Below are 70,904 nucleotides of genomic sequence, written 5' to 3' on the forward strand. Positions count from 1 at the left end.
ATAGTATTTTACAGATTTATGGTTCCAGCAATTCACTCATGCATTAGAGAATTGATGGATGATTTAGAATAATAGAATGGTGAAGAATTATGTTGTTAATGTAACAAAATTTTGTCCAAATTGTGTGTAGTTGTGTGGTTTTTTGTCTATTCAACTAATGCCCAAATGTCAAGCATTTATAGTGCATTATATGACTCTTCACATGAGAGAAAGCATTTATAGTGCATTTATAATGCCCAAGTGAATATATATGCTTGAATTTCTCTAATTGGATTAATGATTGTAATTTGATTTATGTTGAAATTAAAGGTACTAAGTTCACTTGGGGAGGTTCTCTAGGAGGGAGAGCCTTCAGCTGGGCATAATCACCCTTTCAAGTTTGAAGCTGTCTGGATTAATCATGAGGACTTTCCTAGATTACTTAGAGAGAAGTGGGGAAGAAGGTCATACTTTGCTCAATGATATTTTTAACCTTACACCTCAGTTGAAAGTTTGAAATCAGGAGATTTTTGGGAACATTTTCAGCAGAAAGATATATATTTTGGTTAGGCTTAATGAGATCCAAAACAGTCATAATTATGGGTATAGTGATTATCTTGAGAACCTTGAAATGGAACTTCTGGAGAAGCTTACCATAACCCTTTACTAAGAAGAGTATCTTTGGTTTCAAAAGTAGTGTAGCAAGTGGATTGTAGATGGTGATAGAAACATGAAGTACTATTACTCAAAAACCATCATCGAAATGATGTTGGAGTCTGGGTTGATGATCTAGAAACCTTGAAGAATAATGTGAAGAATTTCTACACTAACTTATTTAAAGACGATGCACCTATTTGTGATTTTATTGTCACTTGGTCCACATATCCGAATATCGTGGAGGAGCATCACGTCAATTTTAGTGCTAGAGTTACGCTTGATGAGTGCAAAAGATCCTTATTCAATATGGGTACACATAAGGCCCCTAAAGAAGATGAGTACCCTACTATCTTTTCGAAAAGTGTGGGAAAGGTTTGTTGAATCCCTATTTAATTTTATCAACTAAGTTTAGGTAAATCTTTCTCTTGTTTATTTTAATGATAACACACTTCTTGTGATGATTCCTAAAATTAATAAACATGAATTTGTTTCTCACTTTAGGCCTATTTCCTCATGTAATGTTGGAAAAACCTTATAATCGTCTTAACTAGAAGTTTGTGGAGAATTGTTGGAGGAGTGTAAGTTTGCTCCGCAAATCATTAAGATAATTCATCATTGCATTTCATCCTCGTCTTACAAAATCATGAGGAACGGTGACAAATTTGGTATTTTCTATCCCTAAAAAAAAGAGGTATTAGTCAAGGTGATCATCTTTCCCCTTATCTTTTTGTCATTTGCATGGATAGACTCTCCCACTTGATAGATGATCAGGTAGAAGAAGAGTATTGGGTCCCTATGTGTGTTGGAAACTATGGTTTTCAAATTTCTCATTTACTCTTGGTGATGGTCATAGTACAAATTTTTGGTTGAACAAGTGGTCACCTGATAATGGAAATTTAATGTTTATAGCTGATAAAACATTTGTGGACACTACCCTTTCAATTAGGGACATTTTAATTCCGACTAGAGATTGAGACCTTAATTTCCTTAACACAAATTTAGTAGTTGAGACTGTTAATCGGGTTATCACTATTTTGGCACCAACTGATGTGGATGGTCGTGACACTAAAGGGTTGATAGGTACTAATACCCATCATTTCACTATTCAGCGTTTATTCCTTACAACATCATAATTGTCCGACAGTGGAAGGAGACTGGAAGACACTTTGGAAGTGGCATGGGCCGCATTGCATTCAAACTTGTATTTGGTTAACAACCCATAAACGCATTCTTACTAATTTTTGAAGGAGTGGATGGGGAATTGAGATTTCTCCCTTTTTCTAACTTTATGGTAATGCAGATGAAATTGTTCTTCATGCGCTCTGTGGTGAACCCAATTTATGCGCTCTGTGATGAAATTTCTCCCATAGTTTGCCAAATAAATTAACTTTAACCTCAAATATTTATGGTGAACCCACTGGTCCACTATAGATCCTATTATTATTTTTAATATAAACCGTTTGATCTTTTTTAATAAAGAAGGATTGTTAGATCATGCATGTCCACTGTATCTTACTGTGAACCAACAACATCTAGCATTATATCCCATACTTCATCTTCTTCCTTCCCCTCATTCATCACCTTCATAAAAAAAAATCCAGAAAACCACCATCAAAACCTCTTTTTCAAAACCACCATCAACACCGTTGTTTATATATCCATCATCTCAATCCCTCTCTCTCTCTCAATTGAACCCACGCACCCCAAATCCGTATTCGAATTCGACAATAAAAAATTGAAGCTGGGATTGATTTTTTATTGAGAAGTCAAAAATGAAAGAGAAGGAGGAGAATGCAATGAAGATGATAGAAGGGGAAATGGTATCCGATGGAGAAGAGAGAGCATGAGAGGTAAGGAATAGTTTAGGAAAAAAGGGTTTAAGGGGAGAGAGAGAGTAGATCGAGATTGAGGAGATAGATTGGGAAAAAAATCAAATTTTTTTTTTAAGCATTGTCATTGAGAACTATTGTGATTACATCTATGATTCTGGAATTCTTCTGCTTAACAGTCCTTCTTGGTTCAGCAAAAACGATGCAAATCTATAGGAAGATGAATTGGGTTAGAAGTTGGAATAATAAGGAATGAATGAATATGAATCAGAAGAAGCAAAGAGATATTCTTGACGTGGGAGAAAAGATTAATGAGAATTAGAATCTTGTCCAAATATTATGTAACAACATAAGAATCTTAAAAAAATTCCTTTAAATTTATCTATTTATTTTTTAAAATGTTGGATATTCTTGTTGTTGATTGATGATTATGGATTTTGTTTTAATGATATAATTGGGATAATAAAAAAGCAAGTATTAAATATACTCATATAATTTGTTACATTTTTTAAATGATAAAGGAAAAAAACCAGACATACATATCGTGTTTGTTACATTTGTTTTAATATTTAAATTTATAATTATTTATTTGGTACGTGTCTTGTTTGTATTAAAAATTAAGGGTATTTTTGGAAAGAAAAATCCTGCCCAAAAGTGCTGAAAGAGATAGTTTTCTTTATATATAGTATAAATACTATATATAACTAGCGAAAAAACGGGCACGTGACATGTGTAAATTATGAACGGTATTTTATATGAAATTTTGATTTTGATTAAAATTATAAAAGTATAAATTTATATAAAAGAATGATATTTAAAATATAAAAAATCAATTGAATGAATTCATTTTTTTTAAAAGATTTACTATTTCATAAATATACACATATAAATTTTTTTTTTTTTTTTGGTCAAGTAGCCTAGTGGCTAGAGCTCACACAATTTAATTGTGGAGAAGTGGAGTGTCCGGGGTTCGAACCCCGGCTCTTGCATATAATATGTAATATCCCTACCAATTGAGCTAAGCTCACGGGGATCAAAATGATTTTTTTTTACTAAAGCTAGGTTATAACTTAAAAGACCTTGCAAAATAAAAATTATTACCTTTAAACAATTTATCTGATCCAAATGAAAGATAATACCTAAAATAAATTATAATTCGGTTGATCACAAATGAAACATTGTTGCAGGTCATCGAATCTATATAAAAGTATGAATTTATAAAAAAGAATGATATTTAAAATATAAAAAATCAATTGAATGAATTCATTTTTCTTAAGAAAAATTTACTACTTCATAATTATACACATATAAAATGATTTTTTTTTACTAAAGCTAGGTTATAAAGGCACTGCAAATAAAAATAAAATAATTTTATCACTAATAATGTAATTTTGAATTCCAAATTATTTCATAAAAAATGTATTGATCAAGTGGTTCCAGAATACATTTTAAATAAGTGGGAGCACCCAGGTTCGATTCTATGTTATTATTCTAATTGATTTGGGTAAATTGTCCATGAGTCTTCAAAGGTAGGTCTCACCTTTTCCAAATAGTATTAGGTTGTTACTTCCTAAAAATAAAAATAAAAACGGTATGAGGTTGTTATATTTTGGATGATTTATGCTATTTTGGATGATTTATGCGATTCTGTTTGCCACGCTATCTATATATACACATCAACTCTTAGCAAAATATACTCACAAAAGGGTTACTTACTAGTAGGTGGTTCTGTTTTGCACGATTTATGCGATTCTGTTTCCCACGCTATCTACATATACATCAACTCTTGCCAAAATATACATAACATATTTCTTTTCCACGGAGAGGGTTAGGGTTTATTTGAGATCGTAATCGTAATCGTAAAAGAAAGAATGGTTAAAAGAAAAAAAGTGGCAGCAGGAGATTTTCATATTTTACCAAACGATTGCTGGGAACATGTGATATCCAAACTCCGCAACGATGACGGTAACAGTTGCTTAGAGACTCTATCCCTTGTATCCAAACAATTACTCTCCGTCACCAACAGTTCTATATATTCCTTGAGATTAATATACAATACATTACCACTCTCTCGCCTCTTCCAAAGGTTCCCAAATCTCATGCTTCGGTGGTGACCTAAACACACTTCTCTCTCGAATCCCTCATTCTGTTTCCCTCACTTCCCTCAACCTCTCCAACCACCCCACCTTCCCCGAGTTAGGGTTGCGAGTTCTTCTCAAAAATAATAAATCAACCTTGACCTCCCTCATTTGTTCCAAGGTTGGTTATCTCACATGTAACGATATGTCCTTCATCTCTGATTCCTTCCCGTTCCTTGAAGAGTTGGATATTAGTTTCCCCGAAGGATTAAGGGGGGGACGACTGCTACTACAACTATAACAACGCCTTAAAAGTTCTTCTTACTAGGCTTTCAAAACTCCGTAAGGTTAATCTCTCCGGTAATTCCTACGTAAATGACTCATTGTTTTTTCAGCTATGTATGAACTGCAAGTTTCTCCAAGAGGTGCTTATGTTCAACTGTCGTTCCATAACACATGCTGTTATTGCTTCTGCAATCTGCCAGAGACCAAGTTTAAGTTCTTTATCTGTTACCGACTTTAAAGAAGCTAGAGAAAGAGAAAATGTTACTTCGTGCTTCATTGATTCATTGATGAGTTTGAAGCGCTTAACTTGTCTTGATTTGTCCTATTCATGCATTACTGATTCGTTGCTTTACTCTCTAACACTTGCAGCTCTTCCTTTGAGGAAACTTGTCCTCCAAGGTCGCTGCCAATATACTTATACCGGTATCTCTTGTTTCTTGTCAAAGTGTCGATCTCTGCAGCATCTAGATATTCAACGTGCAAAGTTTTTGAATGATCGTCGTTTCAATGTGCTGTGTGCATTTCTTGGTGATTTAGTGTCTATAAATGTGAGTGGTTGTGACAAGCTCACCAATTCAGCCTTCTTTGCACTCCTTAGGAACTGTCCTTTGCTCACTGAGATCAGAATGGAGTCAACAAATATTGGAGTAGGTTCAATACCGTCCGCGTATGTGGTTGTATACCATCAAGTGAAGTCTCTCCATTTGGCTCACAATTCAGGTTTACAAGATAAACACATCAAAAGATTTGCTTTAATGTTTCCTAATATGCAACTTCTTGATTTGTGCAATTGCGGTTACATATCTGAAAAAACTATTAGTAAAGTGTTAAAGAGATGCTGTAAGATTAGGCATTTGAGGTTTCCAAACTGGAGGTGCTGAACTTGTCAGACTCAAGAATTGATGATGGTGCATTGTATGCAATCTCAAAGAGTTGCCCTCGGCTTCTACATCTGGACCTGGAAGGATGTCATCATGTCACGGAGAAGGGAGTGAGGCTAGTGTTAGACAAATGCATACACCTGAGAGAGCTTAATTTGGAATATTGTCGTAAAGTGTCTGCTGATACTGTTGCCAAGATGATACTTTTGAGGCCATCATTGAGAGAAATAATTGCACCGCCTCTTTTGAGTCTGTGACAAATGATAGGAAACTTGTTTGCTAGTATTTTGGAACTGCTATGTTCGAACTATGTTTTTTATGTTTCAAATGTTACTTTTCTTGGATTTTTTTTGGTTGAAAATGTGAACTTCCATTTGTTTTATTTTGTTACTGGTATGTGCATGATAACTGCACGAATATTCATTTAATTGTTATTATTTGAATAATACATTTCATAGTAGAGTTCATAAAAATACTGATTTTATTACATAAAATGTGAACATTCCTTTTGACGTGCTAAATTGTCGAGTGTTCATTGTATTTTTCACGTGGATGATTCTATGAGAGAAATTTCCAAAATAATATATTTGGAAAGTTGCAATGGTTAAAAGAGACCTTTTATAAAAAAAAGGTGTAATGCTTTACAATTGAAGCAATGTAAACAAAATCTTTCAAAGGGTTCTTTCCCTTCACCAAAGGACATAAGTTTCTCTATAAATAGAGACACTTTGGAGGCAGAAAAATGATAGAGAAATTGAAAGAAATTAAAAAGAGATAGAATATCACATTCTGGTGAGTCTAAATTTTGCCGAAAATTATACTAAATCATTCTTTCTTTTCTCTAGTGCACCAGAGAATTTGACAGAACTTTATTCTGTAAACTACCATTGTCGATACGCTTGGTGTGAATGTGCAAGTCACGTCAAGGATTCTATCGTATCCTAAAGGGGATTAGCCGGTATATACCCTTTTGCATCCGGTTGACATAACTGGTGGAGGTGAATCGATCCTAAAGGTTAGTGTGTCCCACACACGCTTTGGAATTTAGTGCACACTTCATCATGTTCTTCATATCATTTTCTTGGTCAAGATATTGCAGCAGACCCCAACACAGGTTCTAACAGATTCCATATTGTCCGAACTTTTGTGGAATCTTGGCATGTTGCGGGTCTGAACACTATTATGCAGTCACAGTTACATCGTTTTGAATCAGCATGGAAGTATTGATGGTGTGTGCGCCTGAGAAACATAAGATTCCACCAAATGCTATGTTTCTCTCTTTAACAGATTCCACGAAATGCACCAAATAGTTTTCATCCAGCTTTATAGTGAATTCCTGGGCAGCTTGAGCTGCAATTCCATTGCTCTTAGCTTGTCATAGTTTTCCATGAAGAGTAATATATTTTCATTCAAATTAAATGTACGACAATTTTGATTTAGATCATTGATGAATAAATTTAGTTTTCTTTTCATTTTCCTCACATCATTCTCTATTGTTATAGTGACAGGAGTCTAATTTTTTTTTTTTGTATGGAAATAGAAATCAATTGTCTTCTTCCGGAAGGAAGCTACAAAACAAGAAGTGATACATGTAGCAGACACATGCTATATGTCCCACGATAAAAGACTCCTCAACCGATATGTAGCAGACTCAGTGCAAGAAATAACTACTAATGATTTGATACAGACCAATACCTACTTACAAACAAGAAGCAACAATGCCAATAAATTATAAAGCTCACCACACCCATTGGATACCCAAAATATATTTGAGTGCTACTGGGCGGCAAACAAAAATTAAATACAACCACTTTCTTTTCAAATTGAGTAACCCCTTGGAGTCTGAGTTGTTACAACGACCTTGTCATGACCCTTTTTTTTACTTGAAAGAGACGGAGAAAACAATTTACGAACCCTTACTTGTCTAGTACGTTTAGGGTCTTTCTCACTATCTCCTAGCAACTTTTCCTTTCTTCCAACCTCTGCACTGTTGATATTAGGCATTTTGGACGTGCAAGGTGTTGATGAATTCTTAAATGGTACTGAAATTGATCAGTCTGGAGTTTGATAAGTCATGCAATGCATTCTTTTAAACAATTTCTATCATATAATTTTGAGTTTGTTTCATTTTCTTGAATTCGTTCTCTCGAAAAGTCATCATTTGATCTATTTAATTTGCTCCTCACCAATCTGTGATTGTTTCAGTGACTTGAAATCGTTCTCCAGAAAAGTCATCCTTTGCTCTAATTCCTACTCACAATTCTGTTTTCTTTTTAAGTCAAAATCAACATTAATAGGGGAAAAGACACCACAACAGGAACTAGAACAATATAAAGTCTGGACAACACACCAAAAGCTTGAAAGGAAACATAATCTAATAATAGTCAAGCATATGTCAAATAGCAGCCAAGCAAATCTTCGAATGCTATAATTCATGCATAATGTCAAATAATAATTCAAAGTTCTGAAAAATCAAACTTTATACCAGGTACATCTGGTACAAATAGCAGCCAAGCACAGTTCAAATAGCAGCCAAGCACAGTTCAAATAGTAGCAGAAAACTCTAAAGTAAATACAATCTGTACCATTTTGAAACTAAAGAAAATTCTAAAGTAAATGCAATTTGTCAAATACTAGTATGTATCAAATATGATTTCCCTTTTCCATTTCATCTTGTTAATTGGTCCATACACAATTTTTTTTATCAAACCATTGCTATGCTGACTATACAACAAACGAATACATATATACAAAAAAACTGCAGTATTAAGCAATCAAAACATGTAACCTTTGTATAAAAAATGATATATTTATTACTTTGTGTATTTTTAAAACATATTATTTTTATGGATTCTTTAAACATTGGACACTTGTTAGCATGATACGATATAATATTACACTTAATCTTATCATTCGTACTACATAAGCATTATAATTAGAGTTTTTCTATTTACACCCTATGTTTTTCTGGTTACACCCAAATTTTCTTAAATTTTTTTATAATACCAAAATTGCCCTTTTATATAAATATTCTTAAAACCCTAATTTTATTCATTGTCAGTGAGTTTCACCCTCTTTCACCCCACAAAGTGATCGATCAAACAATTTGATGTTCAATATCAATCTCCATGAAAATTAAAGAGTGAATCAAAATATTTTTCATCCATACTCAATTGGATATAAGTAAGTGAATTTCTTCTTCTATTTGCTAGTTTCAATTTTTTTCCTTCAACTGCAATGATGCACTGTACGATTACGGTTTTAATTTACATTGGCAAGGTTAACTTAAATTCAGTTTAAGTAGGTTCATGTAAACTTAAGTTTACATGAACCTACTTAAACTGAGTTTACATGAACCTACTTAAATTGATTTTACAAAATCGCAGAACTGTGAATCGCAGAACAAGGAAAACACAAAATCAGAACTGAGAACCCATAACAAGAAAACACAATCGATTGAAGAACAACACTTGCTAACCTGATTTGCTTCGAATTTTCTTTGAAATCATGAATGGACGTGAGAAAGTATGGTTTTGAAAATCTTCGCAGAACACAATCGATCGATTGGAGAATTATGGTTTTGGAAGAAGGGTTTTGGGGTGTAACCAAAAAAGAAGGAATAGGCTTTTTGAAAATCAAATTTTATGAAAGGGTAATCTTGTCATTTTAGGGTGCAACCATGATTAACTAGGGTGCAAGTGAAAAACTCTTATAATTAACTATATTGTCAAGTTTTTGACTAATTCAATTCGTTGGTCAATGATCCTATAATAATTTTAAGGGCTGCAATTATTAAACATTTTCAACTACTTGATGAAGGCTCTAAGAATTTTGGGTCATTTTTAATTAAGCAGCCACTAACGTCCAATTAAATATAACACATGTAATAAATAGATAAGAATAGATTTAAATATTAAAATAAAAGTGTAACAATTACAAATGTCCAATTTTTCCCTTTATCATTTAAAATTTGTAACAAACTAGATGAGTGTATTTATATTTACTTTTTTATTATCTCGATTATACTTTTAAACAACAACTTTTTCTGTAATAAAGATTGTTATTGACGTCATTCAAAAAATAAGATTTTAAATTATATATTTTTTTTGTTATATTGTTTGTTTCATTGAAATAGATAATCATAGTTAAATTGATTTGTTATAATTTAAAAGCAAAAAAATTTTACATTTTTACTTTTAATTAAAATTAAAATTTCATAATTTTTAGTAATTTTTAAACGTCGTCTCTTCGCTAGTTTGTTATAAATTTTGTTACTAGTATTTTGCAAGATATATCTCTCAGAAAAAAAAAATGTTTGCATGATTTATGCGAGTGTGTTTTCCACTCTATCTATATATATACATCAAACTCTTGGCAAAATATACTTACATATTTCGTTTCCACCGAGAGGGTTAGGGTTTCTTGAGATCGAAAAGAAAGAATGGCAGTGAACTTGTTATCCGGTAAAAGAAAAAGAATGGCAACAGGATATTTTCATATTTTACCGGACAATTGCTGGGAATATGTGATATCCAAACTCGGTAATTAACAATGACGGGTTGCGTAGAGACTCTATCCCTTGTATCACAAAACAGTTCTATTTATTCCTTCACATTAATCAACAATACATTACCACTCTCTCGCCTGCCTCTTCCAAATGTTCCCAAATCTCACCTCCCTCGACCTTTCATGCTTCTGCGGTGACCTAAACACACTTCTCTCTCGAATCCCTCATTTTGTTTCCCTCACTTCCCTCAACCTCTCCAACCACCCCACCTTCCCTGAGTTAGGGTTGCGAGCTCTTCTCAAAAATAATAAATCAACCTTGATCCCTCATTTTGTTTCCCTCACTTCCCTCAACCTCTCCCTCGTTTTTTCCAATGTTGGTTATCTCAAACGTAGCGATATGACCTTCATCGCTGATTCCTTCCCGTTACTTGAAGAGTTGGATATTAGTTTCCCCAAAGGAATAAGCGGTGACGACTACTACTACAACTATAACAATGCCCTAAAGGTTTTCCTTACTCGGCTTTCAGAACTCCGTAAGGTTAATCTCTCTGGTAATTCCTATGTAAATGACTCGTTGTTTTTTCAGCTATGTATGAACTGCAAGTTTCTCAAAGAGGTGGTTATGTACAAATGCCGTTCCATAACACATGCTGGTATTGCTTCTGCAATCTACCAGAGACCGACTTTAAGTTCTTTATCTCTTACCAACTTTAAGGAAGCTAGAGAAATAGAAAATGTTACTTTGTACTTCATTGATTCATTGGTGAGTTTAAAGCGCTTAACTTGTCTTGATTTGTCCTATTCATGCATTACTGATTCGTTGCTTTACTCTCTAGCACTTGCTTGCTGCCAGTATATACTTATACCGGCATCTCTTGTTTCTTGTCAAATTGTCGATCTCTGCAGCATCTAGATCTTCAATGTGCAAAGTTTTTGAATGATCAGCATTTCAATGAGCTGTGTGCATTTCTTGGTGATTTAGTGTCTATAAATGTGAGTGGTTGTGACGACCTCACCAATTCAGCCTTCTTTGCACTCCTTAGGAACTGTCCTTTGCTCACTGAGATCAGAATGGAGTCAACAAATATTGGAGTTAGTTCAATACCGTCCATGGATTTGGTTGAATACCATCAGGTGAAGTCTCTCCATTTGGCTCACAATTCAGGTTTGCAAGATGAACACATCAAAAGGTTTGCTTTAATGTTTCCAAGTATGCAATTTCTTGATTTGTACGCTTGCCGTTACATATCTGAAAAAGCTATTAGTAAAGTGTTAAATAGATGCTGTAAGTTTAGGCATTTGAACTTTGCCTTCTACCCACAACCTAAGCTATTTTTGATCAACTTTGAAGTTTCCAAACTGGAGGTGCTGAACTTGTCAAACTCAAGAATTGATGATGGCGCATTGTATGCGATTTCAAAGAGTTGCCCTCGGCTTCTACATCTGGACCTGGAAGATTGTCATCATGTCACGGAGAAGGGAGTGAGGCTAGTGTTAGACAACTGCGTACACCTGAGAGAGATTAATTTGCAATATTGTCCTAAAGTATTTGCCGATACTGTTGCCAAGATGATACTTTTGAGGCCATCATTGAGAAAAATAATGACACCGCCTCGTTTTCGTCTGTGACAACGATAGGAAACTTGTTTGCTAGTATTTGGAATTGCTCTTTCAAGCTAAGTTTTTTATGTTTCAAATGTTACTTTTCTTAGATTTTGTTTTGGTTGAAAATGTGACTTCCATTTGTTTTATTTTGTTACTGGTATGTGCATGATAGCTGCACGAATATTCATTTAACCGTTATTATACATTTCATAGTAAAGTTCATAAAAGTACTTATTTTATTACATAGAATGTGAACATTTGCTTTGACCTGCTAAATTGTTGGGTGTTCATTGTATTTTGCAGGTAGATGATTCCATATTGTGTAATAACTTGCACATCAAGTCATTGATTTTATAATGACAATATTGGTATTATGCTCTTTTCACTATTTGAATAGTTTTACTATTTTATTTTTCAGATTAAATAATTTGTTGGTTATAGAAAGGTTTAACGTGGAAAAGAATATGTTATGTGAACAGCATAAAAGGGATATTTTTATTGAATGATAACCATCATATTTATACATAGAGAAAAGCCTAAAATAATGCATAAAGAAACTACTATTTGAAAACTAAATGCCTAAAAAATTGGTATGAAATAGAGCATATCAGAGAGTTTCTAACAATAACATAAAAAGATAATAGATCCTACAAATTAGGAACTTAAAACAGTAGTTTCATAGTCATCTAGTCAACACTCCTCCTTGACTCTGAAACTGAATACACCAAGCATTTGTGTCAAGAATTCATATCTAGCTTTGTCATATCCTTCTGGTTCCATGAAAGCAACGTTGCACCTTTGGTAGATGTCTGAAAGTGATCTAGTTCCTCTAACAGGTTCATCATCAACATCTTCATTCTCCTCCTGAAATTCAAACTTCTCACAATCTTCCCAATTCCAACTATCTAACTCAGGAAATTTGACATCTCTGCTAACAATTACTTTGTTGCTTTTTGGAAGATAGATTTTATAGACTTTTGAAGATGAGCTATAGCCTACAAAAGTTTTAGGTTCTGCTTTCTTCTTGATTTGTTCAAGGACAACATCCACAACAGAAGATTTAGGCTTGCTTTTAAAACTGCTAATAACGTTATTGGACACTCCTTTATTCATTTGTTCCCATATGGCATCAACTTGTGCTTTTACTTCTGTAACATCCTATTTTGATTCCAGGCTTTCCCCTGGAACAGGTTCTTTGACAGATTTTGCAGAGTTTCCATTGATTGTATCGACGGAACTCATCACTCCCGCAACGTTCACAATAGATGGATGGTGGAGGAACGCAACACCAACTTGAATCCTTCCTTCCTTGTGTACAACAACATGTTGTTCCTCATTCATCAAATCCAAGGCAAAGCTCTTGCCTTTCATTTGAACATTGACCATTTGTATGTTGTTTGCATCTTTAATCACACATTTTTTATCCTCAAACAACACTTTATAACTGTTGAAATATATAATATTTCTTTTTATTGTTATTCTATTTTTAATGGTTGTTTATTTTTCATTATATCACTCCTTAAATTAAGGAGTTGATTAGTTGTATTCTCTCCTATAAAAGGAGAACCATTTTCATTGAAATAAATCACTTTGAAATTTCAACATGGTATCAGAGCCCCCGATTTTTTGGGACATTGCTTCCGCATAAACCCTAGCTGCCACCATTACATTTTTTTTTCTTTTCTGGGTTTTCAGATCCAACAAGTACTGTTCATTGTGTGCACTGTTCACACGGTCACTATTCATCTCATCGGCACTGTTCACGCGTCGTTACTGTTCACGCGTCACTATTCATTGGAGTAAAAAAAAACTCAAACTTAGTAGTTTGAGTCGGATCAGATAGTGAAAATTAAGGGGATGAATAAATCAAAGACCCGAATAGAGAAGGCGCGGCAAAGGGTGATGATGGGTAAGACAATTTTTAACTCGTCAATCGAAGGTCGTGCACTCCAAGATACTTCTGATCAAGGGCAGCAGTCTTTCTCAAACTCACTTCCGTCCACCAATGAACAACTGTACAATATTCTTGACTCTCAAACTACTTCCCGTATGTTTTCTTTCGGTTCCATTGCCCAAAAAGGTAATTTTTTAGAGTCAGCCCTTCTTAGTGTCAAACCAAGTCGTACTTGGATTGTTGATTCAGGTGCTACCGATCATATGACAGGAGAGTCTAGTATGTTTTCTTCATATAGTCCTTGTGCAGGTAATTTAAAAATTAAGATTGCTGATGGTTCTCTTTCAGCCGTGACAGGAAAAGGTTCGGTCATTATTTCTCCATTATTAACTCTTCAAGATGTTTTACATGTCCCAACTTTATCGTATAACCTATTGTCTGTCAATAAATTATTCTAGGATAAAAGGTGTCAAACTCATTTTTTTTATACTCATTGTTTGATTCAGGATTCAATCTTGGGGAAGACGATTGTCAGTGCTAAGCTGAATGGAGGACTCTACTACCTTGAAGATGAACTTGAAACTGGACATCAACTTGGACAAATAAGTTCTTTCTCTGAATCCTTTTTTGTTTCAAATGATAAGGATGATGTTATGTTGTGGCATTTAAGATTGGGCCACCCAAGTTTCAAATATTTAAAAACTGTATTTCCGAAATTGTTTGTTGGCAAGGATTTTTCTTCTTTTCAATGTGAAATTTGTGAACTTGCAAAACATCACAGAAGTTCTTTTCCTGCCCAAACATATAAACCTTCAAAACCTTTTTCTATCATTCATAGTGATGTTTGGGGGCCTAATAGGATTAATTCTTTATCCAACAAAAGATGGTTTATCACCTTTACTGATGATCATACTAGGCTTTGTTGGGTATATTTATTAAAAGAAAAATCAGAGGTAGGACAAATTGTCAAGAATTTTATTAAATTAGTGTAGACCCAGTTTAATTCCACTATACAAGTTTTCAGAACTGACAATGGAACTGAATATTTTAACACAGTTTTAGGAAACTTTTTTTATGGAAAATGGGATAGTTCATCAAAGTACATGTGTTAACTTACCCCAACAAAATGGAATAGCGGAGAGGAAAAATAGGCACCTTCTTGAAGTGGCTAGAGCCTTACTTTTTTCCACTAAAGTTCCAAAATACTTATGGGGTGAGGCTGTTTTAACTGCTGCACATTTAATAAATCGTATGCCATCTCGTGTTTTAAACCGTAAGACTCCTCTCGAAACTTTTTTAAAATTCTTTCCAATTGCCTCTGTTGCAGCCAATTTGCCTCTGAAAATATTCGGATGCACTGCATTTGTCCATGAACACAAACAAATAGGCAAACTTGAACCTCGCGCTATTAAATGTGTCTTTGTTGGATATTCCCCCACTCAAAAAGGATACAAATGTTTTGATCCCAATTCTAAACGGCTATTGGTAACTATGGATGTTACTTTTTTTGAAAATAAACCTTTTTTTTTAGAGCAATCATCTTCAAGGGGGGAAATTAAATGAAGATTCATCTTATTTTTTTGAGAATTTAATTCTTTCCGAAAATATGTTTATGTCACATAGTTCTAGGTCATCTGTACCTATAGAAAATGCCCCGGATAATGTAAATGAACCTACTCCTTCCATGAGTGAGGATGTCACAAAATCAGGGGCAACAAACCAAAATTCTAATAATGATTCTTTGGAACCTAAAGATAATCAAGAATTGATTCAAATGTCACTACATGAACATCCTTATAATGAAACAGAAAGGAAGTTTGGAGAAGTTGAAGGAACTTGGAAAGGAGTAATTTATGGAAGAAAGAACCATGATAAGGTAGTAGAAGACTTGATTCCTCAGCACAGTCATGAATCTGAACCGAGGGAGAATCAACCTACAAAAACAAACAAAGGTAAAGGTCAAATTTCTCCTGATTTTCATGATCGTATTCTTGATGTTCCAATAGCTCATAGGAAACCAGTTAGAGCTTGCACCAAGCACCCCATGTCTAGGTTCGTATCAAATTCAAATTTATCCTCCTCTTTTTCTGCATTTACCTCTCATTTGTCTTGTATAGAAATTCCAAAGAATGTACAGGAAGCTCTAAATGTTCCAAAGTGGAAGGAAGCTGTGTTTGAGGAGATGAGAGCTCTTGAAAAGAATAACACTTGGAATGTTATGACTTTACCGGTTGGAAAGAGAACTGTTGGTTGTAAGTGGGTGTTTACCGTAAAATACAACTCTGACGGTTCAGTAGAAAGATATAAGGCAAGGCTGGTTGCTAAAGGATTTACTCAGACATATGGCATGGACTACTCAGAAACTTTTGCTCCTATTGCAAAGTTGAACACTATTAGGATCCTCTTATCTCTTGCTGCGAATTTGGATTGGCATCTACATCAATTAGATGTAAAAAATGCATTTCTTAATGGTGATCTAGAAGAAGAAGTGTACATGGATGGTCCTCCAGGTTTTGAAGAAAAATTTGGGTCAAAGGTGTGCAAATTGAAAAAATCTCTTTATGGTTTAAAGCAGTCTCCAAGAGCTTGGTTTGAAAAGTTTACTCAATCAGTAAAGAAACAAGGATACACTCAAGGGGAATCAGATCACACTTTATTCGTAAAGTACACTCCCGATGGGAAAATTACTATTCTAATTGTTTATGTTGATGATATAGTTCTTACCGGAGAAGATGTGACAGAAATGGAGAGACTAAAGAGAAACCTCGCAGCAGAGTTTGAAATCAAAGACTTGGGATCTCTAAAGTACTTTCTTGGCATGGAAATAGCTTGATCAAAGAAAGGAATATCGGTGTCGCAACGGAAGTATGTTCTTGATCTCTTACAAGAAACGGGTATGAGTGGATGTAGACCTGCTGATACTCCCATGGATCCAAATTTGAAACTTTGGGAAAAAGGGGACACACCCGTCGACACAGGAAGATACCAAAGGTTAGTTGGGAAATTGATTTACTTGGCACATACAAGGCCCGACATTGCTTTCCCCGTTAGTGTTGTTAGTCAATTTATGCATGCCCCTTATGAAGAACACCTTGATGCCGTCTATAGAATTCTGAGATATTTGAAGGCTGCCCCCGGAAAAGGTCTATTTTTTGGCAAAACCAATGATAGAGATGTGGCTATTTTTATTGATGCTGATTGGGCAGGATCCATTACAGATAGAAAGTCGACTTCAGGTTATTGTACCTATGTGTGGGGAAACTTGGTAACATGGAGAAGTAAGAAGCAAGGTGTAGTTGCTAGAAGCAGTGCAGAGGCTGAGTTTAGAGCAATGGCCCAAGGAATTTGTGAGGGTCTTTGGATTCATCGAGTTCTAAAGGAGATAAAGATGACAGTAGAACTTCCATTGAAATTATATTGTGACAACAAGGCCGCAATAAGTATAGCTCATAATCCAGTTCAACATGATCGAACAAAGCATATTGAAATCGATCGTCACTTTATAAAAGAGAAATTAGATTCTGGAATACTTTGTCTACCTTTTTGTGCCTTCAAATAAGCAAACAGCTGATATTTTGACCAAGAGCTTAGGAAGGACAAGTTTTGAGCATCTCATAAGCAAGTTGGGCATGATTGATATCTATGCACCAACTTAAGGGGGGGTGTTGAAATATATAATATTTCTTTTTATTGTTATTCTATTTTTAATGGTTGTTTATTTTTCATTATATCACTCCTTAAATTAATTAAGGAGTTGATTAATTGTATTCTCTTCTATAAAAGGAGAACCATTTTCATTGAAATAAATCACTCTGAAGTTATAGAGAAATTTCAACAATAACCATTCTCTAGCGGTTGAGTAACACTCAAAAGGTTTTGATTAATTTTAGGAACATATAAGACATCAGAAATTAGTTTCAAACCTAAAAGGCTTTCAATTGCAACCGTTCCCTTGCCTTTTACTTCGATAAGTGCGCCATTTCCAATTCTGACTTTGGAAATAGTTGTCTCGTCCGGATCATTAAAGAGCTCATGATCATAAGTCATGTGGTTTGTGCAACCAATATCTATAAGCCAACTCTCTTGGATGGTGTTGGTGGCAAAGCATGATGCTACAAAGAGTTGCTCCTCCAAAGTTTGATCTTCAGCAGCCTTAGCTTCTCCCTGATGTTGAGCCTTGCATATTCTTTCCACATGTCCTAACTGACAACACTTCTGACATTTTACGTTTGGTCTCCACCAATATCTGTTTTGTGGATGGTTATTTTTTTTGCAGTATGGACAGGGTGAAAAGAGACTTGTATTGCTTCTCTGGTTTCTTTTCTCATTCCTTCCACCATTGTAGTTCTTTAATTTAGCTTGTAATGCTCCTTCCACTAAACCTTCAGACCTTATCATTCTTCTTTGTTCTTGGGCCTGCATAGCATTTACAAGCTCTGCCACGGTAAGCTTTAACATGTCCTTGGTATTTCCAAGGAAGTTATAGTTGCTTCAAATCTTTCAGGGATAGTCACGAGTATTTTCTGAACTATTCTTGAATCAGATAATTCAGAACCATGCAATCTTACTTTGTTAGCAATGCTAATAAGTTTATTTGCATACTCTTTAATTGTTTCAGACTCCTTCATCTTTTGCATCTCAAATTCTCGAATCAAATTAAGTGCTTGCATCCCCCTAATTCTTTCATCTCCTTCATATTCAGTTTTGAGGAAATTCCATATTTCAAATGCTGATTTGATGGTCATAATTCTGGTGAAGATTTCTTCTGAGACAGCAGCAAACAAAGTAGCCCTTGCTTTTGACTTTCTTGTTTTCCTTTCCTTGTGATTTGTTATCTGAGCCATTGTTGGATTGTCTGACAAAGGAAGAACTTCGTAGTCCTCCTCAATAGCTTCCCAGAGGTCATTTGCCTCTAAATACGCCTCCATCCTTCTTTTATTCCATGGTAGTTTAACTTTTTTACTGGAAGAAATACACTGTTATGTCCCTCATATTGATAGTTTCTGCTATTTTTCTTTTATGTCAGATTTCTATCTATTGTGAACATGGTGTTTCATCCCAGCTGTATACTTCTGTTTCTGCTATACTGTTTGTCCCTTAAATTGCTAACTATGTGAAGATGTTGAAGAGAATGAATGACATACTGTCCGAACTTTTGTGGAATCTTGGCATGTTGCAGGTCTGAATGATATTATGCAGTCACAGTTACATCGTTTTGGATCAGCATGGGAAGTATTGATGGTGTGTGCGCTCGAGAAACAGAAGATTCCACCAAATGTTATGTTTCTCTCTTGAACAGATTCCACCAAATGCACCAACTAGTTTTCATACAGCTTTATAGTGAATTCCTAGGCAGGTTGAGCTGCAATACCATTGCTCTTAGCTTGTCATAGTTTTCTCTTAAGAGTATTATATTTTCATTCAAATTAAACGTACAACAATTTTGATTTAGATCATTGATGAAATAAATTTTAGTTTTCTCTTCATTTTCCTCGCATCATTCTCTATCGTTATAGTGACAACTGACAGGAGTCTATTTTTTTGTATGGAATTAGAAATCAACTGTCTTCTTCCGGAAAGAAGCTACAAAATAAGTGATACAGCAGACACATGCTATATGTCCCACAATACAAAGACTCCCCGCAGTCAAGCATATGTCAAATAGCAGCCAACCAAACTGTGGAATACTGTAATTCAAGCATATTGTCAAATACTATAAATCAAAGTTCTGAAAAATCAAACTTTATACTAGTACATCTGGTACAAATAGCAGCCAAGCATAGTTCAAATAGAAGCAGAAAAATCTGAAGTAAATGCAATGTGTGTGCCATTATTAAATGCAATCTGTCAAATACTATAATTCGTCATGTTATACATGGAAACTATACATCATTGTGAAACTAAAGAAAATTCAAAAGTAAAACCAAGAACACCTAATTGGAAATTATACATCACTATGCAATTAGTAAAAAGAGAGAGAGAAAAAAAATCAGAAACTAATCTCGAAAATCATTAAAGGATCTTTCTTTACTACCCGGAAGAAATCAAAATAAAATCACTGTTATCCTTCTTTTCATTTGATAAAGGCGATGTAACAGAGTTATCACGGGCATCCATTTGTAAGCGCTTCCAGTTATTCTAGTTGCCTATGTCGACCATGATTATAGAAGCTTACTAATATTGGAGTATGAATATGGATTTTTGAAAAAATGAGTTTCTGAGAACCTAAATGTTGTAGAAACACGCACTCTGGTATTCTAAAGTGCAATCTTCATTGTTCAAGTGTTGCACCATCTTCTCCAACAACAATTTTTCTAACAAACTCATCATTTTGTCAAGTAGACTATTTTGAACTAAATCATCAATATTATATTACCTTATAATTTATCTTGGACTACACAAATTTTTTATCTTTGGAAAGCGTTTTAGTTCCTTCTTCATTTGAGTCTGTGACTAGAGGTACATGTGCTAGAGCTAGATTCAACTCAACCATTGCTATGCTGACTATACAACAACACACACTTACATATATACAAGAAAATTCAGTATTAAGCTCAAAATATGTAACATATATGTGTATAAAAAATGATATACTTATTAATTTTTGTATTTTTGACAGATTATTTTTATGGATTCTTTAAATAATGGACACTTGTTAGCATGTTATGTAATAATATTACACTTAATCTTATCATTCATACTACATAAGCATTATAATTATCTATATTGTCAAGTTTTTGACCAATTCAATTCGTTGGTCAATGATCCTATAATAATTTTGTGGACTGCAATTAGTAAACATTTTCAACTACTTGATGAAGGCTCTAAGAATTTTGGGTCATTTTTAATTAAGCTGCCACTAACGTCCGATCAAATACAATTTTTTACTGCAATACTAAATTATAGAATTTTGTCCAAAACTTTAAGTTTAATTTTTGATATTTTGGAGATTGACTAAGGTGCTGATTTGAGAAAACGGACTAATATGTTTTCAACATGATTTAATTACCAATATTTCAATAGTTAACAACAGATTAATTAAATTATTTTACTTGTTAAATCATTTTTATTGGACACTTTTTTTTAGAGTTTAATGGATATTCACTAAATAGATTTACACTGTCATCCAATAAGAATCACGTGAGTGATTTCCAAAATAATGAAATTATATGAGATTCATTGGAAGATCCAACTATCAATTATAGCTAGGCACTCTAGTTTTGCATAAGGTGGGCGCTCGACACCGCCCTGGGGGTTAGACGCCCTACTTGCGTGTAGCCTGGACCGTTAAGTAGGCATATCTTGTGTTTTTGTAGTTTTCTCATGCCTTTGGGTTTCAATTGTTGTATCTCTTTTTGATCGATATGTGTTGTTTCATGATATTACTTTATTGAAAGGGAAGAAACACATGATTGTGACTCTTGGTGAAAGGGTGTTTTTTCATATGTGAAATAGCGTGTCTTGTATTACAAAAACATGGTCCTTAAGTACATGAATTTGGTCTATCTTATTAACCAATTATTTGCCATTTTCTATCTCTAAGTTCTCATTATCTTCTTTAATAAGAATAGTCTATTCTTATTGGATATCATGGAAAACTAGTTTACACTAAAATGTAACGCATTCTTTCTCTATTTTTTAATCAGTATAAATAAACATTTACTCGCTTGAATTAAAATAGGATGGTCTAAACTCACGAGGTTCAATCATACGGAAGATTATAAATTGATAAATCATTGTTCGAATCCCAGTTAGGAGGGGTATCCACCACTCTACCCAATAAGTATCGAATATACTCCTATGGGGATAACTTATGTAAAACAAATAAAATGGATGGTCTAATTTTCAAACTATTTATTTTTAAAAACAATATTTTCCTTTTCCATTTCATCGATCCTTTTCTTCTGTCTTTCTCATTGTGTCTCTGAAAGAGTACAAGACAATCTTCAATATTTTTATTTAGTCTTTGTGAAGCTTAAGGTTGTCGAAACATTTAACACAATAAATAATAACATCATAACATAAGCATCCTACGTTTCCTTTGTCTCACACAACACAATCTTTTTATAAATATCTCATGTTTCTTTATCACTGTCTTCTGAACAGTGGAAACAAACATAGTATCAATGAATTCTTCAACTCCAACATAGTTGAATCCTTATTTTGACCGAGTTTAGTTTCATTCATCTATATCTTTTTCCTTTTTTGCTGTTTTCACCACCTTGATGACTTTCTACACTTGTTTTTGAAAATTTTGCTTTTGATCACAGAGTTTGTGATTTCAAACAAAAATCATGGATAGGCTATGCTGTTTTAAATCTTCATACTCTCAGGTAAGCATGCAATTTTTCTGTTAGCTATATTTTTTTATGTGATTCTTTGCATGACCCATTATCTATTGTTTATTGAGTTTGATGAAAAACATGTGTTTATATTCTCACTTGTTATTTGAATGGAAATTGGCACTGATTTTCAGGAAAAGTCAAATTCTAATTCTAGTTCTAGGATTCATATTCCTATAAAGAGAATTACTATATTTGAGTTTAACTAAATCATCAATATTAACTTATAATTTATTTTTGACTCCATTATCTTCCTAGCTAGAACTTTAATGTATTATTAGTATAAACTTGGTTAGTAATTTAACTAATTTTATTTGTTACAAAATGCTAGTTTGGTCTAGATCATCATGCAGATAGTATGGGAAAGAAACTGTTTTGAAAAGCACTTAGAGGACAATTAACTTCTGTGGAGTTTGTATTTTTCCAGCTTTTTTTTACCTATTTGAACTTATATACCGAGTACCGACAAAAGAACATGTGATGTTGTTTAGGAAAGCTTATAGAAGCAACTTATGACATGTTGATATGCTGTTTTCATCTTATTTCTATAAGCTTTCCAGGATAGTTTATAAAAACAGTTTATAGCTTATACAAAAAAAAAAAAAAAAAAAAAAAAAAATTGACTTTATTTGATATTTTGTTAGGAATAGCTTATACATAAGCATTTATGTGAAATCAAATACTACTGCTTTTCGTTTGCATGTACCTTAAAACTGAAAGGAATATTCGAATTTTCTGTTTTGATTGCTTTACAGCTTGTAGCATCGCGTCCTTCATCCAGCACTGGTAAGGGGAAGAATTATGAAGGTTCAATAAAGTATGGTTTTAGCCTGGTAAAAGGGAGAGCTAATCATCCAATGGAGGATTATCATGTTGCCAAGTTTGTGCAGTTACAAGATAAAGAATTGGGTTTGTTTGCTATCTATGATGGTCACCTAGGAGACCGTGTCCCCGCCTACTTACAGAAACATTTGTTTAGCAACATTTTAAGGGAGGTTAGAAATCATTATATATCTTTTATGCTAGTTTGATCAAAATTCACATTTGAGAAGTTATATTATTGTGCATTTTGATTTTGTCTTAGGAGGGATTTTGGGATGACCCTACTCTTTCTATCTCAAAAGCATATGAGAGCACAGATCAGGCTATTCTATCACATAGTTCTGATTTAGGGCATGGTGGATCAACAGCTGTAACTGCGATATTAATCGATGGAAGAAGACTATGGATAGCTAATGTTGGAGACTCACGAGCTGTTCTTTCAAGAAAAGGGCAAGCAGTACAAATGACTATCGATCACGAACCTAACACAGAACGAGGCAGCATTGAGACTAGAGGTGGTTTTGTCTCCAACTTGCCAGGTACTTTAAACCATTAATTAAACCAGAATTATGTTCCTAATGATGAAACAATTGACATATCCCAATGCATGCTAAAGTTAGCATTGTTTAGAATAGAGATACTTGACATCAGTGTTGTTAAAATGTAGCTAGAGTACCGCTATAGAGCGATAAGCCTATAATGTAGCAGAATATCGACAGACTGCTATTGTTCCGCGATATACTATTTAGTACAAAATGGTGTCTAATAGACTATAGAGGCGTTATCGGTTGCATAGTGGAATTCGACCAAATTGTTGTTTTCCGTGATCCGCGATTGACAACACTACTTAACAATAACATTAATGCTGTTGTTGATTCTAGGTGATGTGCCAAGAGTAAATGGACAATTGGCTGTTTCTCGCGCATTTGGAGACAGGAGTCTCAAGTCACATTTGAGATCGGACCCGGACGTACAAACAACTGATATAGATGTTGATATTGAAATTCTAATCCTTGCAAGTGATGGAATTTGGAAGGTGAAATAGTTATTTTTGATTTCTTGGCTCTTTCTTTTAATGCTCAATATTATTAAAAAATAAAAATTGTTTGCATGTGGTAAACTAGGTAATGGCTAATCAGGAAGCAGTGGATATTGCTAAAAGAATGAAAGATCCACATAAAGCAGCAAAACAACTTGCAGCTGAAGCAATAAAAAGAAACAGTAAAGATGATATATCTTGTGTTGTGGTTAAATTCAGATGATTATCTTTTTTACAACATGTGTCACAAATGATAAAGAGAAAGGGATTTGTCAAGGTTTGAAATTGCTTTTTTGAATAGATTTTATTGTTTGAGAATGTTTGATTTCATTCCATCAAGTGTATCAGAATCTTCTGTATATTGTCTTATTATTCTTCATAAGGCATTGTAAAAGGTGAATATGCTTATAGTTATTGATTCCATTATAGCAAGTGTTTGGATTGAGATACATCGGTTCTTTCCAAGGTTGTATACAGCATTATTTGATAGATATATATATATATACCTTCTTTTCTCTGGTCCATTTTCCAAATTGAAGGAGATGCTCAAGTTGAGCCTTTGAAATATTTTCCATGATCCAGTAAAGGTAGCTTTTGCTACAAAACCATTTTGTACAAATCATTTCATAGAATGAATAGAAGCATCTCTGACTCTGACTGAAGAATAAGATAGTACCACAATTTTTGTAAATTACAAGAGATAAAATATGTTATACTTCGGTCCAATTTAATTCATACAAATCTCTTAAAAATGATGAGCAACTGTAAAGATTCTCTCTCTTTGTGATGGTTAGCGAAAACTTCACTATCAACTTACTTTATTGTAAAAGATGAATTTTAGTTATAGTTTTAATCACCTATTGAAAACTTCATTCAAACTAAATCATTTTATTTTCTAGAGTCTTGAAGTCAATAAAGAAAAAAATTCTGCTTAAAAAAGCCAAGTTGTAAAAAATTATGCAACTCTTAAATAATTCACACTTCTATATCTATGCAACCCACTTTGACCTCAAACAGATTCATTCTCATATGGAAAACTCAATTGGATACTCCCATTGGAGATGTTCTTTGCAACAATTTTCAATTTTCAAATTCCATATCCAAGTCTTGTGAAAAAATAATTAATATTTCTTCTTAAGTGGGACAAGGTAAATCTACTTAGGTTAATTAGGGTTCCTGGTGAATCTACTTATGTTAATTAGGGTTCAGTGTATTTTTCTGTTGAATAAACGGACAATCCCATTCTTGAACTAATATTATCTTTCTAAAGAAAGTCATCAAACTATTCTTCCATCCATCTTGTAAATCCTTTTGTTAGTTCATCATTCTCTTTCCTAAGGGTAAACAATAACGTTCTTTCTTTTTTCTGTGTCACTTTCGTTTTCGTCTTCAATGCCATCTAATCCAAGTTGCTCTTCCTCACCCAGGTAATGGTCCTTACTCAGCCTTTTTATTAGGGTTTAGGGATTTTGTGGTCAATGTCTGATTGGCGAACAAGTTTTCTTCCTCGTGGCAGGAGCTGTAATCCTACAGTTGTTTGGTACTGCTATAGTTTTATAAAACAAATTGTACTCGTTACAAATGATCAACTAAATTGTTTCTCTAACCAAAAAATAAAGCTTTACTCAAGCTATTTCAATGTAAAGCCAATTGATCTACTTGATCCAAGTGGTTTAAAGTCATGTTCTCATGTCAGCAGCACAGTGATTCAGCAAAGGAAGTAACTCCCATCCCAAGCCAAGATTTTTTAAACAAAGCCAGCAACCACTCCCATTGAAATCTTTTAATCAGATTTATTATTTTTGAAGTTTTACAAATAAATAAGTTTGAGTACACGAAACATCGCAGCCAATCATTACGGGCAGGATTTACAATCATTTCATTCCCAACAAAATTAATTTTTTATGAACTGATGATCAAAACATTTGACCTTCAGGTAAACCTACAAAAAGTCAAAGAATTACAGATTTCAGGTCTGAATTTTTCTGTTTAAACTATACACATTGAAGTCAATTTTCTAGAATGCTGAATGAAGTATTTCTTGATCATATGGACAAAAAAGGGACGATTACATCATTCAGTAACACAATTGACTATACTAAGCGTGAGGCTCAAGGATGTGAAGATGATTACACAAGAGTACATGGCATAACTTGCAGCCAAGCCTTTAATAGGGTAGGGTATACTTCACAGGGAAAACTGTTTGATAGTCAACTTACTGGTGCATCGCACGGCTGGTGCTTTCTTCTCCAATCGAAACTGTGGCAAGGGACTTGGAAGCCCATGCCTTAGCATTCATTGCTCCTTCCTGCAGATTACTTCTCTTGCATGGCTCTTTCAAACGGTAAATTGACTGTATTATTCGCTTCAAATAAACCAAAGGATGTTCCAGCAAGCTCCATAATCTAACATTTTGAATGACCCTTCCCCAAGCATATTGAATACATATAAGCAGTGTAGGAAAAAACAGGTAGAGTAATCTCAAAGCCACAAATGCAGTGGCCAGAGCCAAATAAGTTTCTTGACCCAGTAAATTTTCTGGAGACCTGGCCCATGAAAATGGACAACTTTCTGGTTCAGTGTCCACGTGATTCTCATTAGCTGATGGGTTCCCAATTTTCTCAAGGGATAGCTGATCAAGTGAATCAATCTTTATTCCTACAATGATAACCAAATAATGAACTAAATACAAGAAATAGGATGCAATGATGTGCTGTTGCAACTGCATAGCACAAAGAACATTACAACTTCATTTTACAGACTATCCCAACATTGCACATGACCTTCCTATGATCCCAACCTCCCAAGGCCTAACTGTTTCTCTTTTGTCACGTAAAAGACGCAGTAATCACTTGATTGCAACATGGGACAACCAAGGTACAATCAAAGCGGATCAATGAAAAACAGTAAATATTCAATCTCAAGTAATCAACAAGCTGCTGAGAACACGGTTATAAAATTGAAATTTGAATCATGAATTGGAACACCTACTTTCTATGTCGTGAATTGAATCTTAATACTTAAAAATAATATATAATAGTTTTCATGGGAAAATAATTTTAAAACAAAAATACTAACATTTTGGGGAACAAACAAAAAAGAAAAAATAAATAAATAAAAGAAAATGTACAAGTACGGCCCAATACAACCTACCCATTCTAAAATAAAATATAACATCAAACAGAAAAAGAAAGAGTTGGGCCCAATACCCTCTCTCACCCCTAGGAAGAAAAAACCCAAGCCTCCCATAGTTTGAGCACTGTCTACAAACAAGACACAGGGGACCAAAAATCATAGACGAATCGAGGAGGGAGGGGCACAAAGCACTGGACAGGCAGAATAAAAAAAATTGTGTAGGATGGACAGGGGACAAGACACTAAAACTTTCTTTGTGATACTGACTTGAGCTCTTTGAAGAGTTTCAGTCTCAGCTATTTCTGTCCCATTTAAGAAAAATTTTGCAAAAAAACATCAACTCGCCTTTCCAGAACCAGCTATGTGCCCAGCCTGTTTCTGAACTTCACTCGCAAAGGCAATCGAATAGACGACTCACATCATAATTGTAATTCATGGATTCAACAGAGATAATTGTGATTCATCCTACAATTGAGGCCCAAAACCAATTCAACTCGAGATTTGCAATTTATTATTTATACGCTTACACCTTTTATACAATATTTCAAGTAAGGACATTTCAGTCAATGCATTTAAAATGTTATAAACTCATCTTATATTCCCTGCAAATCCCCCGTCAGTATTGGACGAGAGCTAAAATGAGTATGAGGGTTTTTGTTTCCCTTCATTCCCCTCAAAAATATTTAACCAAAGGTTTAAAATTATCTCTACCCTCCCTTTCTCCCCAACAAAAAAACTATGTAATGTAAATGTACATGTATTTATATTTTGAAAGCTTTATAAATAGATTAATCTCCCTGATCTAATTTAAAGTCCCTAAAATGAATTAATTGTGTCTTAAAAGACTGCCGAGTAAAAGTTGCAGCTCAAATTGATAATAGGATGAAAAACAAAGATATAGAACGCAAATTTCAATGTATGGAAAAAGTACAAAAAAGTGCCCCTTACTTACCAGTAACATCATTGTAGAACCCTACGAGAGAGCCAAGAGTTCGAGATCCTTGATATCGAACGCGCATGGTAGAATTCAAAATGAATAATGTTGGGAAACCATGGACACCATACTTGGATAAAGTACTGCCAAAATAAAAATTTCATTAAAGTGAAAGAAGCCAAAAATGAATGAAAGAAAAGACAAAAAACACTAAATACACAAACCTCGGCCTAACTGATGATTCTTCAATAGCAAAATGAGGAATAGTAGGATGTAACGAAGAAATAACAGAAAAAACCGGTCTAAATATCCGAGAGAAAGGACACCATGATGCATAGAATAGCACAGCCACATACTCATGATAATTCTTATGAACCATATTCAATGCCTTCTGCAAAGAAGCCTCATCTCCCTGCATAATCATAAAAATAAAAATACAGCTTCTGTAAACAAACCTTAGTGATAGTTATTGCAATCTTATTCAATCACCGAAATAATTAAATAACACTCTCCCTCCACTGCACATAATCTTAATTTTTAATTCTTTTTCGTCAAATAACCTAGTGGCGACAATCACACACATTAATTGTGGGTTCGAGAACACATCCCAAGACATCAAATGTTTGCAGCTGCCAACTGAGTTGTAGTTACAGAAACGCACATAATTTAAATTTGGCACAAACAGTATACACCAGCATAACATTTTCGCTAATTCATATAACTATAGCAATTTCATATTAACAATTCATAAAAGACACAAAAATATTATAAATTTATAATCACAAAAATTCAATTTTTCAAATGGGATTAGAAAGAAAGAGGAAAAGGGTTACCTGGGTGACACCAACATAATGAATGGATCCAAGAGAATCAGATAACGAACAAATCGAATCAGAAAACCCTAAAACGAAATCCGAAAGCGATTCCTTGGGACAAACGGCGGTGGTGGAAAGAGATTGAGCGGTCCCACAACAAAGCAAGATGGCGAAAACGATCTCCGATCTCCAAAGCCTCATCCTCGTCCCTTGGATTATTATTACTAGGAAACGAAAATTGGGAACGAAGAAGAAAAATTGAGATGGAAATGAAACCCTAATTGGATTTGAAAAGGGAAAATGAGAACGAGAACAAAAAGAGGGTTATTGAGATAATAAGATGTGACGTGCCTTAAGCTTATTGGATGGATTAATTGTTATAATTTAAATGAAAAAATAGAAAATATTATGGAAGAGGGTTTGGGGTTGGTTTGTTGGGAGATAGAGGAAGGAGAGGAAGGTGATGGTGGTTAGTGGAAGTGAGTGTGATGATCGGTGGTGGATGAATTGACAATGAGGTTGATACCAATCTTCATGGATACATACCACTATGGTAATGGTTGGTTGGTTTCTAATCTTTATTTGACTTTCTTTTTTATATTCTATTCTCTCTTTCTAGCTAAAATTCATTATTTGTTTAAACTCATCAATCAAATTCATTTTATATACCTTACCCTTACTATATCATAATAATTGCAACAAAAATATGTATTGAAATTATTATTTTTTAGGGAAAAAATATGTATTGAAATTTTTTTTTAAGGATGTATTGAAATTAGATTGGTCAGACTCACCTCGACCTAATAGGCTCGTATATATAAATAATTTGAATTGGTTCGGCTTTGCTTATTAAATGAAGGCTTAAATATGTAAATCGTCCCTGTAATTTGGCGTGTTTTTGGTTTTCGTTCCTGTATTTTTTTTTGTTCTAAAACAACCCCTATAAGTTAATAACTTTTTGATTTTCGTCCTTCCCGTCAACTTCCGTTACAAAAACGCACATGTGGCAAACGGACGATGACGTGCTAGTGCCTGACGTGGCAGACGATGCTGACGTGACAAACTTATTGATGAGTCACACAGTGAGAGGGACCAAAGCCAAAAAAACAAAATTCGTAAAGGGACCAAAACCAAAACCAAAAAACGAAATTTGTAGATGAACTTGACTATTTCAAGAACCAAAATCAAAAAACGAAATTTGTAGAGGGACCAAAACCAAAAAACGAGAAGACGAAAAATTCAAATTTAATTACATTTCTTCATCTTCTTCCCACATCTTCTTCTTCATTACTATCATTGTCTTCGTAAACTTCATCATCATCATCAACCAAACACAGAAATTCATCACTTCAAAACCCAAAAATCCATCAACTCAAAACAACAACAAACTCAATCCAACACATTCAATTATACTTTCATGTGATAACTTCTCTTTTATTTCTTCTCACAAACAACAAAATTAAATTAAACCAATATACCCACTGTTCAACATGCAATCCAATTTCACACACTTTAAAATCGTTTAAAATAAAACTTATCTCAATTCAACATTCCAACATATTTTTCAATTCTATTTATTATCCCTCTAGATCTTCAAATGAAAAGAATATTCATATCAAACTTGAACCTTTCTCTTATAATCCAATTTCACACAACAATCTTCCAAATCAACCGGAAATAAAGAACACGACCCAAATGTTCGAAACAAAAATGATGATATTAGAGTTCAAAGAATTGACGAAGAAAGCATTTGGAGTGACCAAGAAACAGCAGAGATGCGAGATCAATGATGAGACGAGAGTTGGTAATGAAAAAAAAAAATCATTCTTTAGGTTTTTCAATTTGAGAATTTTGTGAATTTTTTCAATATTGGGAATTTGAGCATTCACAATGAGGATTTTGTTGTTATAATTTGATTTTGATATTATCAATAAAAGTTTAGTTGGGACTATGAACATTGTGGATTTTAGTGTTGAGATGTCAATCTGACCATTGTCAATGGGGATTTTGTTTGGGTTTGTGAAAAGTTGTCTATTGAGAGTGAGATGATGATTTTGAGTTTTTTTTATCTCTTTTCTGAGTATTTTTTCCTGGGTTTTTTGATGAATTTATGAAGACAATGATGAAGATGTAAAAGAGGTGGAAGGAAGAAGATGAAGAAAGCTATTTTTTTCTCGCTTTTTTGTTTTGGTCCCTTTACGAATTTTTTTTTTTGGCTTTGGTCCCTCTACAAATTTCGTTTTTTGGTTTTGGTCCCTCTCACTGTGTGACTCATCAATAAGTTTGCCACGTCATCCTCTGTTTGCCACATGTGCGTTTTTGTAACGGAAGTTGATGGGAGGGACGAAAATCAAAAAGTTATTAACTTACAGGGGTTGTTTTAGAACAAAAAAAGATACAGGAACCAAAACCAAAAACACGCTAAATTACAGGGACGATTTACATATTTAAACCTTAAATGAATTGTCAAAATAAAATTTGACCTATAATTTCATTTTAAAAAATCAGATTCATCGTACATCAAAATTACTTAGTTTTTTCACATAGAGCAAAAATGATAAAAAAGAAAAAAAAAGTTTGTTTACAAGACTATATTTAGTAACATAAATGTGTTATTCATGTGGAAATTTTTTGAGAAGGAATGCACCAACATAAATGCAAAACAATGCAAACACACACCATATAAATTAGCATACATTAAATATATCACGCGTTTTCATAAACTTAGTAAAATGGTATTTAAAACATCCATAAAATACTCTACTTGCATGGCTAATATAACTAATGCTTATATCTATGCAGATTTTGGATGATGTCGCGATGGACTTCATCACAAGGTTACACCATCATTTTGGTGGTAATTGATCGCATTTCTAAGTACACTCGCATCGCTGCATTAAAATCATAGTACACGAGCTCTAAGGATGTTGAAACCTTCATACACATTCTGGTGAAGTTGCATGGTATTTCAAATAATATTGTTTTCGATAAGGATCGGGGGTCTTTAATATTCGTTTCTCTCAAATTTTATTAAGTTGAGTGGCACAACCTCGATCATCAGATCCTCCTATCATCCTTAAATAAATGGATAATCGGAAGCTTTGAACAAATTTTTGGAATTGTACTTATGTTCTTCTAAATGGTCAAACCCCAATTTTGGTCAAGATTACTCTATTGGACGCAATACTAGTATAATACCTCCTTAAACTCAAGCACACACTTTGCCTCTTATATGCAAGGGCTAAGAAAGGGTAGTAGGGTTAGAATCCGTAATATACTTATGAAGGACGTTGTGCTATAAATAGATGAAATGAATAAGGGATTGGTAGGCAATGATTGGTGAATCTCAATCATTAGCTCAATTATTCCTTTGTACTTTGCTTATTTTATTTCCATGAAAGAACTCATAGTGCGCTTGCTATTTGAGTCAAGCCATTCATTAATTGAGCTTTCCATTATTATTCTGTTAAACTTTTAGATTGCATACTTCATCATAACAAAAGCATAAAACTTCTAACTTGGTGTTGGTTGAAATCTAAGATGAAGGGCTTTACCTATGAATACAATCAGTGGTGTTTTCAACCACTTTATTGTCTTGGTGTTGTTGACTCTTAATTGTGTGTAGTTTTTGCTTGTTCGTGGATTTCCTCTTTAGGTTGAGTTGATATACTTTCTGTATGAGTGTTGTTTGTACTTTTGTTCCCTAATAAATGATGTTTGTGATCTATAATATACATCACTTAAACAGTAAATCTAGAAAATTAGTTTTTGTTTATAACAGTGACGGTCAGAGTTTTCTTTTATCTTGTTTAAAGAAATAGTGAAATACACACATTTACGCTTGTTTAATAAATGTTTACACTTATTTATTGAAAAAAGGATTTTTAAATACTTGGAAAGGAAGTGCCCAGATTTATTAACGATAAAATTCAAATATGACGATTGAAATGTTTTGGAGTTGGTACATTTTGTCACTATTGAACGAACCAAAACCCAGCGCACGGGGTTTATATGTTATGTTTGGATATGTGTCAATAGTGACATCACGGTCCTAATAGCATTTGACATTTTAAGAGATTGTAACTCGAAGCTTTTGTACGACCGTGATGTCATGATTTGCTACTTTTTCAAACACGTTAAATTTTGTTTCCGAGTGACAAATAATTTTGGATGATGAGTTAAAATGAAGTTGAATGTAAAGTGACTGTGGTTCTTTTTTTCTATTAAGGTTCTTTTTTCTATTAAACATGATCGGGGGAATTATGTTTAGTGTCAAGAATGATAAATCATAACGATAGAATTTGAAGATAAAGAGAACGTGGAGATAGGATAAAAGGACTCGATGGACAGCAGAGAAGAGGACTCAATGGTACAATTCTTGCCAGGACAGCCAAGTGAGTTAGTGAGCTCAAACGGGTGAATAATTGGCATCTGTACGACAAAGTACGCAGGGCATACTCACTTCAAAAGGGAAGGAGAAAAGACTATAGAGAAGAGAGATTGTGATTTGGTGCAACAAATGTACGATAGTATTGAGAACTTGCCATTCTAAAACGTTGACAGGTATGAACGACCTTCATATGCAATCCATTCTATAACCCGGCCTCTTGTGGTGGGATAAAATAGTTTAGCAAGTACCAATTTATTTTAAATAAACCATCAATTTTGTCCCCAAATTTAGCTCATAGAGTATATAAAATAACAAAAAGTCCTCAACAGTATATGAAATCCGTCACTTTATCCCCTACAGTATATGCAAATTGATCACATCAGGCCATAAATAGCAGGAACTAGAGTGACGGATTTAATTTTATATATTTCAAGAACTACTTACAACATTTATACACTATAAGGACTGGATCAGAGAGAATGGTCGATCATTTAGAACTAAATTGATGGTTTATTTGTTCAATATTCATAGACTCCATAGTTCAACAGCAATAATTCACGAGATGGTGAAAAAGTAAACCGGGCATTGAACATTAAATAGAGGAGCACAAAACAATATCAAAAACGGTTGTGCAAACAGGCATATTCGCGTCAAATACTAAAATCAGCACCAGGTATGACTTTTAAATTATGAAATTTGGGGAAAACTAGTTCCTTCTTCATTTGAAGGATCAACCGAAAATTCAATGTATTGGCATTGCAGAGAATGAAAAAGAATGTTCTAAACTAAAATGGACCTAAAGGAAAATTTTACTTGTAAAATAAAAAAAGCTGTCTGAGCTCTGGCAAGAAGCAGGAGAAACATCACACCAGAACCTGCACGTAACCTCGGGAATTAAGAAGCCACCAGCACGATCAGCTGAATTTATCAACAAATAATGCGCCTTCAAGTATCTGTCTGTTTGGTCCCAAAAATACAAGCAAAATCAGTAAAGGAGGAAGGAAACAGGAGAAACTATTAGCTTCAAAAATAAAGCATGCAAGTAGAGAACAAGAATAATTCTTATAGTACATTTCCTAGGGTTGGCTATTTAGTTAGCAAAAGAATGTTAAGGTTCATAAGCACAATAGTCTATAAATTTGACTAATGCATAGAAAAGGATTATGGCTTCCCAGTGATTCCAACACAAGATCTTAAAACATGTTACTCTTATTCACTAGTAAAACTTATTACACATGAATTATACTTATCTAATTGGCTAGAACATGGCTTCTCCATGATCTCTAATCAGAGGCTCCAAGACAGCCAGCCATTAATGTATCACCGCTAATTTTAGTGTCGAATTCTACAAATACTTCTACAAAAAATATCAATATAACATGCTTATGCAGCCACCACAAAGTTCTCAATATTTCGTTTAAATGAACATGTTGAAAATATTTTTTTCCAGATGTTTTATGTGAACATGTTATAAAGCTAGTTATAGAAAAACCAATAATATGATCTATATGATGCCATAAACTACTTTCAGACTAACTTTCCAAAATTCAGATTATTAAAAGAAAATACTTTTATTTCATAATGAGTTTCAAATCACTTAGATCAAAGAGCCATAAATAAAGATTAAGAAACAAAAAAGAGCCATAAATAAATGAATCCTTTTAATACTGTAAATATTACCTTTTCTAAGCTATCATCCTGAACAGGAAATTGATAATATACAAGCAGACTCTGCAAACTACCATACATGTTTTATTTTGAAAAATTGTTCCATGCACTGCATCCGTCACTACATCTGAATCTATCTGGCTGCTACCGAAATTTAGGAAAACCCATGGAGTCGGTTTGGAATAGTTCAGCTTCACTTTGAGCCACCTCTGATAAGCAAGATTTGTTTCCTTTACTGACACCATCATCATTTTGCTTGCCAAACTGGTTTAATATACTTCCACCAGGAGGAACAGATTCTGATATCCCCTGCATGACTGTAGGAGATGCATATGCATCTGGTGCAATAACATTACTGCATGAAACAATTCCCAGCTGAGGTTTCATGCAACCAGCATCAACATATTTGAGTGCACTGAAGGTTCCAGCTGATATGTTATTCATATTATCATGAAAAGCAGCAGGGTGCTGATTCCCGGCAACAGTAAATAAATTACTCTCAGAGTTTCTATGCAACAGATTGTCTGCTGTGAAAATTTGGCCATTCATGGAACTGCTTTTCTGTACACAGCTTCTCGCAACTTCATCTGTTGGAGGAACATGATTAAAATTGTTAGCTGCATAAAGATCGGTAGTAAAATCAACTACACCAAACACAGATGCATCTTGTGGCCAAGCACCAAAAGAAATATTATTAATGTATCCATTGGGATCCCATGTTCTCTCATCAATGGATGAACTAGATAAATCATTATAGAAAAAATGTCCCTCAGCAGAGTCCTTCAGCACAGAAGTTTGTGCTACATCCATACTGTGTATAGATGTATGGTGATGTTCATTCTGGGATGGGGCAAGAGTGCCTTCAGAACTAAACTGAAGTTCACCATTGGTAGAAATATCTTCAATTCCTGACTGATTTCTACTAGAAATAATTTGTTGATTGTCGTTCTCAACTAGCTTTCCATCATTTTGCTCCATGCCCACCACAGAGCTAAGAAGATGTATATCCTCTAGATTGCTACCAGCAAACATTTTCTCTTCAGAATTTGGAACCAGCATGCTGCTTTCAGAACCTATTTTCTGAATGTGGTTTTCCACTAATGTGGAGGAAGGCCCAAGCCCATTGTCACCAACATGTACCTGCTCATTTCCATAGGGAACAGTTTCACAGTATCCTGTACTTTTATCCTGACTATCAAAATTACTAACACTGCCTTTTATGCATGTCACAGCATTTCTTTCATCAGAACAGCGATCAATGCCACGGCCACTATTGGAGATAGGAGCTGTGAAATCCAAAAGAATGCCTGGATTTCGTGCAGTATCACTAGCCTTAAGAGCTAACACCAATTTCCGATCAAAATTCAGGTTACTACTGATATTCCTGTTAGAAGCGTTCAGCTTTCTAGTTCCAATTGATGGCGACATGGTGGCCTGCTTCACCTGATGAGAACTATGGGCATCAATCTTCGTGCCACCTGAAGGGATTTGACCAACATTCAGCTGCATCATAAAATGAGAAAAAAATGAAACATGGTCCTTTTGTTATTGGATCAGAAAAATAATAAACTCTGCTGCAAAGGAATATATAGATTACATGCAGCATCAATAGCCACAATGGCACCAACCAATTCCTCATTACATACATTATAAACTCTGTCCTCCGAAAGAAAACATCCCGGAACTGAATTTGCACCATTCTTGGTGTCCTTCAGTGGTAGCCCAACATCAGTTGAATGCTCAGGGACTCTAAAGGCTTCGCTAGTAATATGGCTTTGTTCACAATACATAGCCAGGTCACCATTCAAATTCCCATCAGAAATGTTTAGATTTCCAGTTCCCATTGATGATGATATGGTTTCCTGCTTCTCATGATGAGAACTTGCATTGCCGTCAATCTTAATGCCACCTGTAGGAACGTGAGCAACATTCTGCTGCATGTGTAAAAAGAAGAATAAGTGAAACTTGTCGCTTGTGTTATTGGAACAGAAAAATTTTTAAAATTACAACTATTAGCTTACATTTGCAGATGCCACGTTGATATTACTGGAGAGCTGCTGACTACCATCAGTATAACAAGATTGTAACTGGCCTATGTCTTGAACACCGGACAAAGAAACTAAGTATGAAGAAACATCCTTGTATGAGTCAAACTGGCGTCCATCAGGGCTGGATGGAATCAAATTAAGGAAATTACATGAGAATGGAACACAAATAATAGTTCCAAGCAATAATCAATATATGCAATAACTGTGACAAGAAATTTCAGGTTACAGCTTCTACAAAGTAAAATTACAGTACAACTCATTTCTGGTCCCTGCAAGTCACATACAAATACTTGATAACTTCATTCCTTAAGGATTAATATTAACAATTTATTTTCAAACTTCAAATTCGCAATAATTTTCATCCATCTCATTATTGTGGTCTTCATGGAAAATGATGAGCTTTGAGCTGAAAAGACGATGCTAGCTAGGGATTTGGTGTTTGAGTGAATAAACAACCAAATTCATTCCCAGGGGATAAAATTAACAAAGAATGGATACATTCTGAAAGTTATGAAGATATCGGTGAATACAGGTTTAAGAGAAATTACAGCATTGTAGGAATGGAAACTAAACTAACAGAGCACTATAATCTATATAATTCAGAGATCATATGCAAATTGAGATACAAAAGTAGTTCATATCATGTCATCTGTGATAACTTGGATATAGTAGAAATCAAAATATGCATGTAATAGATTGAGGTTCATTAATAATAACTAACATAAAAAAAGAGAACAATAATCAGTTACAAACTTCATTTAATAAGGGGAGCCATAGATGGTATTACAAAAGGAAATCATGGATACTGAAATAGGTGATATGCCCAATGCAGATTAAAGCTTGAACAATTAAAGAACACAGGCTGCAGACAACTTTCCTAGGAAGGATAAGGGCTGATCAAGGGTTAGCAATGCCAGCCCCTACCTTTTATAAAAATCCAACCCATCTACCTCATACCAAAAAAATAGCAAACACAAATACTCTGCTCTTTTTTCTACCTACTAGTATTCACATTATACTGCTTAGTAAAATGCAACTTAAAACAAAAGCATTGTGAAAGAAATACACACTGGTATAAACACTCTGTTTTTCCCTTATTATATTGTTCATAAACTGACAGAAAACATAAGCAAAATATTAGAATGTGACCAAGACAACAATATAGTTTCAGCAAACAAGGAACATCTTCAATTCTTTTTTTTTCTTAATAAAAGACATTAAATAGAAGCTATGTTGCCATATATGGGAGAAACTTGCTCTATGCTTTTTTATGTTTTTGATAGAGATCTCTCGATGGTGCCTACTCAAGAATCAAGATTGCTTAATTTAATTTTGTTTGTGTGTATTGTATATTATTCAATTTCAATTAAATTGCTCTTTCTAAATTCTGTGATCTAATAAGGAACAAAAAAGCAGTTAAGTTTTCACTCCATATCAAGTATCCTTATTACTTCTGTAGTTATTAAACTCGAAATGACCGTTTAAACAAGTGAACTTGGTCCTACTTACCAATTATATAGGATATGCATGCAAACAAGTAGATACCAAATTAACACATCCAAGTTTTGAAAAACTTAATGAACTCGCCGGTCCTCGCTGAACCAATCAAGTTAGTTGAAAAGTGTTGAGTTCCACATCAACTAGAGATATGGCCTTGGCAGTGCTAATAAGGCTTGGAGAGTCTCCTTACACGACAGTTTCATGGGGTTAATTAGGGCTTAAATCCAGGTTCTAAAAGGATATCAAAGCCTATCTTAGGTCTATACTTATTGGGCCAAGGTAGTAAATACCACTCACATTATGTTTAAGATGTCCAGTTTTGGCTGAGGGTGGTGTTGAGATGATTGTTATTCCACCAGAATTAATCCACCTTCAGATGTTCAATCCTAACTGGGAGGGGTGTGTTGAAAAGTTCTAAGTCAGTTGGAGATATGACACTCAGTAGTGTTTATAACTTATAAGGCTTGGACAGTCTTCATATAAGTTGGTTTTGATTGTTGAAAACTGTCCATCATCCTAAAGGACTAAACCTCTGCTTTTGGAATGCCATACTAAAATATGCTTCTAAATGTCTCTCTTCATTCACTTCTCTTCACACAACTCCGAGAGTAGTTACCACTCTCTATCAACAAACAGCATGTTTCATTGTAAATCTTATCTCAAGTAATGCACCAATGCCTATCAGTCTATGACATTATAGTAAACAAACAACATAATCTTAAAGTCGATGGAACTTCATAAGGTAAAAGAAAAATGACAACTGACTTCGTTTATCAATTATTAATAATGCGCTTAGTTGTATACCAACTTTGTAAACTTGTGTGTTCTGAACTTACAATAGCTAAATGTTCTAATTCTAATAGTTTATGTAACTTAAATTTACATTTGAAGATTTAATATTTGTTTTATTCAATTTGATTATGCAAGGACTCTTGGTTGAACTAATAAGCCATTGATCCGATGCCCTAGGCTAATGATAACCAGTCCAAATATAACTATGGTTACACAATGAAAAACTACCAAAAAGCACACATTATTATTATTGTTATTATTATTAATAATAATAATAAAGGCATTAACAATAGAACAAGAAAGTAATAAAATGTTTAACTTTTTGAATTGATTTCCCATATGAATGAACTAATCAATCAAATCATTCATAGTAAAAGGGGAAACTTATTCGATTTACAACGTCCAAAGCTAATACTTGCTAGATCCACATTTTTAACATCCCACCAGTTTACCTCTTCAACATCACAATTCACAAAGCGCCAAAAGACACTGACACCTTCTACCTCCTTAACTATGTCTTAAGTATGTTTTTCACCATACTGTGCATGTCTGATATTTAAGTTAAATCTAGTCTAGTTATAAACCTAATACACATAGTACAATTCTTTTTCAATTAAATCAGCTCCACGTCATTATATTTCTCATAATAATCTAATTTCAACTCTATAATCTCTCTCTAAAACTACAGATTAGTGCAATCTTTTCATTCACAAATCAAACCTAACTTTAAAGGAAGATAACACTATAAACAGTTCAGGCGGGAAGACCTGAATTCAGATCCAGATATCATATCATATGTCAGAGTTTATTGAAACTCAATTATTCACAATCCAACTCTCAAACTACAAAGCACTGCATAACTCTTTACAATTCACAAGCACATACACAAAAACAAACTAATCGAAACAGGAAAAGCAATCAATAATTCAATTCAAATTCAAATAAAAGGCGATAAAAAAGGACAATTGAAGGCAATGAGAAAGAGTATAAACCTTGTGTAACGGCGACAAACCACAGAATTATGCTTTCCTCTCCTCTGCACAATAAGCACAAGCTTCCATCCAGTTGGCAACAAATCACAAACAGCATTGGCATCAACAATCCTCCTCTTCTTCCTATCACTCGCCCAAACTCCACCCAAACTCTCCAAAAACACCTTCAATTCCGCCTCAGTATTCATCCCTTGTGACCTCTTTATCAACTCCTCCATAAACGGATCCCCCGCATCATCCAAAACAGACTCATTCTTCTCCTCAGCAGTAACCACTTCCATATCCGCTTCCACCTTTTTCTCAGTATCCGTTTCCATCGCCTCACAGATGGCTAAAAGTCTCCCCGGGACCGGAGTCACATCCCTACTAGGCCGCCCACGCTTCCGCTTCCTCTGACTGGACTCCACACCATCAATTGAACCGTTCTGAACGGATAAAGGCCTGAATTCAATCTGAAGCGGAACAGCACGGTCATCATTCCCGCCACGAAGCGCTTCAACACCAAATAAACCCTGGAGAAGATCGATAATCCTTGAATTCTCTTCATCATCAGCAATGCGAGAACTGGAAGAAACAGGAACAACGGGAGCAGGAACCGGAGCAGAAGAGTTCGGTTTCCGGAGACGAAGACGAGAATACGTCTGTTTCCGGCTACCGGCGCTCTCATTAAAAACGGAACGGTCAATTTTAGGGATAACGGAATCGTCATCGAAACGACGGTTACGAGCGGTGGAGTTTTTGTCAGCGATATTGTTGAGCTCGAGTTGTGAAAAAAGACGGAGATCAAGAACCGGAAGAGTCACGGTGGTTTGTTTGGTGGTTTCCGCCGTAACCGTTGCGGTTTCGTTGATGGTTTCCGCCATAACTGAATCTCGAATTGAGGGAAAAAAATAAGAGAAGAGAATTGAAATGGTGCAGAGTGTGTTAAGTTTCTTCTCTTCTAAATAGCCTTCAACTATTCAATATTTTTTTATTATTAATAAAATTGAAAATATTAAAATGGAAATTTTTTTATGATTTTCAAAATAAGGATTTTTTTTTTTTTTTTGGATAAATACAACGTTTGGGATTTTGGAAATTAAATGAGTATTTCTAATTTCTATACATTGAATCAATATCAAGTTTAGACAACGTTTTGGGTAAAAGAAATATTTTTTTAATCATTGTGAATAAAAGAAAATTAAAAGTTTTTGACTCAAGAATAATTAAAAAAAATCTTAGGAGTGGGGTTCATGAACGAAATCCTTAGTTTCCTAACTAGTATTTGGTGAAAAAGGATATTCTTTCAACAAAAAAAAAAAAAAAAAAATAATTTGGTGAAAAGGGATATTTAATTGTGGTTTTCTATTTATTTAATATTAGAGGAAAAAACATATTTTCCATAGAATTGAAGACTATTTTGGTCAAAAAAAAAGAATAAGTTAAAGAATATAAAATTTTGGTCAAATAAATAAAAATTAAAAGAATGAAAAATTATAAAATTTAAAAATAAATAAAGGTAACATGTATTTAAAAATAATTGTGGTCAAAAAATATTTGAAAATACCGTTGATTCATTGAACTCAATTACAATATGATAATATGTATCATTTTAGTGTCCCCGTGAGCTTAGCTCAATTGATATGGACAATGCATAAAATATGCAAGGTCTGGGGTTCAAACCCCAGCCACTTTCAAAAAAATATGTATCATTTTACTTGTACCAAAAAATATATGTTATTTTGCATTGTTCAAAAAACCAATGCTCTCTAAAAAAAAATATTCAATCTTATGAATGATATTTAAAAAAATAAGAGTCCAAAAATACAATCATATAGGAAAACAAGGTTCGAGTCTTTGTTGAAACAATTATTTATAGACGTCAAGATTTTGGATCATCACAACTTATTCTCCTTATAGTTGAAGTACCAAGACAAAAAGCACAAGTTACAATGTATAATTAAAAATAATAATAAATTGTTGAAGAATCTTTTTACAAACATGTTTAGAACATTATAAAAAGTTCATCCGCTAAAAAATGTGTTCAAAATTTAATTTTAAGTCCAATTTTTTCTTACTTTTATCTTATATTTTTTACGTATAAAAAAATTCATATTTGTTTCATTGAATGCAAGAAGAAAAACTTACTTTCCTCAATGATCTTTCTATAATATTCTAAACATGTCTTAAAAAAATAACAAAAAATAAAATAAAATTTTATCGATAATTGAATAACTAGCAGGGATAAAAATTGTACGTTGAGGTATTTTATAGGAACACAAACATGTCGTCTTTTATGATGATAAAAAACTAAAGTTGATGACTTTTTAAGGTGTAAAAAGTTCTTTAGCTGAGTTTTTTTTTTATATAAGATATGGCAAAGTCATCATAAACTCACGCACATAAAGTAGAGGTAGTAGAGGTACCAGGGTTCGAACTCAGTCATGACGTCCAGCGTAACAATTTCGGCATTTGTGTCAGCTGAGTTAGGACTTATGGAACATTTAACTAAGTTTTTTAATAAATTAGTATCGACATAGTGATAAATAGAGGTACCGGGGTTTGAACCCAGTCATGACATCCGACCTAACAATTTCGGCATTTGTGTCAGCTGAGTTAGGACTTATGGGACATTTAACTGATTTTTTTAATAAAATAGTATAGATATAGTGATATTAATTATACAAATACACTAATTCATTCTTTGATCATTTTCTTTCTTATTTTTTATTTATTTTGTTGTTGTTCTAGTGGCCAATGTACTAAAGTAAACACACATAGGGAGGAGAAATATGGTAATCTAATTTTATTTTATTTTTGAGAAATGGTGATCTAAATTTAAACTTTGGTTTCTACATAAAATTTATTCATTGTCAGATCATTATATATGTTGTAACAACAAGGACGAATATGTTAGTTAATATTTCTAAAGAATATAATTTTTTCAAATTTATAATTTCTTAACATAAAATATAACTATTTACATAAAAAAAAAATAACTATAATGGTTCAATAAGTTTTTTGTCCCTATAAAATTATCAACTTTTGTTTTTTCATCTTTATAAAAAAAAAAAAAAAAAAAAAAGCTACATGTTTGCATCTCGGTAAGATTTTCAAGTTCGTGATTTTATTCTGTGTTAAATTCAACTCTATTTGGTTTAGTTTTCCTTAAACTTTTAAAATTTTGAATGATAATTTGCAATACCAAAAGTTTATGATAAAAGTAATAAAAATTTGGACCTAAAAATCGTTGTTTGAACTTATTTTTTCTGCAAAGAAACTTTTTATAGTATTCTAAACATATACGCGAAAAAACATTTAAAATTTAAGGATAATTAAATAAATTCGAATTTAACTGAGACTAAAAATGCATGTTGGTAAATTGTATATCGACAACAACATGCCATTTTTTTATGAGTACGAACAACGAAAGTGGATAATTTTGTAGAGACAAAAATCTTATTTAATCCTAATAATAATAACAATGATAATTTTATTGTCAAATATTACTGTATTTATTTTTTTAAAACAAATGGGAAGCAAAGTGCATGGCCCTACAAATGTATTAAAGACAAAAAAAAAAAAAAAAAAAAAAAAAGGACAACAAAGAGAGGAGCCAAACCAAAACCTTCTTAAGGTTGATCAAATGAAGAAAAAATAGGGAAGACCTAAGATATTTCTAGTATAATCTTCCCCGATACAATGACAAACATCAAGCCATGAAGTATTAGCAATAACAATCACACCCTAGCTAGTTGCCCATTTTGTCTACACAATGATATATTCTATGTAAATATGAGTCAATAAGAAATTCATGGATGATTTTAGAACGATGCAATTATTTATTTGTTTCTTAGGATCCGACGCACAAAAGATTCTTTCTTCTTTCTTAGGATCCGACACACAATAGATTCTTTCTTCTAGGCTAAGACAACAAGCTTCGAGTCACACTCTAGCTAAAAGATTTATCCAACCCTTTGAATAAGCAATTTGAATGGCAACAATGACTCCACGGACCACGAAGCTTAGATTTGAGGGTGTAATTAACATCCAGGTTAACTTCAAAACAACGAAGATTAGAGGCATTGTGGTCTCTGAATAGGTCACCACAGTGCGTCTAAGCTAGGGTGTCCACTGTTGCACCGTTTGTGTTACATTTAACCTAATTTGACATGGAAAGTTGCCAAACAACCTCCATAATGATAGGAGATTTAGGAGGGTGAACTTTGATGTTGAAAGATTTTAAAATAGCCAAATTCTCATCTTAGTATCATTGCCAGAAAGACCAGTGTTTGAAATAATCAATGAGGTTGGAGTTCTCCAATTAATTTTCATGTTTTGAAACCTAGTATGGTTTCTGTAGTACCGTATAATATTAAGAATATTGATGACGGAAGCAATGATGGCCGACTTACATTGAGGTGTCCATTTTTTATTGAAGACCTCCAAGATATCCAAAAAAGAGTCAAAATCAATTTGAGAGTTAATGGTATTTGCAATCTAGTTCCAAACAGAGGGTGCAAAGGGCGTCTATGGAGGAGATGATCAGAGTTCTTAGCTTGATTGAACCAACGGGACCAAACAGATGGCAACATACCGTCGAAGATTCTCCATACCCCATGATAGATTTTCAAGAAGGGAATCAACATTTTGATTAGTAGATGCACAAAAGAGATATGCATTCTTGAAGGAAAGATCACCACATAACATGTGCTCCCAAAATAATAGGTATTCCTTGTGGTCTAAAGGAATTATAACTCTACTGACAGATTGAAGAAGGTTAGGATAAAAGTCAATCAAGTTTTATGGAATTCATCAGTGTTTGATATAATCTATTGTTTCTTTGGGCTCTACTTCTAAGGAAGTCGGTGATGGGGTTCTTGGTATTAGGTATCATGGAAAAAATGAATGAAGCTTTCCTTATGAAAATGTTATGGAACATGATAAATAAACTCGATGATATTTGGTGCAAGGTCATTTATAGTAAGTATGGTAGAAATAATGATCTTCAAGTTGCCATTACTTCTCAGCCTTACAACTCGCCCTATTAGCTGGTATATGGGACAAATTTCAAAGACATGCAATTTGGCAGGTGGGAGATGATCAATGAATAAAATATTGGCTTGATAATTAGACGTCCAACGATCACTCTCCCATAAATCTTTATATTAGGACCATCCCCAATGGTTTATACCATTCAACACCTATTTTTTCAATTTCCAACACTCCACATCATTTTCTCTCTTTTACTCAACACTCATTCAACTTTTACCTTCTCCAATGGTTTTTCATTCAACACTCTATCCCACCATTTTTTATTTTTTTTATTCTTATTTAATTTTTGTTTTTATAATTACATAAAATTATCGATTATAATTAAATTAAAATAATACAATTAATTATTTATTTTTTTTAGTATTTTTGGAAAAACAAAATTTTGTAAAATAATTTATTTTTATTTTCTTAATTTAAAATGCAAGTACAACAAACTAAGCACGCGGCACACAAATAACTTAAAATGCAATACAAAAAACTAAGCATACAACACACAAGTAATTTATTTAGTACGATACAAATCATCTTCAACCACGATACATTCCAAACTTTGTCCATATCTGTTTCACTAGATCTGCTTGCAATTCGTGATGAACATCTGGATCACGCAACTCGGATCTAGCACGCACATGATTTGCAAATGTTGGTAACACCTCGGTCGAGTATGGTTGCGGTGTACTAGATCCACTTCCCCCAGGTTGCTCAAAATCGGTCCAACGTTGAGCATATGTATCTCGTTCATCCTCAACAATCATATTATGTAATATGATGCATGACCTCATGATGATACCCAAATCGGCTATGTCCCACAAGCGAGCTGGTTCACGGATGATTTTAAATCGAGCTTGAAGCACTCCAAAAGCACGTTCGATGTCTTTCCGACATCCCTCTTGATGTTTTGCAAATAACTTATCGGGTTCACTTTGAGGAAGTCTAATTGATTTGACAAAAGTTGGATAAGAAGGGTAGATACCATCAGCTAGATAGTATGTCTAGGGACGTTGATTCACAAAGTAATTCACCCTTGGAGCCTTTCTCTGTTCCACATCATCAAACACTGGTGACCGGTCTAGAACGTTTATATCGTTCAACGTTCCCGGACATCCAAAAGAGGCATGCCAGATCCATAGATCATGAGATGCAACTGCTTCAAGAATAACTGTGGTGGTTCCCTTATCCCCCCTGGTAAATTGACCTTCCCATGCTTTAGGACAATTTTTCCACTCCCAGTGCATGCAGTTAATACTCCCGATCATCCCTGGGAACCCCCGCATTTCACTAACATGTAGTATTCTTTGCAGGTCATCTTGGGTTGGTGCTCTCAATTACACTTGCTCATACAGTCGTATGATTCCTTTGCAGAATCTAAGTAAGCACTCCAATGTTGTACTACTTCCTATTTTGATGTATTCATCGACCGCATCTGCTGCCACACCATATGCTAACATTCGCATTGATGTGGTACATTTTGCTAACGGTGATATACCTTCTTTATTGGCTGCATCAATTCGTTGGGTGAAGTAGTTATCACTACTTGAAAATCTCCAACGATTCGAAGAAAAACGTATTTTTGCATCCGGTACCGACGACGAAACATTGCATCGTCGTATGTAGGCTCATTGGCAAAGTAGTCGTTAATTAGTCTTTGGTTTTCCGCTGCATGATCTCTATTGAAATATTTTCTAGTACGAGATGCACTACCTTCCTCTAGTTTTTTTCGACGCTGAATAAATCGGTTGACGATATAAGTGTCTTCAACATCACGTTTTTGGAAGTAGGCTTCGATATCAAAAGGGTCCATTGATAATTTTTTTGGAAGTAGATATGAATGAGATTTGTGAAATTGGAAGTAGATATGAATAGGATTTGTGAAATTGGAAGTAGATATGAATGAGATTTCTGAAATTGGAAGTGGATATGAGTCCCTATATATAAGTACATTGTGTGGTGGACAATGACGGATTCGAAATAAGTTATTGTAGGTGAAATAATGGCCACATGGTGGACATAATTATTAAAGCAAATAGTAGGTGAAATAATGGGCACACAGTGGGCATAATTATTAAAGCAAATAGTATGTGAAATAAGTCACGGGGGACTAGACAACACTAGGGACTATCACTGAGGATTAGACAACACTGAAACAATTATTAAAGCAAACACTGGGGACTAGACAACACTGACAATTTTGACCGAATACAAACAATTATTTGATTGAAATTAATTTCCAAAAAGCTCACGCTCCAAGTTTTCCAACACCTCTTTTTTCCGGTCATCGAGATGCTCTTCGGAACTTAACTTTACATACAATTTCATTTTCTTCAATCTGTTTTTCTCCTGTTGCACCATGGTGTACTCTTTCAATTGTTCAATATCTTGCACCTTGATTTCTTTGAATTCAACCCACTCTTTTTCCACCACCTCCAAGGAAGCGTCCTTGGTTTTCTTTTTACCTTTTTTTTTAGCTGCCTCCCTACCCATTGGACGAGCACTAGATCCTACAGAGTCCTCGTGAGATCTCTTAGATCCACTACTTTCTGACCCAACATTTCCTCCCATTTGACTATCATAACGTGGTTGATCACGGAGAGCGTGTCATTCTTCCTTTAAAGTAAATTGAATATTCTTCCCACATGCAAATAATTCCTGCGCTTTTGCCAAAACATCATCTTCTGACCAACCGCTTCCTTGCAAACGCTTAGCGCTTTCATAACGCTTAGCAACTGCCATGCTACCAGGAGTTATTTGTGTTGAAAATTCAGGATATTGAGTTGCACCAACACTGAGAAAATTTTCATTCTCCATTGGCATATAACCATTAAACGGGGGTGTTTGAGATGGATATCTCATCATAGATCCATAATATGCATGAAAGTTTGGAACAGAGGATGATTGGTTGAAATTTGGTGCAAAACCAAAATTAGGTACGTTTTGAGGTATGTTTTGAGGATGTTGGTTGAAAAATTGATATGGATTTGGATAATTGTTGGGATTTTCGTAGTTAAATGGGTAATTAGAAAATTTTTGGGTGTTGAAATGGTTATTATTGGGATCCATTTCACAAAAAATAAGATTAAAATTTCACTTAGTTTGCTAATAGAAAGATAATAATAAGATGAAGATAGTGAAAAACTTGATTTTTTTTTTCTGTGCCCAAATCAAATGAACCAAGTCTCTATTTATAGAGAAAAAAAAATCATAAATTTTGATTTATTTTTTTTTAAATTAATTTACAACGAAATAATTGAGGTCCAATTATTAAAATGATAAGAACCGGACAACCAATTAAAACACGCCACGTGTCCCTATCTATCCTAAACTCGTTTCTCTCTCCGCGCCTCTGAACACTCATGCGCCCTGTCGGCACGTGTGTTGCACGCGCCAGTTTTCAGCCAATTGCAGCGCGCCGCGTGGCATTCCGGACTGCTTTCAACACAATTGAATCCATTCATCCTCTCTCTCATCTATGCTCCAATTCAACAGCCATTAAACTTACCATTGGAGAGAAAAATCTTGTTGAATGGCACATTAAACACACCATTGGACATGGTTTAACATGACGCTTACTGTGAAGGATGCTCTAACGGAAGATAGACGAGCGGGACATCAATTTTCTCACCACCCATCTTCCCCACGTAACCGAAAATTAGTTGGTGGCAATCCCAGCTCCTAAGGAAACAAATGGACCGGACTCCATTGGATGGAGTGGAACCAATACCCGTCATTTTACTGTTCAAAGTGCTTATAACCTTCAGTGTTTTGTGTGTGTGTGTGTGTATATATATAATCGTTCTCATCATTCTCACATAAGATACTCATTCTCATGTGATATGTCCCTTATATTTCCATTGATGGGGAATTGGAAGCGCTTGTGGAGTTGGGAATGACCTCACATATTTCGAACTTTCATGTCAATTGCTTCTCATGAAGTTGCTTAACGAATTATTGCATAAGCACATGAGGAAGTGGAATATCCCCTTGTCTCCAACTTGAGGAAATGAAGATGAATCAATCATCCAAGCTTTGAGAGATTGCGAGAAATCAACATGAGTTTGGCTTAGGTTAGTGGCTTTTAAGGTAGGAACATGGCAGCAGGAAACTGTAACATTAACATAAATGTTCCTACCTTGATTTGGCGCATCCATGACCTAAAGATCATGAATTGACAAGTTCAGATCAACCATACACAGCTTGAAGGAAACAAATCGACATATTAGCTACCTAATCAATCTATCTTTAGACTCCTTTGATTTATATGTTATTGAGACTCATCCTAAAGAATTTCAAGTCTCCTTTCTTGTGATATTTTCAAGCTTGCATGTCTTGAAATGTTTGTTTAATTGCTTAGTTTTTTTTTTCCTTGGATTGTGCTCTCTTTTTGTACCCAAAAAAAAAAAATTATATGTACCTAAACACTATACATTTGGTCTTGTGACATGCAAATGTATCTCGATTGTGCTCTCTTCTATCAAATATCATATCTCAATTGTGTATCTTAACTTTACAAATGTATTGTGCATAAAATAAAACTCAAACAAACATTTTTTTTTTGTTTTTTGATAACGTCTATTTTATTTATTTGAAATTGACTAATAACTTCATAAAACTAATATTTAAAGGATTTCTTTTGTTAGTATTTGTTAGTGTAATTCTTTTTTACACTTGTTAAGATATTATATGAACTAACTAAAGAAATTGGTAACAAAGATCGAATACATGTCTAAAAACAAGTATATCGGAAATGATTTTAAGAAATGCTTCCCACGAACAAAATTAAATTAAGTGATCTTGGGTAGCAAACGGTCCCAAGTTTTTTCCCTAAGTAAAAAAAAAAGGGAAATGCTAACTTGTGCCCAAGGGCACAAGTTTAAAAACTAAACATAGAATTTTTTTCTTGGGAATTGTACATTCATTGTATTAAAAGTTTGAAAATTTATTTTTTCAATGCTAAAGTTATCTTTTAATTCCATTTTTAGTTTCTTAACTTGTGCCCTAAGAATGTTCTTTTGGGGGTGAGTAATGACGATGAGTGTTATGGATACCGTTTTCCATGATCGGTTGTTTATGAGTCTATTTTAGGTGGGTGATGTCCTTTTGGGTGTTGATCGCAGGGTGTCTCTATTGGTGTTTTATTTTTAGGTGTTCTGTCTATATACGGCATCTTTTGTTTGTACCTCACCGGTCTCTAATCGCGTTTTTAATAAATATTTGCTTATTCAAAAAAAAAAAAAACTTGTGCTTAAGGACACAAATTATCATAACCCAAAAAAAAATTATAATGTTCAAATATTATAGAAGCGCGTGATATTTTCGATAAAATATGCATCCAGACCGTACAAATTGTCAAAAAGCACAAATCCAGACAACACAAATTTGATGAATTTTGCAAACACTTATGGCCTGTTTGGTTTCACGTTGAAAACAGGATTCTCGAGTCCCAAGCTCCATTTCACTGTGATTTGCTGAAGATAAACTAAACATTCAAGCTTATCACTAAACATGCGGCAACGTCCAAACTACCACTAGGCCAAAAACATAATTATATCCGTAACTGATGTTGATGTTAAGGGCTAAGGAAAACAGTGCCCTAAAGATAACTTGAATTTCATCCAGAGTACTAGTCGTCCAACCCTATTATAGTTGATGGGTTAAGACTTAAGACCAAGACCAAGACCACACTTAAGTCCTAAAGACAGAATACATCCTTCTTCTGATACCGTTAAAAATCTTAACTAGGAACATCAAAGTGTGTAGAGCAAGCAAGACATAAATAATGTTAAAAACTAAAAGGAAACCACAAACCCAACCCAAGTCACTAGTTGCAAGTAATTTGATGACCTAACAATCAAAATCATGCTATCAGGTATGAACTATGAACATACATATGCCTGAATCATACTTTTTAATTGTGAACTGCATCACATCACATGACACATCTCCGACATTACAATTATGGCAGCATCTGCGACCACATTACCTAATAAATTCCGTGTTTCTGAAAATCATGAAAAATACTAATGCAACCCTGCAATGTAATGTGTGCAAAGACTGAGCGCACCGGACTTCAAGGTGCTCTCCATTCTTCTGTGTTAAGTAAATTGAGGGAGCTTCATGTAGCTAAGATTTTAGCACAGTAGTGAAATGGATATAATGGGGAGATGGGATTTAAGAAGAGGGGTAGGGAATGCATCATCAGTTACGTTTAATATAAATTTATAAACTAAATTCATGCCAAACTAACATCAATATGCATTGCAAGTCACAACAACTGCAATGCTAGAAATTTCGGTAGTAGTAAACGCTAACACGTTATAGAACTATTGACTGACTTCATAAAATAGGCAAGATAGATAGTAATGCTCACACAAGACACATCACGCAGCTAAAGCTCTAAAAAACTGTAATGTATTTGCAGCTTATGCGCCCTAAAAAGGCTACAACTTACCGACTAGTTTTTGTAAGAAAGTTAAAATCTTTGGCTAATTGAAGCATCCTCTACAGTTTTTCAAATGAGCGACAAAAACTAATATAGACCCAAAATACCGATGGAACAACCTTCAGGTGGACACCCTTCAACTTAAGTACTCTTTGTAACATTGTTGGCACTGGCAGAAGAACTTGCTGAAGGAGCTGGTTCGGAACAAGCCTTGAGGACAGCTTCATTCTTCCATAAACAAAAAACAAAAAATGTACCATAACATTAGCCATTGACAGTCACAATTATTGTTCAGTATTTGGAAACAAAGAATACATGAACAAAAATAAGTGAGTATAGATGAAATACAACAACAACAACAAGTCAACAACCGAGCCCTATCTCACTAAGTGGGGTTGGCTACATCGATCAAATTACGTCATAATGTTCACTCAAACCATATCTTGGTCCAACTCATTAATCTCTAAGTTTTTCCTAATAGTTTCTCTTATAGTTTTTCTAGGTTTTCCTCTGCCTCTAGTGATCCGACCATCCTCCATCTGATCTACTCTCCTAAGTACAAAATCTACAGGCCTTCGCTCTACATGTCCAAACCAAAGCTTATTTTCAACCGTCTTTACTAAATGCTCATCATTTCAACCACTGCCAATAAAACAATGAATTAACATCCTTAATCATTTCTTCTGGGTATGACGAACCTATTTAAGTAATAACATCCTTAATCATTTATCTATGCATAAGAATCTAAATCAGCAGGGAAATTACGTGTTATTCAAATTCAAATACCTGCCACACACGGCGAAGACGCTTCTTGGCATTGGCTTTACGAGTTGTGGTGAGTTTGATTCTCTTCCACAAGAGTCCTGAAGAATCATGCTTCTTCACTACCTCCATCACCCGCGTACCCCAAAATGCACCACCCATTTATTTTATTTTACCTGCAAAACAAACCAGATTCAATTAAGATTTCATTCCATACAAGCATCACCCAGTAGTCTGAAGCGATTCATGATCAAACTGGTGGTATATCTACTAACTAACATTATCAGAAATACATAATCTTCATAAGTTTGTTACGCTAGTAATAATTTATGAAGCACGGACTCGGCTACAGACACCTGACACGACACAGACACCTGGACACTGCTAATGTAAAAAACTTAGGACATTGACTACACATATATTAAAACTTAGGACGCGGACACTAAAACATTTAAAACTAAAATACCTAAATACCATAAATCACAATCTGCAACATTCCTAAGACAAAATTAAAGGAATTAAAAAAGTAAATTAAAGGAGAAGAAAGAATATAGAAGAAAGGAACCTGTGGGAAGAGATGAAGAAAGCTGTGTTGTTGATGTGAATCGCTCAATCGCGGGAGGGTTTTAGGGTTGAGGAGAGACTGTGTTGCTGTGATTGGCGAAAACGTTATGTTCTATTTGGATGATCAAAGAAATAGAGGAGAGAGAAATAAGAGAGAAATTGGGGAGATATTTTATGTTGTTTGGACGAGCAGACAGAAATAAAGTTTCTTTTCACTGGTTTGGATGAATAGAAAATTGAGTAGAGAAATTGGTAAAAATATTAAAAGACAATTTTATCCTTACAACTAAAATTGAAAAATGGATAATATTCGGTCTCTGAATTTGTAACGAGTGAGTAGTCACAATAATCCATGAATATATCCAAATTTCATAGTCTATAATTATGTACTACTTCGATAGTCAAAATAGTCTTTGACGTTAAAATAATCTCTCAATAACATGTCAACAATAATTCTTTGAATATATGTGGATTGATATAACAATAAGTAAGTACTTATAATGGCTTATAATATTAACGAAACACTTTAACGCGATGAACTATTTTGATAATCGGAGTGCACAATCAGGAACAGTGACAGATCCAAAAAATTTAATAAATGGGATCAATATTATATCATAAAAATTTATATAAAATTATATAAACTCGTAAGCGTGCAAAAATTATGTAAATTATGTTTATAATTGCTTTGAAATGTTAATTTTTTTTAATATATTTTCCATTTCCAACGGAGTATGAAAAATATAACTCTGATTAATTATTTTTTGCACCACCAATGTCAATCACATAACCTTTTTTAACAAATATAAAAATAGTTTAGAATATAATAGTAGTTTTATGATCTTGCTAACAATATACTCTAAGAGAATTGGTTAATGAATTCATAAAAGAAAATTTTATTTTAAAAATAAGCGTTATTTTTATCAATATAATAATTATAACAACTTTTTATAAAAAAAAAATAAAAAAAATTACTTCTTTTAATTTCTTAACAAGTGTTCTTAGAACACTCATTATTAGAATCCTTCTTAGTTTTGTATTTTTTGTAGTACTATGAATGAACAAGGTAAAAACAATAATACTATATAGGGTTAATTAAGTTTTTAGTCTCTATAAATATTCACAATTTTGTTTTTAGTCCCTACAAAATAAAATGACACTTTTTAGTTACTGTGACATTTTCCTTAACATTTTAGGGATAAAAAACGTTGATGAAAAATATTATAGGGACTAAAAAGTGTGATTTTATTCTGTAGGGACTAAAAACAAATTTATGAATATTTATAGCGACCATTTACTTAATTAAGCCTACTATATAAGTGGGGTCAAACTGCATAATTATCTAATTTTAGGTTAATAAAAACACAATAAGCAAGTGGATGCAAGTGGGGTCGGGTGATGAACACTATTTTGTGAAAATTGTTCATATTTGACTTTTAATTATGAATTGATAAAAGTTGCTTGCTGAAAGATTAATTAAAGGCACAAAACACAAGAAATGAGCTAAAAATATTGTTAATGAAAGGGTGTGCCAAAAGGAAACGAAAATTATGTATTGGGATTAATTTTGACAATGGTTTGAGTTGAAAATTATAATTTGGTTTTGAATTGGTGTTTAGGCTGATTTGTGGTTTCAAACAAGAAATGGAATGGAGAGTTTAGGGACGCCACACTTTCTAATCCTAGAAAATGATAAGTCTATTGAATGAAGATCACCACAAGAAAGGATTCTTTATATGATCAATACAAGGTCCAATCTAGAACCTAAAGAGCAATTACTCGCTTTTTTAACAAAAATTAACTTGCCTTTTTATTCAATTTTCGTGTCATATATATAGGTAGGAGGGACACTTGTTGAATTACAAAGAAAAAATGCAAATAACTCTTAAGATTCTTCAGCCAAATTAATCTATCAGTATTTCCTATGGCTGAAGTAAATTAACATGAATACAAGAAATGGTTACAAGACAAATTAATGAATGAGGGTGGCTGGTCTTGATGATCATGATGATGGACGTGATTTTGATGATGATGGTGGTTTCATATGCTGAAATGAAATGTCTTCATTGTCTCATTGAAGTCTTGTCTCTTTCCTCTTCAATTCTTACATTCTTTCCTCTTTCAGATTAAATGCTCTTTAATGCCTTGTTTTTCTTTTGTCTTCAACACTCCTTTGCACGAAATAAACACACAAAACATTCCATTTAAAGCTTTGGAAGCTTTAAAATGGATTAAACACAAAAAATAACCATACTTAGTGTTTTTGGGCCAAAATTGGTCTCTTACACTTTTTATTACAACATAATAAGAACAACTAAATAAAATGGACAGCAAGAGATGCGCCCCACCCCTCCTCCAATGGTTTGATGCACATGACCATTTTATCCTCCATGCTTTATAGTGTAGGTTTGGACTCCAAAACTTTTGCCACCAATTGAGTTAAGGCCTCCTTAACTTTCTTGGTCCTCGACCTTGTCATTGGTCCTCCTAGCCCTTGAATTGAAGCACTTGTGTCATGGACAACCATGCCCTCATCATCGGGTGACCCATTGCCCCCACATTGGATTTGTGCCTGATGAGAAACTATATTAACATTTTGACACATTATATGACTATTATAACTACTCGTTGCACATTCAAAGACTAAAATGAGTTCGTTTATTTGTGTTTTTTGCACTCCCGTATCTTCCTTCTCATGCACATTGTATGGTGCAATTGGATTGGAAACAAGAAAGAATTGGCAATTGGTATATAACTTAAGAATTGGTTGGAAACTACTAATAGTAGATACCTAATGCATTTATCAATGCATCCCACACTTCCTCCTATGCTTCAAACTTTCGTGTTGAGCTGCTCATTTTCATCCTTTGTTGGTTTTTAACATCACTAATTATTTGTTGATAAATCACGAATACTTTTGAAATTGTTATGGTCAAGTTCATTTTACTTATGTTAGAAAGAACTCAACTTGAAACAAAACTTAGACGTCCCACCAGTCCTTCAAATTAGAGTAGCCACATTTTTTTATTAGTAGGAATCAAATTCCGTATTTCTAAATTGACGACACCCACACATACTGCGCACAAACCACTAATGCTAGACCTTAGTGGTGATGAACGACACACCTGAATGTGATTGAAGAATTAAATGTGATGATGTTTCGTTTTCTTTTATTATTAGAATCCAGTTCCACATGCTATCATTTGTTGGTTTTTAGCACCACTAATTATTTGTTGATAAATAACGAATACTTTTGAAATTGTTATGGTCAAGTTCATTTTACTTAAGATAATAATTATCATTTTGCTTGTGTTACAAAGAACTCAACCTTAAACATAACCTATTCCTCCAGAATGCGTACCACCAGAACCATTCCTTCAAATTAAAGTAGCCACATTTTTTTATGAGTAGAAATCAAATTCCGTATTTCAAATTTACAACACTCACATATACTGTGCACAAACCACTAATGCTAGACCTTGGTGGTGATGAAAGACACACATTTGAATATGAAAGAAGAATTAAATATGATGTTACTAATAATAAATAATGAGTCCAGACCTAATCTAATCTCCAAAAACTTAAAATCTAGTTTTGTCCATTAAAAGTGTGTTAAATACTTAGGTTAGAAGATTATTTCATTTACCAGGTTTATTATAGACCATGTATGAAATGTTTCTCTAAGATAGTTTTGCCCTTGACTAAGTTGACTCGTAAAAGTCAAACTTTGTGTGGGAAGGCCGGTATGAAGAGAGCTTTTTGGATCTTAGGAGGATGCTAACACCTGTTTTACACAATGTAATACTCTTGAAAAAAACTACTCTATCCATGATCTATTAGAGTTGGCTAATGTGAAGCTTGTGCTCAAAATATGGAGGCATTTTCTTTACAGTTCAATTTTAAGGTCTTTTTTTAGGGGCAATTTTAAGGTCTTTAGCGATGATACAAGTTTAAAAACATATGTTTAACTAAAAGGAGTTGAATATGAGTAAAAAAATCATTACATATGTATTTTGCTTCATTGGTTAATGAAATGGATTTAATTAATATAGAGAGCAATTTAGAAACTAGAGTTTTAACTCCAGCCGTTGCATATCGCAATGCTCCTGACATATGACTTTTAGAATTGGATTTTATATTTTATATTTTTTGTTATAATTTGTGTTTGATTTATGTTTGAGTCTATGTGTCCCTATAAACATCGAGTAATATTAGTCTTTTGCAAAATTTATGTTATTGAAATCCTAACATCTTTCTCTTTCTCCTATTATATCATCTCTATTGTTAACAATCTGTACAAGTATTATGAGCTATTTTAAATTTTGTATAACTACCAGATTGTTTTATTCATCGATTTATTGTGACTTGGTGGTAAAGTATCCCCGATGTCACCAAAATTGGTTTTTTTTGCATATTTGGAATACTTTTCTGTGCTGCACTAACTAAAAACTAATTCAAAGTTTGACAAATAACTATTGGTGGAATGAAACACAATTTCTTCTGCATTAGGAAGTAGACTTTGGCTGTGTTCGTTTTACTTTAAAAAAATAATAATTTTGTGTTAGAAAAATTTAGAGTATTTTTTGAAAGAAAAAAAAATTGAAGTTATTTGTGTCTATTTACTACCCAAAAAAACAATTTTTTTTTAATAAAAATTATCTTTAACTAGTTCATGTGTTACCTCTTTATTTTTGAAAAAAACTAGATTTTTGGAAAAAGCTAATCCTAATAGATTTTCATTTTAGAGTCAAAATAATTTTTTTTGATAAAATGAATTTACTAAAAATCCTAAACAATCTCTCAAAAAAAAAAATCCTAAACAAAAACTTAAAAATGACAAAAATAAAATTTATATTAAAAAAAAATAAAACAAACGCAACCTTTACCACCAATTCACAATGATATTCATGCATACAAGGGGAATAATTAGTATGTATATTTATAAATATTTATTCAAAAAAACCATCGACACTTGTCTTATTGTAATTTTTTTCTGGGTAAATATATATACAGTGAAAGTCAAACGCACGCCTTTATATAATATAAGTCAATTCTTTATTGAAACCAATCTTTATTGATAACGGTTTGAGATAACTATTTTAAGAGAACATTTAAAAGTAAAATATTTCTATAGAATTTCACATAGATGTCACGAATCATGAAAATGAGGATAATTAATTTACAGAAAATAATATAATCAGGATTGTTATGTTTGACAACAAATAGAACAGTCTTACAAAGTTGTACAAAAAAATAGTCTTGGTCTTGGAAACAAAATAAGAAAAATGAAGGATGTCATATATATAAATAAATAAAATAATTGAAAAGATTTTCTTTAAGGAAAGCATAATATTTCGTAATTTATTAAAATCTACTTTGCCATTTTAATAGGCTAAACAAAACCTTGTTCTATTTCCCTTTCCAATTGAGAAATAAGAAAAGGAAGAAAAAGTGACATAGGTTTTGAACCTTAATGTTAGTGTCGTATTGTGGTTGTGATTTGTAAAGAAACACATGCATTGGCTACGTACACTATAGTCAATGTCTATTGGTTGGGAGTGACCTCACGGACATTACCACGTAACTCATACCGTGTTTGTTGCGCGTTTGTTTGTCATTGTTATTGTTTGTATTATTATTATTTTTTGACTAAATTATTGGGTGGATTCTAGGGTGAGGGCTCTATTAAGTTCCTCACCGGTGTACCGTTTAAATTGACCGTTAGATAAAAAAAAGGGTACATGATATCTTTAATGACAAACCACTGGATTATGCTTTTTCTCTCCCCCTTTACGGCCGGTCACTCTCCCTGCGGCTGCTCTTTTTCCATTCACTTGACACAGCCTACATTTATTTTCTCTCTTAAACTGATCTATTATGCCTCTTTCACCCTATTCCTCTCATATTGAAAATGTTGGAAACAACCATAATAAAGGTTAGCATAGCAGGGATTTTGATTGTCTTAGCACTACCAACATAATTCATTGCATCCATGGTCACAAAACTTCACATTAAAATCAGTTTAAGATTGAAAATTTCTCTGTTTTTTTTTTTTTTAGAGAAGATTGAAAATTTCTTAAAATTCATTGTACCCATAACAAAATTTTAATACTTTGACAAGATATATTAAAAAAGAAGCCTACAAGACGGACAGGTAATGGAAGATGAGAGTGGTAAAACAAAATTTATTGAATCCAGTCACTTTTCAAGGGAAACAAACTGAAAGAGAATGAAGGATTAAATTTTTGTGATTTGGGAGAAGATGATGATTTGGAACCGGTGGTGGTTGCATGGAGCGTTAGAGAGAAAAAGCATAATCCTGTGTTATTTGTGACTAAAGTTATCATGTACACTTTTTTCATCTAACGGCTAATTCAAATGGTACACCGGTGAGGGACTTAATAGAACCCTCACCTTAGAATCTACCAAATTATTGTTAGTATTATTATTTCAGAAAGAACAAATGCCACATGATGCACTCAACAATTAATAATGTCCACTCAGCACCCTTGTACAACAAATAATATACTTTGTCAATATAGTCAACAATCAATACACAATCTCAACCTCTCCACTTTCACTTGTTTGATTTCAAGTACCACAGACACACAACGAATTTTGTTCTTCTGAGAAATACATCAGATAAATCTGGTCTCAACTAGTTTGACAATCTGGCCAAACTCCATTTCAAAAGGTTCGGTTTTTTACCATAAAATCTGTGTTCATATGCATGTGTTAGTTCATGTTTCCTTTGACCCTTGAAATAATGGCTCATATGTCTGCTTTTTATTTTTGCCAAAACATATTCATTGAATTTGTAACCTACCCTTTACAAAAAGAGTATATATTCTTATTGGATTGATGCAGTGTATGTGCTACAAGTTATAGACATCATATATATATACAACTTTTTAAAAGAATTTATTCGTGAGTTGCAATTTTAGTTTTGTTGTATATCTGAACCATTGGTTGGTTATCAATTGTGTAGGTCTATTTTAAGAAACAAATATTCATCATGGAACTTTTAGATTTGTTGTATATCTGAACCATTGGTTGGTTTTCCATTGTGTAGGTCTATTTCAAGAAACAAATATTTATCATGAAACTTTGAAGAGTTGAGGCATCAGTATATATTACTCTGGCCAACTCTCTAGCTATATCTCCACCACCAACTTCAGCAGGTGTTGGTGCTTGTCATTCTGGTCCAAAATTTTGTTTGGACAGACTCCTATTTCTTGTCCGGCTCCTTCTCACTGATTATGGCTAACTTCTTTTGATTCACTCTTTTGCAATGTAATAATATATACTCTCAGACAATCTCTGTTATTGTTAAATCATCATGGAGTAGTGATGTAAGGCAATAATATTGTGTATATAAACGATCACAAGGTTTGAAAGATTGAATATAAAAGGATTGATAACAAGCTTATTCATCTTCTGCCATGGCTATGTGTAGATGTGTCTCTGTTTTGATTGGAAGGAAGGATAAAATCAAGGTAAAAATAATATATTCGGATATTGCGTCTGATTTTGTCTATTCAAGGTTGACATAAACCATATAATTTACTTGCTTTGGTCTTTTCAGGGCATTGAAGGATCTTCAAAAGGGGACCTCAAAAAGTTACATGCCAAAGTACAACACCCAACAATATCTTCGAAGAGTCGTGATATAAAGCCAGATGACACCCATGATGTTACAACCGGTGGTACCCAGATGAATTCAAGGTCCAATGTGAAAGTTCTGAGTCCCGAGATCCCTATGAAGACTGAAGTAGAGGAAGCTTATGAAGGGGAAGATGAACATGAAGATTCACCATCCATCAAGAGAGAGTTCTCTGATTTTGATCTCCAAGTTCATGAAGCTGTTGCATGCAAAGTAGGATATGACCCAGCAGGTAAAGAGATCAACTCCCCCAGTTTATATAAAAAACAAACCAACATTCAATTGGAAGACGAAGATGATAAATACGACAAAAACAGTGTTGATTTGATCCAAAGTGGGCATGTCAGTGATCCTGGGATGGGCAAGCCTGACTTCTGGGCTTCTCCAGAGCTCAAGCGATCTTGCTCTAACCTGGAAAGAAGGGATATATCTAGGAAGACTGTTCATCACTTTCCATCTTCAAAGTCACATTCTTTTGAGGATTTGCAGGAATTATCAGCAAATCAGATGGTTAATCTAGAGAGCCCCAGGTCTGTGATGACTCAGCGCAGTGCTGATAGAGTGATGTTGAAAAGGCGTTCGTCTAGTCAAGTTCTCCCTTCTGGAAGTAAAAAATTGTGGTGGAAGTTGTTCCTCTGGAGCCACAGGAATATTCATCAACCTTGGGTCAGCAAATCAACACAATTACATCCTGCAAGTGCTGTTTTTAATAGTCAATGCGGGTACTCTTCAGATATCCTGGAACCAAAACAAGGTAAGACATTGAGACATATGGGATCACCCTCTCATGCATCATCTTCAGGGGAGTACTTCAGCAAAAGCGGCAAGGATAAAAATATGGATAATCAAAGGTGGAGCAGATTTCACAAAGAAAATAACTTTGATTTTCGGACACAAAATCAATGGGTAGCTTTCTCAACAGAATCATCCTCCTTTAACAGAGTAGATGAGTGGGTGAAAGATCTTGAAAATCAGCAGCCACCTTCAGAGGATGATTTTGCTGATGACAATATTGGAACCACTGTCTTGCCACCTTCTCCGGATGCTGATAGATCAATGGCAAGAACCACAACTCGGTTACCTCAAAATCAAGATGCCAATCTTTCAAAGGATCTTTTGTATGCCAATAGCGTGGTGCAATCTCTGAATCCAGCCTCAACTGCAGCTCATATATCTGGTATTGGTATGAAAGTCATCCCCGCAATTACACACTTCTGCAGTCTTCGCTCAGTGAATCTGTCAAACAATTTCATAGGTATAACTCATTTGAGAGAAGAAAATAATCTTTAATACGATTACAAATAAATGAAAAATACTAACTCGATTGATTGGCTTTCCTCTTCATTGTTTTGCAGTTCATATCACACCTGGATTTCTCCCAAAGGGTCTTCATACACTTAATTTGTCAAGAAACAAGATCAGCACTATTGAGGGCCTCCGAGAATTAACCCGATTGCGGGTACTTGACCTAAGTTATAACCGCATTTCAAGAATTGGACAAGGTTAGTTTCTATACCAGCTGATGATGCTCAATGAAGGTTTTTTACTTCTCGAATCTTATTCTTCAGAGTATTTACTACAAAATTATTTACTCTGTTTTATCAGGGCTATCAAGTTGTACACTGGTCAAAGAGCTATATCTTGCGGGAAACAAGATAAGTGATGTTGAGGGCCTACACAGGTTATTCAAGCTAACAGTTCTGGACTTGAGCTTTAACAAGATCACGACAACAAAAGCACTGCGCCAGCTTGTAGCTAACTACAACTCAGTTCTGGCCTTGAATCTGCTCGGAAATCCAATTCAAAGCAACATCAGTGATGAGCAGTTGCGCAAAGCAGTTTGTGATCTTCTGCCAAAGCTAGTGTACCTGAACAAGCAATCCATCAAGCCTCAAAGGGCACGAGAGATGCTCACTGATAGTGTTGCCAAAGCTGCACTTGGAAACAGCAGCCGGACCCCCAAAAGAAGAACACTGAAGAAAGGTGGCCAAGGAGGATCAAGTTCCTCCAGTGTGCATAGAAGCAGAAGCAGTGCTAGTTTAGCCCAGAATAGCAGGCAAAGGTCAAAGAGTCAAACTAAGCATCATTAGTTGTCTGAAAAAGGAACAGTTCATCAGTCCTTTATGTTTCCAAGACTATATAAAGTGGAGCAGTTAATGCTTCAACTTGTAACCAAACTAGTAGGGTAATGTTTGGTTATGGGCTGTGTTGTGTTTGCTTCAACCAGTAATTATTAGTATATTGCCATAAAGGAGACTACACAAGGTTGCTAGACATTGACAGTCTCTTTGTCAAAGATTTGATGTAATAAAGTCACCATTATCTACATTCTGCAAATGTAATGTATGGAACTCAATTCATCATCTGGAAATTCTGTGAACTTCATGTAGACAATTTTGACTGTACGAAACATATTGGCCAGCCTAATTGCTATAGTTGCTACTATCATCATCATAAAAACCATATCTGAGAACTGAATACCATGGCAAGTGAAAAATTCAAAGGAAGCACTATTAATTTTCAGCTCAGAAGCTGTTACTGAAAATGAAATATGCCACAACAAAACTCCAATATATGTGGTAACTGATTGAAGGTCACAGCTCTTGTCAAAAACAAAATAAAATTGAAGGTCACTGGAGACCTGAATCTGAACAAGACAGCTGGGAACTTTTGGTCAGCCACCGCCAATGATCTACCCTACTAGGCTACTATAAACATATCCTATTGTTTATCATAACTCGGACTCAAACTCCAAATGAAGGTTCATATGCTCTTCCTATTAATGCAATAAATACTCTGATCAGCATATTCGGTGAAATACACTTCTCAAAAATTAGTAGTTCAAGCTGAGCTCCTTTTTTTCCAGCCATGAAAAATTGATCAACAATGTATGAACCCAAGTGGTGCGAACACACTGTAAACAAATCTGGGTGCCTGCATAATTGGGCCTTCTTAGCCAAAACCATGGCATTACTGAAAAAATAGTAGGCAGGTTAGAAATCAAGCAGGGGAAGGGGCAATAAAAAGAAGAAGAAAGGAAGACAAAACAGAATGATTTGTTGATTTGTATAATGATTAACTTCGGCGACATAGATCTTTCTGGATAAATGATATTAGCAATTTGAAGAAGCTTCTCCAGAGTCATTTTAATCATTTCGCAATGGCTCACTTGATTTGAACATTTTTCCATAACTCTTTGAACCTCTCAATAATTTTATTTAGTAGTGGAGTGGCTACCGTTAGCGTCAAAAACATTGGAACTTTATAATTTATAAGGTTACTGAGTGAGTATTTGTAAATGTCACCAAAACATACTGCTTCATTAAACCATCTAGAAACCAAATTTAATTTCCCCCACAATCTGGTATTTGAATCATTCGCTTTAAAGACACAAACATATATAGTAACCATGAGAATTTTTCTCAATCGAATTTGACTGATAAAAAAAGGGGGATATCTAGTGCAGCTTAATCCAACCGTAACAAGCAGGGACACAAACATGAAACCTATGAAAATGATTTGATTTTTAATGAAGACTTTTTACCCTTTAAAACTCAATTAGAGGATAGAAAGCATATCAAAAGAATCATATTAATTAATTATTATACTAACTAGAGAAAATCTTATAATGATATTTTGATTATTGAAAAAAATCATACAGCAAAACCTTGATACAAGGAGACATTTCATTGCATATGAAAGTCAAAATATGAAAGCCAATATACCTAGATAATAAAATGGTAAAGTTGGCTAACCTAAAATCTTTGCCATCTATGCAATTCTCAGGACACTAAACTTAAATTTCTCCATTCCCATTCCTCCATTGAACCAAAGAGGATCTGCAAAGGCAGTCACTATAAAGGCACTTCATTCCTGTTTGGGAGAGGAGCATCCTTAACTTGAAAAGCTACAATCGATCTTTCTTTTCTTAATCTTGAAACCCTTTTTTAAGTGATTCCAATTTAATTATCTTGCTTTTCCAATCCAACATCATAACCAAGTTCCATTTCCTCATTTTCCTTTATCTGAGCATACTTATAAACCTTCTCATTAAACACCACCTGAGGATCCTTATGAATCAAAACCCCATTCCGATCATACCCCTCTTTCAAAAACACAACCCAATTCATCTCAGTCCCCGCCAAATAAAACGCCCTCGGCTGCTTAACCAACATATGATAAGTATGCTTAGTCAAACTAAACTCCTCCTTAAACTCAACAAGATGATGAATTGAAGCTCTCTTCTCCAATGTCAAACTCAAAAACTCATGAATCAATCCAACCCTATACTTCTCAGCTTCCAATGTCCACACATCAAACTTCGCCCCATCCGAATAAGGCGAAACCAACGGTAACGCATTTAACAAATTCATCTTCCTCTCATCCTCAATTCCCAATTCCAAATCCTTCCCATGCTTCACAGGAAAAGTAAATTTCCTCTTAGCATCATCCTCATTCACCATGAACTCCTTTTCAATCGCGCTAACCGCCAAAAGCGGGTCCCAATTAACCAATTCAAGAACTCTCACTTTCTTCCCATCATCTTTGTTCTTATCATCAACAATGCGGAAATAATTCGGGTATTTTTCAACCCGGTCACGAAAATCATCAGGTATACCGAATAAATTTCTCACATGATGAATTTTCGCAAGTGAAATGCGATGAAACCGCGACATCATGAGAAGTTTACGAACTTTCTCGACACGATCGAGTTCCATTGATTCCATAATCGATTTCTCTTCTGCTAAAAGCTCTTCCATTAAATCGGTGAAACCGAACCACATTTTACCGTCGGTGTGGCGGTAGGTTAGGAAGAGGGGAGGATGTTGCTGGATTGATTTGGCAATTTTCCGGCCGCGAGGGAAACCGAGTTCGCGGTGGAGTTTTCCGGCGTCGTCGAGTTGAAGAACGTGTTCCGGTTGATTAGAGAGGTAGTTTTTTGATCGTGTGACGAAACGCATTAGGGTTTCGCGTTTAACGATTTGTTCGAATGCGGTTACGCGGTTTGGTTCGGTTTGGATTGGGTTGGTTCTGGGACTTGATTTGGGTTTGTGTTTTTTCTTGAGTTTTTTTGGGGTTTTTGTGACTAAAAAAGAAGTGGAAAATTTTGCTTTTGCAGTGAAGTAGTGATTATGATTTTTGAAGGTTTTAGAGATGAAGAATGAAGAAAAAGCCATTGAATGGAATGAAATTGTAGTGTCACAACGGCTATGGTTATATATGGATGCTGATTTAATTTTGTTATATTATATATGGTCGAAAAGAATTAAAAAAGTTAGGAAAAGATAAAAATAATTCCGACCTACCGGATTCGAACCAGTGACCTAAGGATGTCTGTTTAAACCAACTACAGTCCTCCGCTCTACCAACTGAGCTAAGGTCGGTGCTTGTTAAGCTTTCGTAGTCTATATACATAAAGCTTTTTCATATTTCGAGATGATATATACTATTGTAATGATTTTTGCATGTATAATAATGTACACTAATTGATATTGATGTATTTTAATGTGTACTTGATTCTACAAATGCTACGTGATTTCACTTTATTTTATTACTAAATTAACATTATAGTAGCATTTGACAGAAAAATGAAGCCACATAGCCTTTTGTAATGTATTCTCTTTTATTCCAATTTTTTGGTTGAGCCAACGTTCAACATTTTTCGAATCCTTGTCTTAATTTATTCTGCTCTACTTTTGATATATACAAAATAAAATACAACACTTGTGTGCTTTGTTTTGTGGTTGTGGTTTCTATATCCTGTCTACAAAACACTGTAATCACTTGACACATATTTTTATATTGTCACTCTAGTTTTTGCCCCACTATTGAGCAATCATGATGGTTGTGGAGTGTAATATGATACTTTCATTTTGTTCTTAGTTTATATTTAGTTTCTGTCTACCAATCATTTATCGCGTTTCGAGGCACTCCTATTGGGAAAATATTGAAGCTATAAATTATCACTTTGAGTTCGACGTGCTTCTAATGATATCCCGAACATGGGGATCATACTTAAAACAACCAAGAGAAACAAAATTCTCGACTTTAAAAACCTAAACATGGGAATTGTTGCTTGTTGCAACGACCCTCAACGGCCCACCGAAAAGAGACGATTGAGTTGCAAACCAAACCAACCAAAGTTTCAAACATGAGCTTCTGCATTTAGATGCTTACACACAAAACATCACTGCATTGGTAATAACTTTGTCATCATATAGTTATTTTACTGCAAAATGTAATTTCGTAATGATTCAAATTCTGGTCCAAACTCAAAAACAAATTAAAACAAAGGGCCTACATAAGTTGTTATGGTTGATTATTCAATTGAGAAATAATTCAGGATGCTTGTGCTTACCCTAAGTTGCAAATAAGCTTAACCGCCTGTTAACATCAAGTTTTGCTTATCAGTCATTGTGTTTTTTTGCACCCGCGAAACCGGGTGCGCTAATCTAGAATACTTATGCTAATGAACATGAGACAGTATAATGAGTCAAAAGAAACATATTTCATTTGATAAACTAGATAACTATGTACAAGGGTTGGACTAATCGATTTGACCACATTAAGAACTTTTTTTATCCCTTCGTAATAACGAGGACCAATGCATCAGGAAGTAGTTTTGCATAAGGTATATATCGCACTTCAATGTTGCCCACAATTGATTCCTCATCTACAAAGACAAGACACATGGATAACATCAATATTAACACCCAAAGAGAAATATATAATCGTAAAATAATATATTGATATCATCTAAACAAGTCAAGCACCACATTCCAGCATTGAACATGTTAAGTTAACTATAAATAACAATTACTCTAAATATTAGAAAGTGTAAAGTTATTGTGCTAGTAGTATATACGATTGTAATTAAATAAAGTTCGTATGCGATATATTTGTACTTGAGAAATGCTATAGACAAACTCTCTAACACACTCCATTAAACACACTCTTTATTAGTGGTTCACGTCATCATTATTTTAAAACATTTAATTGGCAACCGGTTCTACTGGTTTGAAACATGTCTCAAGCGTTTGTACAGTGTTCCTCCCAACTGTCTCCAGTATATTAATTTCAAATTTCAATGACGCCTTCAGCATCTCCGTTTTGGATCTGTTTGTCATAGTTTTCAATAACAAAACACAAATTTCTTTTTTCTAATGGAGTGGATAAATATATTTGGCATTATAAAATTGGATGAGTTTTGGTCTTTCAGATTATATCAATGGGCAATTCGGTGACAATTTTTTTGTGAATTTATGGATCTTGACAATCATTATCCACTAAAGCTAATTATAACAGGAATTTACCATTGTTTTAATTGGATAGAGATTTGGGTTTTTGACCCGTTGACATCCACCAAACAAAAATTGGGTGTTTCCACATATCATTTTGGTACAAGCATCATCTATGGGGTAAACGCTTGACATAGAGAAAGAAACCAAGGATAAAAACAAAGTCGCAGATGGCAGGAAATAGTAGAGAGAAATTCAAAGAACATTGAAAGTTTTATTATTTATTTATTTTGCATAAAAGAAGAAAACAAAGTTGTGTTTTCTAAACAAGCCAGTTACCGTGTAAATTGATTTAAAAGAGTGATGATGTGGATCAATGGTAGAGAGTGTGTTTAATAGAGTGTGTTAGAGAGTTTGTCAATAGCATTTCTCTTTGTACTTTACTTTTATTCGTTTAAATAGAGATATATGTCGTCCTCGTGAGCTTAACTCAGTTGGTAAGGACAATGTATAATATATGCAAGGTCCACGGTTTGAATCCCGGCCACCAAAAAAAAAAAATAGAGATATATGTCAGCATTATATGTACAACTTCTCTTTGTCATGTGTAGGTTTGTGAGCTAAGGGACATTGAAGAAGTTTGAAGGAGGAGGTCCCGAGTTTGATCCTGGAAACTAACATAACCACAAACTTTGATAACATTTGCCTATAAAAAAAAAATATAAGTTCTCATTTCCCTTTTTTGTAACTTTGGTAACATTTGCCTATAAAAAAAATATCGGCTAAATTGCATTTTTGATCCTTAACTATTTAATTAGTATTGCTTTTCTTTCTTAATTAAAATTTTATTTATTCTGGTATTTTAACTTTATTTCCGTTACACATTTTGGTCTTTTCCGTTAGTTTTAATTAAAAAATGTTGGCGTTCTTCATCTTCATATCATCTCCATCAACATTCAATAAAAAAAATCCTAGAAAAATTCAAAAAAAAAAAAAAAGACATAAACTGAACATTAAAACTCTCCAATCAAATCACTAATCAAAATACTCATCTTCAAAATCACAATTACAGCAAATTGGTTAATCTGGGAAAACGCATGAACAGTAAATTTTCTTCATATCAATTAGAACGCAGAAACTAATTAACATGAAAGTTAGAATTGAAATGGTTGATTGAAACGCAAACTCAACATGAGCATAATTGAAGTGGAAATGTTGGTGAAAGGCTTTAATTATCCCAATTAAACTCACAACCATTACTCCAAGATGGAACGAATTTTCCAACAACAAAACTATAGCAACAAAAGTAAACCCATAAAATTGATGGATTAGGTTCACTTTTCAAAATTTGGAATATTTGCCCCTTCAATTGAAATCGAATGTCAGCAACCACAATAATATTTAAACCGGAATCGCATTCTTTACAGATGAACAGAGGCGACGAAGAGTGAATAGGGTCTATCTTCTTTGATTTTTTTTTGGGGTTGTATTTGGCCACTGATTTTGTGGTTTAAGGTTTCTGGTACTGTTGTTTGATTCATCTGCTTCATACACATTTCTCAAAATTCAATCTTTTTCCTATTTTTGGTTGAGTTTCATGAACCTACGAGTTGTTTTCAAATTTTGGTTAAGAATTTGATGGTGTTATTGATATCATTGATGTTGGATTTTGTTGTGTTGTTCTTCATACTTTTTCAAAAAATGATGAAGGTGATGAAAGATTTAGATGGTTTTTTTTTCTGGAAATTTTCTGGGTATTTTTTGTTGAAGGTTGATGGAGATGATATGAAGATGAAGAAGAGTGGAAGATAATGAAGAAACTCTAACGTTTTTAAATTAAAACCAACGGAAACGACCAAAATATGGAACAGAGAGAAAATTAAGATACCAAAATAAATCAAATTTTAATCAAGGGATCAAAGTGATACTAATTAAATAGTTAAGGGACCAAAAACACAATTTAGTCAAAAATATAAGTTCACTTTTCCCTTTTTCTGTAATGTTTCATCAAATTTTAATACTAGACTTATTCCACGATGAGTCACTACTCACTGGCACTGCTAGTGAATTTTGCACTAGACTAACAACAATCATATTTTTCTTACTTGTGCATAGAGGTGTCAAATGGGCCGGCCTGACCCAGCCCGGCTCAGACCCGAGAGGCCCTGTTGGAACAAAATGTGTTTCACAATGAACCTTATTGAGTTTTGATGATAACAAGGTATTAAAAATTGTCAATTGGTTATTACTAATAATTGTTCAAGTGTACAGGACCAAAGGCTACTCAAGTTATTTCAATAGGTCTTGGAAGAACAATGGAAAGAAAAAGAAATTCTGAGCATCTGAAGAAAACTGCTCCTGAAGCTAAACTGCTCCTGAAGAGATGACGTCATCAGAAGCAGAAAGTCATCAGAAGCAAAAGTTTTCATCAGAAGCAATATCTTCACCAGAAGCTACATTTGATCCTTTAATCAAACTGAAGATTCAAAGTAGCTGATTCTCAATTCAGTCTTATCAAAGAAGAACGAAGAATTGAAAGGGAGGTATCAACGGATATATGGATAGCACTGAGCTCTTGTCTCTCGTTAATAGAGTTGACAAAGTACAAGTGTACAACCACTACCTCCACTACTCTGTTTTCTGTCTACGCTACAAGACAAAACAACAGCCATGCCTGCAGAATTTGTACACTCAAGATGGGAATGAATTTGAAGTTTATTCTTCAAAGGACTACACCCAAATCAGGCAAAGGATCACTGGTGGATAATCAAAGGATTTCAAACGACTCTTTAGACGTGCTGATTATCTCAACGTCTCTTTCACACCTCTATATAAAGGAATGAAGACTTGAAGATTTTAGAGAGAGATACATAAGTTTAAAAGCGCCAAAACTCTGTCAATTTGATTCTAAAAAGCACACTGAATTTCTGCACTGATTTGATACATCTTAGAAATTCAAAGTCTAGAGTCTTTTCTGTATTGTATTGTGAACACCACTGATTGTATATCAAGT

At 34.0% G+C, this 70,904-nt stretch overlaps 9 protein-coding genes and 1 non-coding gene across 12 annotated transcripts; 4 read left to right on the forward strand and 6 right to left on the reverse strand.

Annotated features, from left to right (window-relative positions):
• Positions 1–4,424: 4,424 nt before the first annotated feature.
• Positions 4,425–5,966, forward strand: LOC25489461 (F-box/LRR-repeat protein 3). The gene is made up of 3 exons (XM_024778954.1): positions 4,425–4,430; positions 4,939–5,475; positions 5,679–5,966. The coding sequence occupies exons 1-3, from the start codon at positions 4,425–4,427 to the stop codon at positions 5,964–5,966; spliced, it is 831 nt and encodes a 276-aa protein (XP_024634722.1).
• A 4,649-nt stretch (positions 5,967–10,615) lies between these two features.
• Positions 10,616–11,847, forward strand: LOC25489462 (SCF E3 ubiquitin ligase complex F-box protein grrA). Its single transcript, XM_013605451.2, has 2 exons — positions 10,616–10,981; positions 11,125–11,847. The coding sequence occupies exons 1-2, from the start codon at positions 10,616–10,618 to the stop codon at positions 11,845–11,847; spliced, it is 1,089 nt and encodes a 362-aa protein (XP_013460905.2).
• A 9,856-nt stretch (positions 11,848–21,703) lies between these two features.
• LOC25489464 (probable protein phosphatase 2C 10) lies at positions 21,704–24,369 on the forward strand. Of its 2 annotated transcripts, XM_024778297.2 has the most exons (6): positions 21,704–21,888; positions 21,988–22,050; positions 22,815–23,054; positions 23,144–23,420; positions 23,763–23,917; positions 24,006–24,369. In XM_024778297.2, the coding sequence occupies exons 2-6, from the start codon at positions 22,012–22,014 to the stop codon at positions 24,141–24,143; spliced, it is 849 nt and encodes a 282-aa protein (XP_024634065.1). In that variant the 5' UTR covers positions 21,704–21,888; positions 21,988–22,011; the 3' UTR covers positions 24,144–24,369. The 2 variants fall into 2 exon arrangements, with proteins under 2 accessions (XP_024634065.1, XP_013460907.1); XM_013605453.3 differs by having other exon boundaries at positions 21,704–22,050.
• Positions 24,370–25,745: 1,376 nt separating this feature from the next.
• Positions 25,746–29,393, reverse strand: LOC25489465 (5'-adenylylsulfate reductase-like 4). The gene is made up of 4 exons (XM_013605454.3): positions 28,823–29,393; positions 28,214–28,401; positions 28,008–28,132; positions 25,746–26,578 (listed from the first exon to the last, which is right to left on the reverse strand). Exons 1-4 carry the CDS (start codon positions 29,003–29,005, stop codon positions 26,136–26,138), a joined length of 939 nt encoding a protein of 312 aa, XP_013460908.1. The 5' UTR covers positions 29,006–29,393; the 3' UTR covers positions 25,746–26,135.
• A 4,427-nt stretch (positions 29,394–33,820) lies between these two features.
• LOC25489466 (uncharacterized) lies at positions 33,821–41,126 on the reverse strand. Of its 2 annotated transcripts, none has more exons than XM_013605456.3 (5): positions 40,195–41,126; positions 36,884–37,031; positions 36,509–36,793; positions 34,875–36,365; positions 33,821–34,151 (listed from the first exon to the last, which is right to left on the reverse strand). In XM_013605456.3, exons 1-4 carry the CDS (start codon positions 41,055–41,057, stop codon positions 35,007–35,009), a joined length of 2,655 nt encoding a protein of 884 aa, XP_013460910.1. In that variant the 5' UTR covers positions 41,058–41,126; the 3' UTR covers positions 33,821–34,151; positions 34,875–35,006. The 2 variants fall into 2 exon arrangements, with proteins under 2 accessions (XP_013460910.1, XP_013460909.1); XM_013605455.3 differs by having other exon boundaries at positions 36,509–36,796.
• Positions 41,127–47,448: 6,322 nt separating this feature from the next.
• LOC25489467 (uncharacterized) lies at positions 47,449–47,787 on the reverse strand. Its single transcript, XM_024778955.1, has one exon. It carries the CDS (start codon positions 47,785–47,787, stop codon positions 47,449–47,451), a length of 339 nt encoding a protein of 112 aa, XP_024634723.1.
• A 3,678-nt stretch (positions 47,788–51,465) lies between these two features.
• On the reverse strand, positions 51,466–53,151 carry LOC25489469 (uncharacterized). Its single transcript, XM_013605459.3, has 3 exons — positions 52,992–53,151; positions 52,451–52,602; positions 51,466–51,892 (listed from the first exon to the last, which is right to left on the reverse strand). Exons 2-3 carry the CDS (start codon positions 52,586–52,588, stop codon positions 51,806–51,808), a joined length of 225 nt encoding a protein of 74 aa, XP_013460913.1. The 5' UTR covers positions 52,589–52,602; positions 52,992–53,151; the 3' UTR covers positions 51,466–51,805.
• A 6,300-nt stretch (positions 53,152–59,451) lies between these two features.
• Positions 59,452–63,080, forward strand: LOC25489471 (uncharacterized). Its single transcript, XM_013605461.3, has 5 exons — positions 59,452–59,684; positions 60,063–60,486; positions 60,576–61,908; positions 62,009–62,155; positions 62,259–63,080. Exons 2-5 carry the CDS (start codon positions 60,433–60,435, stop codon positions 62,741–62,743), a joined length of 2,019 nt encoding a protein of 672 aa, XP_013460915.1. The 5' UTR covers positions 59,452–59,684; positions 60,063–60,432; the 3' UTR covers positions 62,744–63,080.
• Positions 63,081–63,225: 145 nt separating this feature from the next.
• On the reverse strand, positions 63,226–65,861 carry LOC25489472 (protein WHAT'S THIS FACTOR 1 homolog, chloroplastic). The gene is made up of 2 exons (XM_013605462.3): positions 64,409–65,861; positions 63,226–63,626 (listed from the first exon to the last, which is right to left on the reverse strand). Exon 1 carries the CDS (start codon positions 65,828–65,830, stop codon positions 64,616–64,618), a length of 1,215 nt encoding a protein of 404 aa, XP_013460916.1. The 5' UTR covers positions 65,831–65,861; the 3' UTR covers positions 63,226–63,626; positions 64,409–64,615.
• Positions 65,862–65,949: 88 nt separating this feature from the next.
• On the reverse strand, positions 65,950–66,037 carry TRNAY-GUA (transfer RNA tyrosine (anticodon GUA)). Its single transcript is given in 2 exon segments — positions 65,950–65,985; positions 66,001–66,037. It is a non-coding gene; the product is annotated as a tRNA-Tyr (tRNA).
• Positions 66,038–70,904: the final 4,867 nt, after the last annotated feature.

The sequence above is a fragment of the Medicago truncatula genome, chromosome 3, assembly GCF_003473485.1.
Source record: "Medicago truncatula cultivar Jemalong A17 chromosome 3, MtrunA17r5.0-ANR, whole genome shotgun sequence".
Classification (NCBI taxonomy): Eukaryota; Viridiplantae; Streptophyta; class Magnoliopsida; order Fabales; family Fabaceae; genus Medicago; species Medicago truncatula.

Excerpts from the sequence above, each read along its gene's own strand:
- LOC25489461 (XM_024778954.1), top strand. Across the intron at positions 5,476-5,678 it reads TGGAGTCAACAAATATTGGA|GCATTTGAGGTTTCCAAACT; the intron begins GTAGGTTCAATA and ends CTGTAAGATTAG.
- LOC25489462 (XM_013605451.2), top strand. The coding sequence starts at position 10,616 with ATGACCTTCATCGCTGATTCCTTCCCGTTACTTGAAGAGTTGGATATT. Across the intron at positions 10,982-11,124 it reads TGTACTTCATTGATTCATTG|CATCTAGATCTTCAATGTGC; the intron begins GTGAGTTTAAAG and ends CGATCTCTGCAG.
- LOC25489464 (XM_013605453.3), top strand. The coding sequence starts at position 22,012 with ATGGATAGGCTATGCTGTTTTAAATCTTCATACTCTCAG. Across the intron at positions 22,051-22,814 it reads TTAAATCTTCATACTCTCAG|CTTGTAGCATCGCGTCCTTC; the intron begins GTAAGCATGCAA and ends ATTGCTTTACAG. Across the intron at positions 23,421-23,762 it reads TTTTGTCTCCAACTTGCCAG|GTGATGTGCCAAGAGTAAAT; the intron begins GTACTTTAAACC and ends TGTTGATTCTAG.
- LOC25489465 (XM_013605454.3), bottom strand. The coding sequence starts at position 29,005 with ATGAGGCTTTGGAGATCGGAGATCGTTTTCGCCATCTTGCTTTGTTGT. Across the intron at positions 28,133-28,213 it reads GAATCATCAGTTAGGCCGAG|TACTTTATCCAAGTATGGTG; the intron begins GTTTGTGTATTT and ends TTATTTTGGCAG. Across the intron at positions 26,579-28,007 it reads GTTCTACAATGATGTTACTG|GAATAAAGATTGATTCACTT; the intron begins GTAAGTAAGGGG and ends TTATCATTGTAG.
- LOC25489466 (XM_013605455.3), bottom strand. The coding sequence starts at position 41,057 with ATGGCGGAAACCATCAACGAAACCGCAACGGTTACGGCGGAAACCACC. Across the intron at positions 36,797-36,883 it reads TCAACGTGGCATCTGCAAAT|CAGAATGTTGCTCACGTTCC; the intron begins GTAAGCTAATAG and ends TTACACATGCAG. Across the intron at positions 36,366-36,508 it reads CGGAGGACAGAGTTTATAAT|CTGAATGTTGGTCAAATCCC; the intron begins GTATGTAATGAG and ends TTTATGATGCAG.
- LOC25489467 (XM_024778955.1), bottom strand. The coding sequence starts at position 47,787 with ATGGGAGGAAATGTTGGGTCAGAAAGTAGTGGATCTAAGAGATCTCAC.
- LOC25489469 (XM_013605459.3), bottom strand. The coding sequence starts at position 52,588 with ATGGGTGGTGCATTTTGGGGTACGCGGGTGATGGAGGTAGTGAAGAAG. Across the intron at positions 51,893-52,450 it reads GTCTTCGCCGTGTGTGGCAG|AATGAAGCTGTCCTCAAGGC; the intron begins GTATTTGAATTT and ends TGTTTATGGAAG.
- LOC25489471 (XM_013605461.3), top strand. The coding sequence starts at position 60,433 with ATGGCTATGTGTAGATGTGTCTCTGTTTTGATTGGAAGGAAGGATAAA. Across the intron at positions 60,487-60,575 it reads GAAGGAAGGATAAAATCAAG|GGCATTGAAGGATCTTCAAA; the intron begins GTAAAAATAATA and ends TGGTCTTTTCAG. Across the intron at positions 61,909-62,008 it reads TCTGTCAAACAATTTCATAG|TTCATATCACACCTGGATTT; the intron begins GTATAACTCATT and ends ATTGTTTTGCAG.
- LOC25489472 (XM_013605462.3), bottom strand. The coding sequence starts at position 65,830 with ATGGCTTTTTCTTCATTCTTCATCTCTAAAACCTTCAAAAATCATAAT.